General features: G+C 37.8%; 1 protein-coding gene across 5 annotated transcripts; it reads left to right on the forward strand.

Annotated features, from left to right (window-relative positions):
* The first annotated feature begins 723 nt into the window (after positions 1 to 723).
* CUL2 (cullin 2) lies at positions 724 to 43291 on the forward strand. Of its 5 annotated transcripts, none has more exons than XM_030445041.1 (22): positions 828 to 900; positions 4270 to 4408; positions 10278 to 10380; positions 12116 to 12210; positions 14864 to 14969; positions 18089 to 18171; positions 20918 to 21004; positions 24275 to 24371; positions 24463 to 24573; positions 25730 to 25892; positions 26966 to 27090; positions 28679 to 28786; positions 30941 to 31000; positions 31376 to 31504; positions 31608 to 31694; positions 32196 to 32348; positions 32744 to 32821; positions 35138 to 35204; positions 36358 to 36560; positions 38616 to 38717; positions 39432 to 39548; positions 42698 to 43171. In XM_030445041.1, exons 2-22 carry the CDS (start codon positions 4290 to 4292, stop codon positions 42827 to 42829), a joined length of 2325 nt encoding a protein of 774 aa, XP_030300901.1. In that variant the 5' UTR covers positions 828 to 900; positions 4270 to 4289; the 3' UTR covers positions 42830 to 43171. The 5 variants fall into 5 exon arrangements, with proteins under 5 accessions (XP_030300904.1, XP_030300901.1, XP_030300902.1 ...); XM_030445042.1 differs by lacking the exon at positions 828 to 900 and adding an exon at positions 930 to 1010; XM_030445040.1 differs by lacking the exon at positions 828 to 900 and adding an exon at positions 1010 to 1098 and having other exon boundaries at positions 42698 to 43291.
* Positions 43292 to 68663: the final 25372 nt, after the last annotated feature.

A 68663-nucleotide genomic window follows, 5' to 3' on the forward strand; every position in this document is an offset into this window, starting at 1 on the left:
TTACAAAGCTTTGGGACTTAAAAAATTTTTATTTCCTAAATACATTTAAATCCTGCAAAATGGAAGGAAGCAGACGTTGGTTACTGCAAGTGAGAAGTGAGGGAGCTGAGGGCCTTCTGAGCAGCAGACAACTCTTCAGTCCTAATTGAGGCCCAAGCCCCAGCGGTGGCTGCGCACTGGGCTGTGGGACATCGCTGTCACGGAGCACACCTGCGCTCAGCCCAAATACATTGTCTCCGCAGTGAGTTTTACAAAGTTACTGAGGGCACCAAATGACAGCAGCACCGCTACACGGAGCCCCTTCCGCTCGAGCACTCGCTGGAAGCGATTCCCTTGCGGTCGGAAGTCCCAACCGAGAGCCAGGGGCAAAAAGCCGCCTGCGCCCTCCACACCGGGACACCACCATCCTCTGGGGAAACCGAAATCTCCTCACACGAACCCCCGGGGACGGAGACACGAGAAGCCCGACGGAGGGACCCCGCACAAAGCGCGGCCTCCCCGGCGCCTGCAGAGCTGCACATGGAGGGGCCAGAAAGGCGGCCGACGCAAAACCTCTCCCGCCGCGACTCCATTTCGGGCCGTGCGGCGTCCCGGCCGGGCTGCCCCCAGACGGAGGGTGGCGGGAGGGCTGCGGGCGCATGCGGGGAACGGGAACCGCCAGCAATGGAGGAAAAACGCGTGCGCGGGGGCCCTACGGAACATGCGCCATGAGGCCCCGGGCTGACTCTCTGCGGAGAATTAAGGCCGCCCGTGCTTGCCGTAGAGTGGGCTGTACCAAGCCCCTCTCCTCAGACGGGGGAACGCGAGGTCAGAAAGTAACGGTGCTCTGGAACCCATCGGCTCCTGCCCATCTTGTCGCCGGCAGGGAGAGCCCGGCGGCGGGGGCGCGCTGTACGGCGGGTGAGGAAGCGGCGCGGCTGCAGCGCGAAGGATGCGAGGATGCGCCGCACCCCGTCCTCGGCAGTGGCAGCGCCGGCGGAGGGGCGGGGCGCGAGGGGCGAGCGGCTTGGGTAATGGCAGCGCTGTGAGGACGGAGCGGGGCAGGGAGCGAGGGAGGCCGGCGGGTGGGCGTCGCTGACTCGGGCCCCTCACCGCCAGGTAACTCTTCTCGCCCGGCCCGGCCAGGAGCGCCGCTGGGCCGAGGGGAAGGAGCTCCGCGCTCGATGGGGAAGCGGCGGTCCCTGTCCCCGCACGCACTGGGCGGCCGGGCCGGGTGCGTGCGGGGACGCGGAGGCCTGGCCCCCGCTTCTCCCGCCCAGGCGGGAGCGCCGCCCGGCCCCCTGCCCGCAGCCCCCGGGCTCTCCCCGCCAGGTTCTGCCCCTGCGCCGGGCCTCTCTGCACACCCGTTCTCCGGCGGTGTTTGTGTGGTCGCGGCCGCCGGCGGGGAGGTGCGGGCTGGGTCTTGCCCCGGGCCCTGCCCTTGGCTGGCGGGGCGGGTGTGGTGCGGCTGCATCGGCGGGGCTGCTCCGCTCTCCTCACTGCGTTCCCATCCAGTTTCGCTTTTGTTTTTGGGGAGGGAAAAGGTGGGGAGCGAGCGCACGTCCCCTGCCCGCGGCATGCCGGCGGGGCCGTGGGGAGAGGGGCGGCCCTCCCGCTGTCGGCGGGTGGGGCGGGATAATGGGGGGCTTGGAGGGCTGGGGACAGGCGGCGATGCGTGTCGACGGGTTTGACGCGGGTACTCCTGGCCTTGGCTGCTCACCTATCAATGGCTTGTAATATTATTTCTTGACATGGATAAATAGGTTGGAAATTTGGGGATTTTTTTGATGCTAATGAAACCCCTACATCTATTTGTGTGGACAACCCTGTTCATTATGACAGTGGTATGTTTTAAAGGATGAGGCGATGGAAGCAACATCTTTGCATTATTCTCATGTCTATGTTTTCACAGCAACTGCTTACATTAGGGCTTGTCAAACAGGTATGGTTTCCTGCCCCCCTGAATAGTATAAACCCTAGGGTAGGTATTCTGCTCTGCTGTAATTTTTACCATGGAGATTACTTGCATCAGTAGAAGACATTAGTACTCTAAGTTTGTGCACAGCAGATGCCGAAGGACAGCAAATCCCCCAAACCCATGTCTTCCAGAAAAGTCTTACAGCATTTGTTAACTTGTTTATAAAACAAGTTTAAATTTGTGTTGGTGTGAGAGTTCTAAGAGAATGACAAATAACAGTCACATCTGTCTTAAACTAATTAAGTCTAGAATACATTTAGGGGTATGTGGATGCTTCACTAGGTTGCTATGATGATGAACACGGTGTTACTGAATGATGTGTTGTGGGGAGGACTTTTCTTTCCCCTTCCTTTCCTTCTTCAGTTTTGCTTATCTGTGAAAGAATGGCTATTCTAGGTTGCTTTCTCTGAAACATACTTGGTACCTTCAAGGTAGAACTTGAAAAGCAACCTGTAACTTAGCTGTGACTTAACATTCAAGTAACTATAACCATAAGAGCTTCTTAGGATATTTAAAATTTTTGTGGACCATGATTCATTTTTCTTTGGGGTCATCTGGAAATACTCTTGTGCTTTCCAGAAGAATAATATTAGAGCTTTTGGAATACTACTCCCTTGGGGTTTTTTCCATTCCTGGAAGTGAACTCTACTATTATTTACTTCTACTGAGGTTCATGTTTCTTTGAAACACATCAATTTGTGGTTTTCAACTTAGATCCTTTGATGGATATCTCCGCTTTGTCAGTTTTCACTGATTTTTCTGTGTAGTAAGCTGGTATGAACATATGTGGATCAAAGATTTTTTTTTTTTTCGGCAGTAACCATGTTGCAAATATAACAAATTCAGTGTTTTTGCTGGACTGAAAATATGCAGCATTTACCAAGCTTTATTTCTTAAAAAGTTTACTGTTCATAAAACCAAGGATAACACCATTTTCTCAATATTACTTAGTTACTACTCAGTTTCTTTGTGAAATAAAAGTAAATTTGTATCGGGTAGTACATTGATTACATTTTTAGATGGCAGCTGCTGTATTACAGGTAGATGACAGCAACGCTCTGGGGTTCCTGAATTCAGAGCAGTTAGGAAGCTTTTTTTTTTAGGCAGGGTGGCACCTTCAGTGCATATAGTATAAAAGTTGCATCTGATTTTTTTTTTTTTCCCCTGAGAAGCTATATATCCTGCACTTTGAGAGAACTAGTGTGCCTGTGAAAAAATAAAAGCCAGTAGCAGTTAAGGTATTAAGCTGGTTGCTAAGTGTCTTTTTAGAATGATATTTAATTCTTTCCCCTAGAGAGTCTGTCACTAAATTTCTTTTTCCCCCTCTGACCTTGTCCATCAGTTTAAAATGGAAATAGAAGTATTCTTTCACTTTTTTTAGTCTTACAATGTCATGTTTCTGAGCAGGAACTAGACTTGCTTTGTGTATGGAATGTGACACATCAGGTCCTTTCTAGATTACATGCATAGGACAGACAAATAGAAACAAAGAGGGAGCCTTTACAGTTGTGTTTCTGGGGACCTCCTTTTTAAAATTACCTTGTTTCTAGTTTTATTTCAGTAATTTAATGTTTGTCTTTCAATAAATCTCTTGTGGTTTTGATATGAAATCTCTAACACAGTCTTTTTGTATTTTCAAGCCATGTCTTACTTGAAAAAATTTGCTACCTGTCCTGCTGTGCAGTGCAGTAAGCTGCAGAAGTTCTGCATAATGCTTTGTGTTTAGATGTGCTTTCTTTTATTCATCCTGATCAAAACTTTTCTGTTTTGTGGCTTTTAAAAATACAATAATATAAATGTCTCATGAAAGCTTGACATGAATGGGCAGTTTGGACTAGATGATGTCTAGAGGCCCCTTCTAACTCTGATTCTGTGAACACAGGCTGCAAACTGGCAGTAGCAATTCCAGATACTCTGGTAATACTTTCAGTCTGTTCCTGCCCAAAATTCTCTTGGATACAGCTGAAACAGTCTTTGCATAACAGTAAACAAACAAAAATTTACAGGAAAGTTCTTTTCTTCATATGGCACTATTAAATTGTCATCTTGGTAAGGTGCTGAACTTCATGAGGCATGATATTGTTATATTAATTGGTTACATGTTTTAGGCTGTTCATGTTTCATTCTATAATGTTAAAAATAAGGACTAGGGAGCTTGATTTTGGAGGGTTAGGTAGTGGGGGTGGGTGTTCTTCATGCTGCTGTATCACAGTGGTGCAACAGTGTACAAAGTTTAAACTGAAAAATTCAAAGGAAATGTATTTTTTCAAATTATTGTGCAATATTGTCTGACAGGTTTGATTCCTCTACAGATTAACACTAAAGCCCCACAATGTCCTTGAAACCACGAGTAGTTGACTTTGATGAAACATGGAACAAACTTCTAACAACGATTAAAGCTGTTGTTATGTTGGATTATGTTGAAAGAGCAACCTGGAATGATCGCTTCTCGTATCCTTTAAGTGAAACTCTGACTTAAGGTGTTTGTGTGATGTGTTTAGCCTGGGGTAGGCCTGCCTTATAGAACAGTTTCAGTGGTCTTGATCAGAAGCTTGTTGTAATATTATTATTAAGTCTAGGTCAGTGGATATGTTGATAGGAATGGGGAAATATTGGGGAAGTATTTAATGTGAAAATCTTCAGTAATAAAAAGTAAACTGGTCTGAGTTTTACTCGGTAGTGAATTTTCTTAGCTAGCTCTACTACTTAGCTTATGCTATAGCTTTTCATAAAAACAAAATTTGAATTACACCTGTTCTGATAATATGGTTTTTGTATGCCTAAGTGTCTGTGTAGCAGGGGAAACATGTAAAACAGAGAATGCACATTTTAAAATCAGGGGTTTTTGGGTGGGTGGTGAGGTTGTTCTCTTTAAAGATGTCTCTCCTTTCTACCTCTACGTATACTGGAAGCTACTATATTAGATGTTTCCATAGTAAGGGTTTATAAAACAGCCTTCTTCCTTTCCCTCCATTGTTACTGCCTCTCTATTCCAGACAGTTAAGCTATGGTTAAAAATGATGACTTTTTCTATCTGTGAACATTCAGTTTTGCTGTTCAAGCCACAGCTGTACATATTGTAGTGAAAGTTTTGTGTTACAACAGACTTGTAATTTTTTATATTATTTAAGTTTTAGTGATCTTCTTTTAAAAGAAGTGTAACTATTCTAACCAATTATACTGTGCCTTGTATTTGTGCATTCAGTAGCCATTACAGTGTGGTGAATAGTTTTAGTAGACTTTGCAGCGGTTCCACAGCAATTTGACCGAGTCTGGCTTAGTTATAGGGGAGAAGAATGTTTTGGACTTACTTATCGATTTATTAATACTTCTGAGTGAAAAAAAAAGCTCCTGAGAAGATTGTTATATAGAAGTTTTTACAACGTAAGTTTATTCTGTGTGCAGGAGCCAGGTTATAAAGTCTTTTCTCTTTCTGAACATCTTGCCATTTGTCAGAATTGCTTTCCCCCATGCCTGTGTTTTGAGCGTGTGCGTGCGTATCAATACATTAAAGACAGTTGTTGATAGTCCTTGTGGAGTCTTGTTTTATGGTGCAATAATTTTAAAGGAGCTGCTTCATTTTAAAACTTCATAATTTACTTCTAGGGGCATGACTCTTTACCTTAACTTGGAGTCAGAATTTTTTAATTCATTATTTGTTCACTTATGTGCTGATAAATTGTGCTATAGTAATCCTTTTTAAGCAGTGTTACAGTACTGGTTCTTTCAGTCTTTGGTGGCTTAAAACTCAAAACATTTAAAAAGGGCACGTAATATAGATTTAAATCAAAAATAAGAATTGAACTAGGTGTTGGATTGATTCTTCTTGTCACTGTTTCACTTAGAACTGCATATGCAGAAGCCTTGTACACAGGTCTCCTTGTCTTTTGGGATTTACTCCAGTGGATTAAGCAGCAGAAAGGGAATGCTTATGAATCTCGGACTGAGGAAGCAGTTTTGGAAGAATCATTTGGCCTGTAATTTTTAAGACCTTACTGATTATTATCTCTTACTTTCCTTGGAAAGTGGCACTATTAGTGCCTAATTTGGCACAGATAGGAGCCTTTTGTCTTATTCTCAATTTCTGAATGTCCTGAAGAGCTTGCATGACTTGTAACTTCCAGCTTGAATATTGATTGCTTAGTGCTTCTGATACCTTTACCCAAACCGTATGTTTTAACACAAACTGCTCACTGAGTGTTCAACTATTTGGTGAAACTCGGTTTTGTACAGGTGGTTTGGAGTCTTTTTCCAGGTTTTAACTATATAAAGAAAGCTAAAGTAGTAATGAAGATGTGGCATTTTAAAAATACATCGTCTTTTTCTTTGTTGGCTTTTTATTGTCTGTTAAATTTAAGTGGAGTAATGTTTTTCTAAACATCTACAGGGAATTGAAGGATATGCTATATCAACTTTTTTTTCTGCTTAATAAGCACAATAAGAAGGTGAGAAATTATTTGAACTACATATTAATGAAATTTAAACAGATTATTTCATAGATTATAGTACCACTTGATCTTTGTAGTGTCTCTATAGAAAATACAAATAATAACGTGGAAACAAAGGATTAGGTACAGGGAGGAATCATCTCATTTGGCAGCACTGTGTTCTAAGAAATATTTTCTTTCTCTTGTGCTGCTTGAGACAGCTGAGATCAAATGGTGTACAGAGACTAGAAGTATTTTAGGGCTGAGAGGCTTGTTACTGTGCATATTCCACTTCCAGAACTATTTTTTGCTGCACTACTTCCCCAGAACTTGTCTTGAATATAATCTTTCCTGTGCAACCCTGATGGTAATCTCATAGATAATCTTTAAATATAGTTATCTCAAACTTGAAATGATAGAATGGCAGCTGGGAACTCAAACTGTGTAAGAGTTAAAATCTTCTGGAAAAGATAGCTTGGAAGACCATGTGTCACTTTATTTAAACTGTGAGTCATCTTGAGCTACCTTTGACCTTCAGATTTCCTTTCAGGTTCTCTGCAGAAAGCAGTGTTTCTGGAGTAAACATTGTCTGCTAAATGAGTGACAGTTGTGTCTTTCTGTTTGAGGTATTTACAATAATTTGGTTATTATGAATGCTCTGTGAAACTTCTAAAACTTTGCTTCTAGTTGTTCAGTAGGGTAGGGTGTGGTCTTCAAGTTACAAGGCTGATCAAGGCTGATTAGAGAGTGGTGGTTTGTGTGTACTTTGATAACTACCTTGTATCAGTACAACTATTTTGCCCTGGTAAACCATCAGGGTTTTCCTGTTGTTGTCTTGGATTTTCCGCCAACCAAATCAGTAGGAGAAACAGTACCCAGGGAGAAAGGTAGATGTACTGTAAAGATAATTATTTTTGAACTGTGCAACATGATTTTTTCCCCAGTTTCCGGCATTTTAGTCCCCTGGATCTAACCAGAATCTTCTAAACATGTATGCTTAAGTTAAAAATTAACCCAAAAGCAGGAGAAGAAAATAAAGTTCCTAATATCGTGAGTCCTCAAGTGCTCTGTGAATTTTGATTGTTAGAGGAACACCTACATTCACTAATTTTTTCCAAAAGCTCTACTTTAATCTTCTAGAGATGATCTGTTCTTCTTCTGAGAATGGTATTTTTTTAGCTTTTATGGCTGTAGATACAGTTTTTTCTTGTTCGTGGTATTTTTTTTTTTTCTTTAGTTTGGAGCCACTTCAGCTTCCCATTGCTGGGTGATGGGCCTTGAATAGTACCTGTGGAGCACTTAAACTGCTCAAGGCATTTGATGTTCTCAGCACAGTGAAGGCCCCTAAGCACAGTTTCTCAGCTTATTTTGACCTTTCTCACCCTGCAAAGCTATGAACTGAACTGGAAGGACAGATGTCTCTCACCATTAAAGAGAAATTATTGAACAGTAAAGGCTTCTTCCTGATCTTCTGAAGGACTGCAGCAAAGAAAAAGTAAAATATCAGTGATGTTTAATGATTCATCACCCCTCAGATACTTTTGTTGTTTAAGAATTTCACTAAATTTTGAAACTGCAATTTGGATTCCAGATTGAAAGATGTAGTTAGATGAATAAACTAGTACAAATAGAGAGACAATGTGAACTTCTTGTAGTAAAGCTACTCTGTAAAGTGGTTCTGAGACTCATGGCAGTTTTTTTCTGTAAAAATCCAGAGAAACTTTGTATCCAACAAGTAGAGTTTGGTGTTGACTTTTTATCATTTGGTTGATACAGGAAAATGTGTGAGGTGCCCCTGGAGTAGTTTCTGTGATTAAACTGTTATTTTAATTTCATCAGGTATGCAAACTGAGTGTCATGTCAAGTTTTTTGCAGTTGCAAGAAAATATGATTATTCTCTAGAATAAGGAAAGCTGTGTTTGGAAGATCTGCATTTTCATGAAGAAGTACAGATATTTTTGCTCTTAGGTAGTTTTTTTACACTAAAACTTTTTTTAAACAGTAATGGTTATCTGAAGCCTGGAGAGCAGAGATAGTTTTGAAGATAATTGTTAGCTGCTTTTGTCAAATAAGCAGCCATTATTATTTTCTTGTGCTGTTGTGGTGAAGACTGCCTGTTTCCTGTAGATTCAAAGCAAGGCCTTCTTGTAGCAGGCCTTCTTGTATGCTTCTTGTAGCATAATAGTTTCTTGATTCAGATAGTGTAGTTGTGGATCTAAAGAGATAAAAAAAGTCATGTCCCCTTTGCTTGTAAGTAGTTTACAAAGATTTTTATTTCTGGAGGTTAGTTTCTCAGAAATACGTTATTTGCATAGTGAAGAGTCTTGTGAATTGGATAGAACTGAGGACACATCTGACTAGGGATAATCCATAGACTGACAAAATTTGTTTGTGGGGGAATGTGTAAGAAACAGCTGCGCTTTACAATCTGTTTAAGAAAACCTTTCATGCTTCACTACTAGTTTAGTAGTTTGTTTTGATACTTGGTTGGTCATAGATTTGTCAGTCTTTGTAATGTAATGCTAACTGTTACAAAACAGTGAATACTTCCTGGTAGTTTTGATTGCTGGCATTTCTGTTTAATGCTTCTTGCCATTCCAAGGAGAATTCTGGTAATAGTGGTCAGTATGAATGAAATAGCTGTATCTGGGATGAGATGCTGATTAGACTCTCTTGAGATTCCACTAGGCAAGGAAGGGTTTTTTCCATTTAGTTGTCCTACATTGGAATGTTCTGTTTTGCGCAGTACTTCTATATAAAAAATGGAACATGCTTTGGGGAAAAATTGTGTGATGATGCTGTTCTGTAGACTAAGCATGTGACTTGTCAACTGTCCTTATGTCTTCTACCTACTTTTACACGGCCATGTGCTTTTTTTAGGTACCAGAAAGCAGATCTCTCTTGTGTTCTCTTAATTAAAGAGCTTACCTTAAAAAGTAATCTATACTAAATTGTTATTTCTAACATGTCTGGTTTTATAAAAAGCCTGGATTTATCCACTAAGCATGTTTTAAAATAATTTTTTGCAGAGCTAGTGTATTTCCAATGGTTGCCCATCTGAAGCTTGATATAATCCCTGCTTGACTTTTCTGAAAACAAAGTTCTTAATCATAAGTTACTCCTGACAAAGTAATAAGTGACTTTTTTAAAGCTTGATATAAACCTTACAAACCAAAGGTATAGCTTTGCAAGACGCTTCCTGGACAAATCTGTCTTAAGGAGTTTAGCTGTTCCTGAGCGAGTACCACTTCTTTTTTTGTGGCTGTGATCTAAACAGGATTACTGAAATTATAATAATGAATAAAAACCCCCAAGTTTTTGGATCCACACCACCATTGTGGTAACTTAATTTCCAGTGCCCCATGAAGATTGTTATAACTGGGGAAGTAGGGGGCAATAAATTATTTTGGACTTTGGGGGAAAGAATTTGGCGTTACTTTGGCTCCATACTTTGCTAATCATGTTCTTAACCTAGTAAGTGTTTCTTTCTGTAATCCAGAAAGAATTTCAGCCATATTGGCTGCAAATACAGGGGAAGAATTTTGGACAGCTGATTTTTCACTTTGGGATAATCATATAATATTCATAGATGGCAAATAAGTGATAGAAACCACGTTGGTGTGGTGCTAGCAGGAGTTCCAGGATCTTAGCTCTTAATGTTTTCTTATCTTCTACTTTAAATATATTACTGATGCTGGAAAATTAGATTCTTCACAGATTGTGACTTAACATTGTTTGAAATTATGAAATTAGCTTAAAATTTATCTTCTGTGCTTGACTGTAAAAAAAAAAAAAAAAAGCCTGTGTGAGAGAAAAGTAGGTTCTCTAAATCTTAAGTTTTGTTGAAAAGCTTTCACACTTGAAGCAGATACAAACCTTGACTCTGAGTCCAGAGACATTTATGCTTTGTGTGTGGCCTATCCTGAACCTCTTGGAGAGAGACTTTATACTGAGACTAAAATTTTTTTGGAAAATCACGTACGTCATTTGCACAAGGTAATCTATGAAGTTAAATGTAGGTTGTGTTTGTTGGTGTTTTTTGGGGGTTGTTTTGTTTTGTTTTTTTACTATAAGGAGTAGTTTTCTTTGTGTTCTGCATATGAAGGTGTGCAGATTTTGTGAGCCTAAATCACATATGACAGAGTTGCAGAGACAGCATATATATCTATATAACTGATACATGCAACATATCACAACATGTGGATAGATATATAGGTATCTGCTTATATGCAACATAAAAAACCATTTTAAGCCAACAGTTATGGTTTCTATAAAATACTCATTGTTGGCTTGAAAAGTAAGCTTTTCTCTCTGTTGAATGCTTATAATTAAAAAGGTTACAGGATTTCTGCATTTGCCAAATGTGCTATAGTTTGTCATTAGCCTTCTTTTACAGTGTAAAAGTGTCTACTCTAGTGTCTTGGAAACTGATACACATTCTACTAGAGAAAATATGTAGGAAAGAAAATAACAAAAATGCGTGGGAGGGGAGGAAATAATGACATTATTATGACATAATACTTGTATACCTATATAGCTATGAATTAACTTCTGTCTCATTAGCTAAGACACCTAATTAAAACAGAGCCATGATTCAACATGTTGAATATATATGATGGATGAACAGTATCTCATTGTGTTTCAGTAAAAAGATAAGTAGATTTAAATAAGATGTGCACCTGTCTCTGGTGTCTGTAATGGCTGGGTATCTTAATGGGCAGCTTTACTGGATACCTCTGACACTTCAGTACACTAAATCACTGTCAGCTTGGCCAAAAAAGTTCTTCCTTGTTTACTTCCACAGTAGAAGCTGTGGGAAGCAGTGGAAAGCAAGTATCTGTGCTTTAACTTGGCTATCACCACTTGACTTAGAAATAATGTTGAAAAACCTTTGCAAAACTCATACTGCAGAGGAAGGCACTCCAAAGTCTCTTTTGTCTACTAGCTTTCCTCTTTTACATTATTTTTTCATAGGCTTCTTTGTTGCTTGAGCCAGAGTTGAAAATCACATATGATTAAATTCTTAGGACCTCATCCTCCTTCACAAATCATACTAACTTGTTTAAATTATCAAACTTACTCCTTTGAAGTATGAATGTATCTTAAGAAGTTCAGTACATCAGCAATTTCTTAGATGGTAATTTGCTTAAATTCAGAAAGATTTGGGCCTAGAATTACAGGATTTAAAACTTAATTTAAGTTTGTATGTGTCTATGCTTTGTTAAACTTGTTTTATTCCAGGATTCTTGGTAAGTATAAGGGACTGTCTAACCAATAAGGGATACTGATTTTAAGAAGCTACAGCAACTTCTCTAGCATGCATGTGGCTGTGTGAATTTAAAACTGACCTGTGTCAGTGAAGGAATAATTGTGTGAGTTAGCCCACCTGTGTGATGTGAGAATATGAACCATACTCTAAACAAATACTTCTGTAAAGATGAGTAGGAAGTAGTACATTATAGAGATTTTTTGTTTTAAATGCAAAACAAAACAACTTCAGGTATTGTAGCTGGCTTACAAAAAATCATAGTGTAAAAATGTAATTTTTCTAGTCATTGCTGCAATGTTATTTTTGGATCAGTTAAAGCTTAGATGTGGTAATTTTGAATCTATGGTTGTTATTCCAAAATGATAATACTATTATAACTTTGTATGTATGTATGTATGCTATGTTCATACTAAATTTAGCAGGGGTTGTGTGTGTGTGTGTTGTGTGTGTTGTCCTTCACAGAGAGTTCTGGAAGCTGAAGAACAAGTACTGATTATGTATCACAGATACTGGGAAGAGTACAGCAAAGGGGCAGACTATATGGACTGTTTATACAGGTAAGCTTTGCAAATGAGTTGCAAACTTCTGAAATTATTACAGTGAACTACAGCTCAAGAACATTGCTTAAAGAGAGCAATAGCTGAATATGCCCCAGGTCAGTTTTTGGACACAATGTAGTTATGTAAGCAAAACATGAGAAAAAAGGAATAATGTTCAACAGGTTTTTCTGTGACTTGCTCCTTGCCACTGTAATTATCTAAGAGGATTTGTACTGTTTCGTTACCAATATATTCTACCTCTGTTGTTTTTGATGTTGCTGTGCCAAGTATGTTGGTGCAAATCAGCCCTGCAGTGAAGTAGCTCTGATCCTAGGTGTTCTTCTACAAGAACAGCATTATACTGAAGTGTCCAGTTGAACCAGCATGGTTTGCTTCAAAGCTTAGCCATGTACCTTGGCATAAAACCAGTTGTTTTACAAGAACTTCTCAGACAAGACTATGTGCTTCTTGGTTCCTTTCTTTTCAGGTGAATGTTAGAACTGCAGGAATTGGAGAGAGAGTACAAACTTCTTGTTTCTTTTATGAGCACTTTAGAAACTAATAGACTGTATAAAGGCAACCAATTTTACAAGTTTTTTCTGTAGATTACAGCCAAGTGTACAAATAAAAATGAAATTAATCCGTGTTATTTTTGCACTTCCGCTGTTTCCTGAATTGTGGGTGTGTTTCATTGCTACTAGTGATAGCCTAAGCATATAAAACTCACCCATTTGTGAGGTGCTAGAATGAAAACTATATTGAGATGGTTTTGAATTTACTAAGATTTGGATTTGAATTCCACTCAGACTGTATATTCAACATTCTAGTGTCCATTATGCATGTGATATCCAGCACATAAGTATAACCTATGATGCACAGTTAATATTAACTCTTACTTGGTGGTATGATGTGAAGAATTGCAAAGCATTTCAGTACCTTTACTGCTATGTAAGGAGATATATGTGTGATGTTACAGAATCTATTAAATTACTGCTATGAGACTGCTGCTCTTAATCTTGCTTACTCATTTTGTAACTTCATAGATATGGGAAAGACTTAAACAAGGAAGAGTCTCATAATCATTTGAAGCCTATTTGAATACTAATGGTATTTTTGTATTGAAACTTCTTCCACTGAAGGAACTGCTTTTGTTTTGGGCTACAGCATTTGGTAGCCCTTGGAGGTTTACTTCCACATCAGATATTTATTATTGGTCATAATTTTGATCATTATTTTAATTGGGCTGTTGAATGATTAAAATTTGAATATTTGCAATGCTTTCTTATAATGGTTTTCAATTATTTGTAAATCCTCAAATTGTGTTCGGTGACTTTAAATTGCGGATCTACAAACCAGTAACTACTTCATCTGTGCTTAAGAGTGAATTAGAACAGGTACTGAATTATGGAATTTTCCTTTGAATACTTGTGTGTGAACACTACTGGACACATTAAAGCATTCTGCTTATATGTGCAGCAGTTCTGCCCCTTTTAGTATATCTCTTTTGAAGTTGACATTGCCACCCTTTTTTGCTTGGATCAAGTATGTCTTTCAAGAGATACCTGATCTAGGTTAAACCTTTTTGTTTACTTGTGACTACAACAGTTTTAAGATGGATCAGTTACTCAGTCCAGGTTTGTTGAAAAGGTGTGTACTGATGGAACAGAGGGTGTGAATGAGGAGAACTTAGGGCTTTCATTTTTAGTAAGCTTAACAGGAAAAAAGAGTATGGCAGCTGCAGGCTTTGCTCATGGCAGGAGGTGGGAAATGTCAAGGAGCATGCTTCCTTAAGCTTAAGCTTTCCAACTCTTCCGGATGTCCATGGAAGTTTCATATGAAATGATGGGCCTGTAGCCTTCTACACAGAGCTTGCATTTACAATTTACGATGTTTTTTGGTAGTAGCAGAGCAGAATATGGAGTCTGAAAATAAGCTAGGCCACTGCATTCCAGTGTGTCACCACTGTACTACCAAAAGTCTTCTGTCTTTGGACTGTGAGATGTCCTGAATTCTTTCCAGTTCGCAGGTTTCCATAGTGTGTTTCTCCTTTTCCTTACTTGTCATTTGCTTTTCTGCTCAGACACCACTAGTCTGGTTCAGCCTCTAAATCCTGAATCTCTTAAAGTGCTTCAGCAGTCTGGCTCTCTTCAGTGTCTGAAACTAGACATCTTAAAACAGTTACTTGGATTGGAATTTTAACTAAAATAAATCTTAGTTACCTCACTTAAGCACTAACATAGCATATTATAAGTGTAGTTATGAAAAATACTGCTTCCCCCCATACTTATCTGGGGAAGAGAAGTTGAACAGTTTAGTTTCAAAATGTTGTTATGTTTCTTTTAAGGGAATACTGAGAGGGATGTTTTATCAGGTCTTGCACAGAAACCATTTTCTGTTCTTTACAAACTATGCATGCAATAGATAATACTAGAATTTAAAAAAAATAGCTTTCACAACATTTCTTTTTTATTCCTGTTAATTCTGCAAAATTTTCTCTCACCTCTGAAGTTTGTAATGCAGCTGTTTGCCAGTTATGAGCTGAGTAAGGGATCATAACTGGTAAAAATTGACACTATTTTTGTATATTAGTTGGAGAAATGCAGAGTAATAGTGAATATATGTAGAATAAAATACTTGGCCAGTTTTGATTAGAATATCTTTATTTCTATAGGTACCTCAACACACAGTTTATTAAGAAGAACAAATTGACTGAAGCTGATCTTCAGTATGGTTATGGAGGAGTGGATATGAATGAACCATTGATGGAAATAGGAGAGGTAAGTATCTCTGAAAGTGGGAGCAGATATAAACTTTTTTTTAATTTATTTTTTAATGTCAGAACTTGGCCTGACGGTGTGATTACTGTTCCAGTTCTTTGATTTCATTGTTTAAAGTAGAAGATCTCTGCTTCTTTTAGTTAAGAGTAAGGATTAGATTATGATACATGAAGAAGCATCTTCTGTCCTTCTGACCCAGCTGCCTAGCTGATGAAGATGGCACTGACAGTTGAAATTGCTCAGGTTGTGCTAAAAAAGCACAAAGAAACATTATAAAGTTTAAGTCAAGGCAGTTCAGGAAAGGAAATTCTTTTCTTGTCTACCTGTGTCTCCAAGGCTTGCTAATCAGTGGTAAACCTGTAAAGGTTTATCAGATCTTGGAAGTACTTATTGCTGCACTGTTTGTGGTATCTTCAACATGGCATTAAGTGTTATTACTTATTTCCTCAGACTGAGATTTAGTTGAGTCTGTTCCCATACTTGTCAGAGGGAGTCATTAGCTCTGTGTGAATGACTGTTAGTTATCTGCTTTGGGGGATGGGAATAGGTCTTGGCTTGTTCTAAGGGCTGGGTGATACTCATACACTAATGACTTCTCCCCTTGTTTTAGCGTGCTACTCCATTCTGAGGTATCACCCAGAGGATGGTAGTGGCCATTTTTGTACACAGCTTTTTGCCTCAGCCTATGTTTACCAAAGAGAACAAACAGACCTGATAATTCAGCTTTTTTGAGTATTTGGTTTTCCTCATGTTCATGGAATCATAAGTGGAAGAACAAAGATGCATACTTTTCTTCAAGCTTCCCAGCAATTGTTTCTAGGATGGTACATCCCTAGCTCATCATTTGGGCAGGTTATGGGGAGTGTCAAGATTTTTCAGCTGTAGTCTTTTTCTTTTTTTGTTATGAAGATGCTCGGATGATGATGTTTTGAATGCTACTAATGAGTTTTTTATTATCTCACTTTTCCAAGACTCCTTTAATTTCTCTTTACCAAATACTGTCTTTGTAATTTGCAGTAGTGAAAGAATTTTGGATCTTGAGGCAGTAAAGTTAATCTCTGTTCATTAATGCTGCAGGATTAGATTTATAGCAGTTACTCCGTTGTCCTGAAAAGGAATGGAGACCTGAGTCATTCACTTAAGCAGTTTAATGCATTAAATGGCATCACTATTTTTGTTAATTTCATTGCCCCAGAAGTATAAGTAGTTCACATTTCCTGACCTGCAATGTACTCACTAAGTTTGTCAAGTTTTAGTTTTGAAAGCATTTTCCTTTTAATTGTGATTTCAGTTTAGGATTCTATCATTTATTCTTTGTATTGCACCAGGTACTTTGACAGAAGTCCTTATTTCAGTTGTTCATTACATTAGAATGGAAAGAATTATCACTTATCCCTTCTTAGATGATGGAGATGATCAGTCCTTTTGCTAAGAGCAAACATACTTATTTTATATATAGTTCCCTTCAGTCTTGGCATGAAGTTACAGGAGTAATGCCCAGTACTTGTAGAAGCAGAACTGTACGCTCTGTATACTGAAGTTTGTCTCAGCATCATTCGTGTGTGCTGATGAAACTTTGGGAGCTTTCCAGTAATCTTACATGAGTGCATCCTGCTTCTGGGGTGTGAGCAGTAGGTACATGCAAGAGACAAGAGGTTTGTATGCGATGTGTATGGGCATGGCTTCAAACAGGTTATCATCCCAATAAGTATTCCAGACATTCAGTAATGATTGAACTAGGAAAAATACAGGATGAGATCAGTTGAGAAAGTAAGCTGCCAGTGCTTGCAAGAAATATTAGGGTTTTTTCTGTCTGTGTTATGAATGCATGATGAAAAATACTGCTTCTTGCTTCTCCTATTACCAATTTCAGACTTTTGAGTTCTCAGTGACTCTCTGGGAGCCCTGAGCTAGAAGGTAGTTAGTGTGCTTTCTGGTTTTTTTTTCCCCATGTTGGAACAACAGATTCTGGAAAATGGAGGAAAGTTCCATGTTCTGCGTTGTCAGTCTAGGTAGAGAAGTAAGATCAGTCCCTCTCTTCAAAAAGAAGAATGTCTCTTGACCTAGTAGATCAAGTTGTGTCCTTGACTGTCTGTAGTTTATTTGAAATTCCAACAGGCAACTTGAAACTATTTCAGATTTGTAGATTATATGTCAGACCTACCATGCTAGAGACAACATTTCAGAGACCACGTTACAGGACAGAGTTACCTGAGGTAATCCACCTCACCTTCACATTATCCCCCTTTGGCCTTAGGTCTGGTTTTGCCTTCTGTGTAAAAAACTCCTACTTATGATTGTTGTTAGGGTTTTTAAGATGATATATTTTTGGAGCAATTGCTTCACCCACAAGAATTGGAGATACTTGAGTCTATCTGACTGACCCCTCTAATGATACGTTATGAATAGGGTGACCTATGCTTAATACAAATATAACAAATTCTTTTAGGCCCAATATTGGCTTGCCAGTGACTTTGCTTTATCTGTATGCATCTTATTTTGGAGATGTTCTTGGTATGTTGGATATAAGGGCTTTGTATCTTTGACCTCTGGCAAATTGGCCAAGAGATACTTTTTTTTGTCAGCTGAGGCTTATTTTGCTATCATTTTAAGAAATACTGGTGTCTGTACACATGCAAACTCTTCAGGTAAGAAGGTATGTTACTTAATTACTGTGCAGATGGTGTTTTTTATATTAAAAAATGCAGAAGACGTCCTTGTAACCAGTTTGTTTATGGTCCTTATAATCCTCAGTGGAGTGGAACAAAAGAAAAAAATCAGTCCTATTAGATGTGTAGGAAGCATGCAGGCTGGGAAGCATGCATTCAAACACTACCTGACTAGAAATAGTATGTCTGACACTTATGATGTCCAAATTTCTGTGATCTTCGTACAAATCCAGTCAGATGTTCTAGAAGAAAAAATAATTTAAAAATATATTAATATATTGGCAAGTAGGGGAGAGGAGGAGGGCAAACAAAAGAACTTAAAAGGGAGAAAGAAAAGTATATGCAACAATTTCAATTTTAAAAATCCTGAATGGGGAATTGTCATCTTTGGATTTGGTTTGGGCTTTTTTGTTATTTTTATTGATCTAAAGTTGTTTTGTGTCCTGACAGCTAGCTCTTGATATGTGGAGAAAATTAATGATTGAGCCACTACAGGCCATCCTTATTCGGATGCTCCTCCGAGAAATAAAAAAGTGAGTGCTTTGTTATTTTTTGCTTTTTGCACAGTGGGTGGGTGTTGCACTTTTTACTTTTAAAAGTCTAGGGACTTTGACGTAAGTCCTCTATGTTTTTTATGTGATGGTAGCTTCTTACTAATGATGATGTTCTATCAAACTTTCTCCTTTTAGCTACATACATTTGGTTTGCATGTGTATAAAAAATACTCTGAGAAGAAAATATTAATGAACTGTAACCCAAGGGTAGTGATCTTTTCTCTTTCAGGAACCCTTTTATCATTAGGATTTGGGAGTAGTTAGGATAATTCTCCTGGTCCCATAGGATGCCCTCCACCTGATGCTGACTCCTTATGGCTTCTGTGCTGTCAGTAAATATAAGGACCAGGACATTATGCAAGGATTTGTTGAAGCCAGAAAAGCTATATTGCTTTGCATGGGACCCAGTACAGTTCTTGCTAATCTGCCAGGAAGACTAAGCTTGTGGGTTTCTATTGTTTAGATGAGTGGCTTGACTTAAAGTTTTGGTTCCTTAGTTGAATTAAATGAAAATAATTAATTCGTATACTTTGAGGGAGTTTAATATTTTATTTCTGAATATCTTTGTTACTTTTAAACAATGACCATGGTAGTTACAGGACTTGGGGCACTTTCAGTTTAGATTTTAAAACTTTATACTATTTAACTCTCAAAAGATCTTTTTATTTATGAATAAAAAAAATATTGAAATGTGTATTGCAGGCTTCATGTGTGGTTGTAAGTTCAATCAGTTTATACACTTTTGCTACTGTTTGGAGTAGCTCTGGAATTGCCTCATGACTGGGTTTTTTAAAGTTATTGCATGCCTGACTCAGGTGACCACGCTAGTGTACATAAACTAAGAGTGAGGTAATGTGGCTGATTGAGGTGCCTTGGACATGCACTTAGTCAGACAAAAAGCTATATTTATTAAAAACCTGATTTTAATATTGTAATTTTATTTTTGCTTCCTGAATTAGATTTTTGACAACTAAGTAGCCGACATGATGTCCATCTCGGATGGCATTTCTGAAGCCAACAAGTATTTGTTTGTCAAACCTTATTTCTTTTGTAACCAGTGCTAATACTACTTTATCCAGACATTTACCGTAACAATTTATTTTCACTAAATGAAGATTCCCTAAAAAAAAATCTGCTTTCCTACAATAAGCATAGTGACACTGAAGACTTGTTCTAGTCAATCTGTGTATTCCGCTCATGGGTGCGTGGGAGTGGAAATCTATACAGACATCTGATGCCTCTTAAAAGTAAGAGTATTACCTTAAGGCTGACTGCAGACCTCTCAAGGGTACTCAGATCCATATTGCCACTGGCTTCCTGGGGCATTAGATCTTGCAACTGTAACAAGTTGACATTATATGTTGTTAAACCATTTGGAAAGTGTTAAATAAAACTCTAGTCATTGTTTCTAGTGATTGGGTCCATTTGTATATTTTTTTCCCCCCTTTTTAATGATTCTGTGCTGTGATTTCAAAGAAGTTAATTCAACTTCATGCTATAAAATATAAATCTAAACTCATTAAGTTTGTTCTTGTCACTTTGTAATCTAACTAATATGTAATGATCTATCTAAGAGAACTTACTTTAGCTCTTCTTTCTGGTATGGTGAAAGGTAGGTCTTGCTATGGGCATTCTGAGGATGGCCTTTGCATGTAACTACAGGCTTGTTGTTGTTCTTTGCTGTGATTTCAGTGGTCAATACAGTTTGTAAGAGGCAATTTAAAAGACTGCTGCAAACACCTGGGAAATGTCTTTTAGCATTGAGTTCTGCAATTCTGGGATTAAACAATGTCTTTGAAGAAATGTGTATCAGTAACTTATATCTATCAGAGGTGCGAGACCATGCATGGCAGGATTATTACCTAAAAATTGAATAAAATTACTACAACATGTATAGACTTAGAAACCTCTTTATTACACACATAGTACTTAAGTGTGTGCATGCTTCAACTTATTAACATTTTTTGCAAAAAAACCCAGAATTAAATAGATGGGACAGTTGCACTTCTTGCAACCAGAGGATTTTGCATAATATACAATGATACACAGAGTTGATAAATCTTGCATATAAAAGTGTGTTTATTATTGTATTGGAAAAGGGTAGGGGAAGCAGAGCCACAAATTTTGCTTTCAGGTTTCAGTTTATCGATGTATTTACATGGAATTTTAAAAGAGGTTTCTGACCAAAATCTTGAGCACATCTACTTTTTAGAAGCTATAAATTTGTGCAGTACAGTATACATTAAAATTAATAAACTTTTTGCACATGAAAAATAATAGTGGTAACTTGAATTAAAAAAAAAAAAAAATGGTAACTTGATTCAGCTGAGCAAGATGGCCAAACTGGTTGGCAGATTGGCCAAACATATAACAGTAGTTTTGATTGAATTTGCTGATACCAGAAAGGAGCAGGCTGAGCTCTGCTACCTTTCTTGTGCTGAATTTCATGCTCATCTAGCTCCTTAGTTAACCAAATCAAGCACTAATATGACAGAAAACCATCTTGACTAATACTTCTGACTGGAGTGATGAGTCAGTTCCACAGAGAATTAGATGAGTGCCAAAGCAATACAAGAGAGGTACAGAGGCCTGTAACTGAGCAAGAGATCAGGATTGCAGTCCTTGAACAGCAGAGAATTCTTAAATCACTTAAGCTTGTCTTGTCTGACTGCACTCCTTAATACAGAGTTCTGAATATAACACGCTTTCTTCCCCCTCCCTCTAGCCCAAGCACTCCTCCAACAAGGCAAGCTGAATATCAACTTAGGCATTTTTGTTTCAACACTACAGGAAGCCGTCAAGATCTCGAATTGTGAGAAAATTCATCTATGAAATTTTTAAACAGAAATAATTTGGAAATTATTCAGGTGCTATCTCAAATGACAGTGTGATTAGTACAGACTAACTGGGAGAGGCTGCTCTAGTAAAGATAACTAACATTTTCTAACTAACCAATTCTATTCCTGTCTCAACTGATACATTATTTATACCATTTGTTTTAAAGGAAAGTTATGAAAGTTAATAACTTCACAAGTGTTCAAAACAGGCTCTTACAGCTAGAAGAATGAATTCTGTAGTTATTTGGTCTCAGCATGGCCATTAGTCTAACACAGCAGAGGACTTCTATTGAATGATGGATTACTGTAATGAGTACAGTGTTTTATTATTGTAACTTTACATATATTCTATAGAGCTAGAGTAGCACACTGTATGATACGTGTTAAATTTTCACTGTTGCCTCTAGTCTTACAGGAAGAAGATGGAGTTAATACAAAAAGAACAAACAAACAAAAAAAATGAGCAGCAGAATTAGTGGAAGTTGTGTTTCTAGGGCTTTATCTTTTTGTTCAGATTCCCCACGAAATGTAATCATTCCCTTCTACCCTCCCAAGCTGTCCTGTGACATCCATACTTCAAACTGCAGCTACTGCTCTCTAGCTGCATGCCATATTGTTTGCTGACTACTGCCAAGAAGGAAAAAAAACGTATAACAGTAGTTTTGATTGGAAAGGACCTTAAAGATGAAATATACAATTAATAGACTTCTGCCTTGGTGCAGTCCCTGATATATGTTATTTTAGTTTGGCAGATCCTTTTTATTACAGTTTTCATTAAAATAATCCTTGAAACTTAAGTAACTTCTGATAAGTCTGTCAAATTTTGTTGAAACTAGCCATTTGTGTTGCAAATTCTTAGGAGGAAAATGCCAATTATGTGAATAAAAACCTCACATGCTGCCAAAGTGGTGAGAATGATTTTCTGACATATGCTTATTATCTTGGAAATACTTTTCAGATAGGTTTGTGGTGAAGTTTGTAACATACTTCTGTCAGTAAATTTCATGACAACTTTACTGTAAACTTATAAAACTCCTCCACTGAGGAAACCTCTGTTAAGCTACTAAAATTTCTTTGAGTATAGGGGAAAAAATGGGGATTGTGGGCCTCTGTTAATTAAAAAAAAGAAAGTTGACATAATCCTGGAAGTTGTTCCAATCTTATGATTTGATTGGCAACCAGATTCTCAATATCTCCATATTCAGAGGTGGATTCTTTCTCTCTTGCGTACTTGCAGCTGCCCAAAATACAGGCAAGGCCTGTTCCATGTTGTGTTCCTTTTTGTCTATCACTTTTATGCCATATGACCTCTGCTTCAACAGTCTGTCTCCTCCTTTCCAACTCTTACATGGAGCATCTGCCTCCTCTGGCCTTGGCTTCCCCTGGGCCTGACTTCCTGGTCCCTCCTGCGTCTGGGGGGGATAAGGTCTGTGAGGTGGCCTGTGACCCATCAGAGGGGAGCTGCAATTTATCTGTAATTACAGTAATGCTTATTGTGTTTGAGTCATCAGTATCTTTCGAAGTCCAGAAATCCACATGCTAGAGGTGGACTGGGCTGTCTCTTGATAGAACCCTTTTTTGTAATATGCTTGACTTTTAGTTATGTAGCTTCCTGCACTCCATGCCATGGTGCTGTGTTTATGGGCTGCATGCATCCATTACTGTGGTCCTGAGCCTGTGGTGGAGTTGGGTCCAGCCCTGGTCTGGTGTTACACTTCTGTGATGTGCTTCTGTCTCTGCCATCATATAACCAGACCCAGCAGAGGGATGCTGGCAGGAATGCAACACGTACCCAAACCCAGATTTATTCTATTGGTTCAGCTACCAGAAGAAACCTTCCTATCCCTAAGGATTAGAAAACTGTCCCTGCTGGAGCAGTTACCCATTAGGTCAGCTCAGTTGCACCAGGTGGCCATACTGTGTAACTCATACAGTGACTGCTCATTACCTGTTAGAGAGCTAGTTCTTTCCACCCATCATGAGCTTACATTTTTAGATATTAGAACAGTGGTATTTGACAGCCATACATATAATTGACAGTGTTGTGAATATGTGGATATGGTATGGTGTGTGTAATATGGTGACTGCTGGTGTGGCTGTCCTGACAAACTTCCCTCATCCATGTGCATCTTCTGGAGTTTTTTATCAATTCTAAACTAAAATGAATTAAATTATTTTTCCCCCATCCTATCCCAGCCCAGCTGAGTATACAAAAATGTCTGGATTTGAAGTCTATTTGCTATTTCCCCCCCCTTTATTTATTTATTTTTTTATCACAGATGTAGATCACTTTCCCATACCAATAAAGGTTTCTAACAGAGAACTCGTTTTGTCTTTTCAGTCCCATCTGAAAAGTCTTCATTTTCTGTATACATGGATATAGGTGTACATCTGTATTTAAAAAAGCAAAACCTTTGAAATTACAACTGTTGATGCTAAGTGTAAATACAACTGTACTTATTCCTATTTAACACTTTAGGAATTAAGAAATATTTTTTACTTCTTTGTAAAGTGTATGTCAAAGGTGGTCTTTTTTCATAACAGTTCATGTTTTAAGAAAGTTTTTGCTGCTCTGATTGTGGGTCTGATATTTCCAGTCTTTGCAAAGGAGCAGACACTAATGTTTTTAGCATGCAAAACACTTGTCAGAATTACTCTTGCTACTGCTGAATGGAAGTAAAGATAATATTTTCTCCACTTGAACTTGCTCAGTTGAAGCTAAGAACTTGATTGAAAAATACAGGGTTTTGTTTTTCCAACATATGATTACAAATTGTGATGATGTACCAGGTGTATTATTTGTTTCTGCATGTTGAGTAGCAGATACTCAGAAAACAAAACAGTGTTCCTTTTGGTGTGATGTTGGCAAAAAATTTTTTTTGTTAGGGGCAGGAGTTTGTAGGAAGTCTATTTGACGAAGGCTACAGAAACAAGATGGAATTTACTTCAACTTTTAAAGTTCTTGCTTAGAGTATGTAATTTGGAATACTTACATCTTTAGCAAATACTTGGAAATTTCATGACCTGCAAATGCTTTTGAATAGTTTGAGTTACTATCTCAACAATTTAAATGTATAGGTGTGAAAGAAGAGTGTATTTTTATTTTAAGATTAATCTTCAGTTTTGCCAATCTAAGCAGAAGAATCTGCTGGAAAATGTTTTCATCCAATCTTATTTTATTTGGTTAGCAGATGAGTTACACTAGATACCTACATTCTCATGAAAATTTGCTTTGCCTGTTTCAGTGATCGCTGTGGAGAAGACCCAAACCAGAAAGTAATCCATGGGGTTATTAACTCCTTTGTTCATGTTGAACAGTATAAGAAAAAGTTCCCCCTAAAGGTATATATAAATTTCTGATTGATGTTTTTAATTGTGAATGTGATTCTAGTTAATGTGTTATTTGTCCTTTTAAAAAAATTCTCCCTTTTAGTTTTATCAGGAAATTTTTGAGTGTCCTTTTCTGAATGAAACAGGGGAGTATTATAAACAAGAAGCATCAAATTTATTGCAAGAGTCAAATTGCTCACAGTACATGGAGAAGGTAAGAGATTCTTCTGTACTCACAAAATAACTGAAATCTAATACTGTCAATTTACTGATGGTGAATGTTTTTCTGTTCAGTTTCCATAGTTGTTCTTTTTTATGTGCCTATATACAGCTTAAATGATGTTTTTTGATTATATGGTTAATCTGAATATGAACTACACAACTTGCCTGTGGTTGGGCTGTCAGCTTCAAGATGTTTCATAATAAATGGCAAATCAAACACATTAAAAGTTAAAAAAGGCAATATAAGGATTAGAGAAGAGTGTATGTCAGAATTGTTACAAAGCATTATTAAAAATTTCGATTATGTACTCAGAGGTGTATTTTGTTTTGCTTTGTGGTGCATGAAGTCAGGTTGTGTTCAAATTACTGGTAATTCTTAAGCTTTGCTTGAGGAAACAAAGGTTAATACAAGATGAGGAGTCAGGCATCGGTGCCTTGCTGTCCACATGAAGACAGAAGAATCAAGAAGATTATGAGATTGCTTTTAACTTTAAGAAGCATAAGCTTATGGTTGCACACCTGAGGTTAAATTCAGGGACAGACTTCAGTTAAACCAAAACATGCAGATTAATTTTGTCTATTATTAGCAGTCTGGAGTTGCACTGCTTTTCCTAGACTCTCCTCATATTCAATGGATATAAGTAGTTTTATGCCATCATTCATATTACTTATTTTGTGGTGCCTATTCTCTTCACTGAAGTTACAAAGAGGTGTTTCATTAGCAAATCAGATGTATACCTATGCCTTTTGAGCAGGTGTTTACATACAAGCAGATGGATTTGCAACAGAAAAGTGATTTTTATATTATTATTAGGTTTTGTGATAAAACTTTCTCAGGAGAAATAACTGGTAGGAGAAATTGGGGAAGACTGGTCACAAAGGTGAGGGAAAAAAGAAATTTTGAGAACTGTTGAGTAATATTTGACATCTAGTAGTGACTGAGTCTAGTCAATACTCAGAAGATAATGTTCATTCAGTATTCAGCTGCTTCAAAAGAGCAAATTTAGTTTTTCATCATCTAAGACAAGTTCTTATTAAACTTTATCTATTCATGTTTCTCATTCAACATGCATGTTCTGTTGTACATTCATGGTTCTATATTGGTTGTTAGTATTTCACCAGTTCTCAGCTTAAAAACTTGTCTGTAGGTTTTAGGTAGATTAAAAGATGAAGAAATGCGGTGTCGGAAATACTTGCATCCCAGCTCATATGTCAAAGTGATTCATGAATGCCAACAGAGGATGGTGGCTGATCACTTGCAGTTTCTACATGCAGAATGTCACAATATTATCAGACAAGAGAAAAGAAGTGGTAAGTCTCAATGGTCACAAAAAGCATGTAGTAGTTTTTGCTCTACTCAGTTGCGTTGCAATTTCCTGTCTCTATTCAATAACCTTCTGTGTGCTTAAGTATTTTCAGCTAACATATCTAACATCTAGAAAGCCAGATTAAATCCTGAATGACATTTTTTCTTTTACCATGTAATTCCAAATATATATTCAAAGCCTTCTTTTTACTATTAACAACTCTTTTGGACAATATTCTCTCTTTCCTTGTCTTAAAAACATGCTGAAGTCCTGTAGAAATGATCATTTTTATGCTTGTGTTTTCATTTGTAAACCAACGGCTCTGTCTTTACAGATTTCTTCATCATCATTTGACAGGTCACGATTATAAAATATTTGGCTTCTTTTCATAGCCACTTACTGTTTTCCTGAACCTTTTGTGACCGCTCTTCCTGTAACCATTTTACAGAAGCAGATGCTCTTAAGAGTTATATTCCCTGTCTGACTGAAAAAATTATGCTTCCTGAAGACTACATGCCTCTTAGCCTTGAAAGAATGCTTATTCTTGCAGGAAAGGTGGTCACTATTATGTGAAACAAATTATTTTTCACAGTGAAACTCAAACTGTATCCAGCAGTAGGATTGAAAAAAAAAAGTCATAATAATACCAGTTGCCTATTTATGGCTTTTCTAACCTGAGAAAAACCTCAAGCCACTGCTGGAGGAAAACAAAGGATCAAGAAGATACCTAAATTGATTTTAGTCAGCTGCTGCTAAGGGAGATACAGGGAGGCCAAGAATTAAAAGAAACTAGCATATTACTTTTCCATAGTAGCCCACCTCTCTTCTTACAGTCTCTCCTAAGTAAGTTGTATTGGAATAGTGAGGTAGTCAGAAATACAGCACTCAGTGAAAAACAGTATTAGCCCTACTCTTGTTTTTTTTTTCTTTTGTCAGTGATCTGGTGTATGTTAATTTTTTTTTTTTTCAGAACATTTGGTCTTGTTTCAGTCTTTGAAAAGTTCTGTATGAAATTATGAAACTAAATTGTTTGGTTTTAGTGTTTCTAATCATATTCTATAAATATCTCTGTTACAGACATGGCAAATATGTATACTCTACTTCGTGCTGTGTCAAGTGGTTTACCTCATATGATTCAGGAACTACAAAACCATATCCATGATGAGGGCCTTAGAGCAACCAGCAATCTTTCTCAGGAAAATGTGAGTTACTTCAGGCAGCTGAAATTACCCATTTGATTAATATTCCTGATGAAATGTTCACCCTTTTCTTTTTAGTCATTCTGGTTTTTAAAATTTTGTCTAAATGAAATGGGTTTGGAGTATTTTGGATAAATTGTTATTTCTAATCTGCACACATATCTGTGCAGCACGTATCTATCCTGAGAGTTGATTGTTGTGATCTAACCAGAAACAGCTACAGCTAGATATTTCTCACTGTTGTTTGTTTAATGCTGTCATGGCAAGTTGGTCCTTTTGTTCCATGTATGCATTTTTATCCTGAATTTCAATGAATCCTGAAAGTCAGTGGCATTTGCTGTTCTGGTACATTAGGAATCAGTGATTACATTTTGTTTAATTATATGTTATTTGTAAAGACTTGACATCTTGTCCTGATTTCAGTATAGCATTTTATTCTAATAGCTTTGTAGTCTCCTATTTTAATGTAATGTCTGAAACTACTGTAGCTTAATTATTTTACTAAAGTGTGTCAGATTTTTTTCAGTTCATATGTATTTAAATTAATCATTTCCATTTTTGTTCCTCTTCCATGGCTCTTCAGACACAAACAAGCAAGTTTTAATTTGGCATTATATTTATACATGTATACATCCTGCTGTCTATATCTGTGCTCACTTTATGCTGGTGACTTTAGCCAACCACTGTTTTTGTCTCTCTATACATAGATATGACCTTTTGTAAATTCAACAAGAGTGACTTCACAGGAGTGCTTACTCTTCTGTAACTCCTGTGTACATAATGAGAATGGGCTGGAGTCTTTAGTAGTATAGTTTACTTTCAAATTATTTGTAAGTCTACTGAGGTTATTCTTTCAAACTAGCATTGTCTACACAGGGAAATGAATGCAGATCTAAGAGGGTGATGAAAATTCACAACTTTATGTAGATAAACTCAAAATTAGAAGTGCTTGTGCCACTGTGTGGATTAAGAATTTGTCATCAAAACACTTAATGTGTGACCTGAGGATGGACTAGGAGAGTCACGTAATGCAGCAAGTGTGTTGCACACTCTTGCATTGCTATCTGCCAGCCTGCCTGCACAGGGACTTCTCTCATGTCAGCCATATCTGTACAAAATGTTATGCTGAAATGCTGCACACTCAGTTGGATCAGTAACTTTCCTACTTAGGAAAATTCAGAGGGCTCATCTGGATTTTCTGCCTCTGAAACTAGTGTGATTTAGCGTCAATTAGTAAATTGTTTCAGTAGCTGTTTGGCTTGGTTGCTGTACTTGTTATCATTAATGATAAAAGGGCCAATAAAATGTTTTATAGAATGATGGAAAAGAGTAGGCAACATGAGAGCAGTATAGACTCAAATCTGTATTTGGTAGCAGAACTGTAAATGTAGTCACAGACTTTGTATTTCCAAAACATGCTTAAGCACAGTAAAATAAGTATACAATAATGCAGAATTAACCCTTTCAAATACTATGATTTTAACTTTTATAAAAAAGAATAATTAGGAGAAAAAGTACAAGTAATCTAGATGTGTTTATGAGTAGGTAATACTAATTTTATTAATAGCTTTCTTTCTGTCTACCTTTTTAGATGCCAACTCAGTTTGTGGAGTCAGTTTTGGAAGTACATAGTAAATTTGTTCAACTCATCAACACTGTTTTGAATGGTGATCAACACTTTATGAGTGCCCTTGACAAGGTAACTTTTACTTATGAAGTAAAATGTACAGGAAAACAGCATGTGAGACTGTTTCAGGCTCACCACATATTCAAAGGTAGAGTTTTTACCTACCAGTTTTTCTAAGCAGTTTTTCTAGTTTAGATATGCAGTGAAACAAATGACAATCCAGTGTTGGGGGAAACATATGTACAAAGTAAACTATATTAAATCTTTTTTTTTTTTTTTTTTTTTTAAACAGGGACCTTTTCATCATAAGTAAAAAGACAAAAATAGATCTGGCCTATTTAGTGGAAATTTATGTGCAGATAGTAAATAGAAAAATTGTGACTTTTTTGGTAGTTTGGTAACTCTGACATGCCTTTTAACCTGACTTTGCTTGCTGCTATAGTGTTTAAACTCTGAATGCTGATATCATTACTTAAAAGAAGCTTCGTTTAGATTTTTCAAGGTTATTACAAAGAATATTTGGAAATTTATGTTACTTTGATGGCAATCAAAACAGCTAAATTTTTCCAGGAGAGAACTACACTTGAAGTTAAATAATTATGTTTAGGTAAAGAGACTTGTTTCTCTTTGTTCTTTAATTGCATAGCCATGAAGATATTTAAGGTAACTACTTTGTTGTTATTATTATTGACAACAACAAAATCAGCACAGCCTTTATTGTTGTTGTTATTGTTATTACTAAAATCTACCAAACATGCCTGGGCTCTTGGGAGAGTCACACCTTCTGGAAAAAAAGTGCATTTTATCTAATCCATTTCTTAATTTCCCACTCTTTCCCTTATATCTTTGTATCTTTTCCCTAGAGAGTGCACTCACTACTTTCCTATCTATAATTTATTGTCATAAGATGTATGCATTTATTTCATTGCTCTTTTGTGGTGTTTGCAGTAATTGAAGTTTGTAGTTAGGGTCATAACTCTGATAATTTTCAGCCAAAGTTAATCTGCAAAGTTATAGTAATGAAAGTAAAAGTACTAATATCAATAGTAGTCACCTACCTGTATTTGTGGTACTGAGAAAATAATTTTGTATTTAAAAACAAATTCTAATTTCAGTACTCTTAATACATTAGTTTCTGTGTCAGTTGCATTTAATGTCATGTACCAGAACATGGAGTAAAATGAGATTGACATATACATTTGCTGGCACATAGGCAATGTGCTTTTTTTTAAACACATCAGTTTTTCACTTCAGTTATCTTTATAGCAATAAATATTAAAAAACTTAATCTGCTGTCAGTTTCTCATGGTGGATATCAAAACTGCTTTTGTTGCCTCCAGTATTACTGTAAAAGAGCTCTTTAAGCTTCAAAGAGTTTCATATTTCTTGTCAAGTCATGCATTCCTTTCTCACAGGGATTCCAGGGACCTATCATCAAATATTAAGAAGTCAAGGCATTGTACAAAAGCCTTGTCAGTTCTTATTTATAATAATAACAATAATAATAATAATGTTTTCCTTCCATAGGAGGAACTATAATTACTAGCAACTGCAGTCATATAATTCTTTTGTTCCATATTAATTTATAACATTAATATAAATATATGTCTAGTCTTGATGATTCTGATATATTTGTTTACAATATCCAGTTCTAAACTGCCATCATATCCTTCCTCTTCCTTTTTTCTCATGATGAGGTTTTCTCCCCACTACCATAGTTTTTGTGCTGTATTGCTTTGAATTTCCGCTTTGAACAATACTTCTTTTCCTCCTCTGTAGTCTGTCACAAAATCCACCAACCTAAAGGTCTTTCCTTTCTCATTACTGTGAGCACTCTGTGTGTGTTTTTCAGCTCAAGATATTGTTGCTGTAAGCTGTTGTTAGTGTGCTGCTGCTAGAATCTGCTTCCTTTCTTGCTCTGTACCAGAATCTACATATTTTACATTTAAGTTTCTAATCAGAACTTAACTTCGTTCTTCTGCTTTCTGCAATTAACCTGTCTTCCTCTACCCTTCCAGTCTTTTAAAAAATCTCTGCTTAAAAATGTTCAACTCACAAATTTCACAGAGCAGTAATTCAGAAATGTTATTGTTTCTTTTCTATTCTATCCAGTTTTATAGTGTCTCAGATGGTCTTTGCCCTGAACATTTTTTATTTCTCCAAATTTAAGGAAAGAAAAGTTTTATTAATTCATATTTTTTCTCTTTGCTCTATGTTCCTGTATAGGCATTGACATCAGTAGTTAACTATAGGGAGCCCAAGTCAATCTGCAAAGCACCTGAGTTGGTAAGTGATAAATGTTATTGTAAAAAGTAACAATACTTTTTTTATAACTATCACATTTATTGTCATAGGGTCCATCACATGAATATATCCATACACTAAGTTAGCCTCAGGTGTGTATTCAGTAGTAATAAATAATTTAACCTGCACACACATTTTGTGGGTGTGCAAAATTGGTGCAGTTGTAATTTTACTTACAGAATTGGTGGTTTCTTTGAATGTAGTATGTATTGTTTACCTATGAATATAACCCTGGTAATAGAACGTGTGACTTATTGCATGCTCTAACTTTTGTGTAGAAGTTTGGAATACCTTGGTGTACATTTGTTCTCCAGCTTGACAAGTAGGTTTGGGTTTGTTTTTTCTTTTTAACTTGAGCTGGCCAAGTACTGTGACAACTTGTTGAAGAAATCAGCAAAAGGAATGACTGAAAATGAAGTAGAAGACAAACTCACAAGTTTCATTACTGTTTTCAAATACATTGATGACAAAGATGTATTCCAAAAGGTAACTCTTAATATTAAATAAATGTTAAAATTTTGCATTTAAAGTATGCTTGGAGAATGTGTTTATGCATTTAAAAATCCTCGTATCTGATTTTTTTATGCAGTTCTATGCCAGAATGTTGGCAAAAAGATTAATTCATGGTTTGTCTATGTCTATGGATTCCGAAGAAGCCATGATTAATAAACTAAAGGTAATGTGATATTCTTCTAATGCTGAATAAACAAACATAGGAGTATGTAATGGTGAGAGGATGCAGCAGAGGGTGCCAGAGATAACTTAGCAATCAGTAGAACCCGTTTCCAGTAGCTGAAAGGAAGAACCAGTTTCTTGGTAGTCTTTGACAGATATATGGCTAAATGTTACTTAGTCATTTGAGATTTTAATAAGATTTTGTGTAGTTTTATCGTGTTCATAATTCATATTTACATTATAAAAGTATCAGAGACTTTCGTAAGCTAGCTCCATTTTTCAGTTTTATAAAACAGTATAACTCATATCAGTTTATAGAAAGCTAAAATAAATCTGATAATTTTATTTAATACTGTTTGCTTCCTGTTGTATCTAGTGTTCTGTGTAAATATTGTAACAACACTCCTGCTGACTAAATTTTCATATTTTAGTGGGGAATGTGCAGAATTTATTTAATAAGTACTGTTTTCACCTTGAAACCTGTTACAATATTTCTTCACAGCAAGCCTGTGGTTACGAATTTACCAGCAAGCTCCATCGAATGTATACGGACATGAGTGTTAGTGCTGATCTCAATAATAAATTCAACAACTTTATCAAAAACCAGGACACAATTATAGATTTGGGAATTAGTTTTCAGATATACGTTCTACAGGTACTAATGTATGTTTATTACTGTTGAACTGTTTGTACTTAATTTTTATGTTGTAGTAACAAATGAACAATTTTTCTAACTCTGAATACTTCTTATATGGAAACTGACACATTGTGATGATTATGGAACAGTTTATTTTCCTTGTTTTTCTCTTTAAAATTAACCCACTAGCATATTGAACAATAGTGATGTAAAATGTCTTGTGTTTATGTCTTGAAGTAACACTTCAGTGTGGCATGCATAAAGAGTAGTAAAAAAGGAGCAGTAAAAGTTCTAGTCCAAATTGAATCTCTTATGACATAATATACAATATAGATCTGTTTCATAGGGCGGGGGATGTTAATGTACGTATTGGATGAAAATGTTAATACTTTTCTTTTTCTTGATATTTTTAGGCTGGTGCATGGCCTCTAACTCAGGCTCCTTCCTCTACATTTGCAATTCCTCAGGAACTGGAAAAAAGTGTACAGATGGTAGGTTAGTAGGAGGCTTCTTGTAAAAATGTGGAAAATGTAAAATAACTCCACACAAAAGATGATCACTGTAACAGATAGACCTGAGCTGTTTATTTTGTTTGGAAATCATGGCTATAATTTTTCCATATAAAATTTGGAAAGGTCACCCAAATGGCATACTGAATTGATATATGTATTTGCATAACTTTTTCTTTTTCACATCTCTCCATGATTGATGAGGGAGATACTGATAAATGCAATCTGATTAACTGAGTTGACTGTTAGCTTTAAAACCAATTACTTGTATGTAGATAAAAGAAAACTTGCTTCTAGTGTTCAATCTTAACAGATTGTAGCTACCAGTAAGACAAGAGGGCATGGACTTAAGCTCTGCTAGGGGAGGTTTAGGTTAGATATTAGGAAAAACTTCTTTACAAAGAGGGTGATCAGACATTGGAATGGGCTGCCTAGGGAGATGGTGGATTTTCTGTCCCTGGAGGTTTTTAAAAAGAGACTGAATGTGGCACTCAGTGCCATGATCTGGTAGCCACAGTGGTAGTGGATTAAGGGTTGGACTTGATGATCTCAGATGGTCCTTTCCAGGTGATTCTGTGTTTCTGTAATTCTGTGTAATAGCAGATGAAAATGCAGACACAGATTTCTTGTCCCATATTTCTTAAGAGCCATTCAGAATCAAGCTTCAGGCAACCTTTAAAGCTCATTTTGCAAATTCTCAAAGCAGTAAAGGTCTTACTTAGGCCAAATATTCTCATTGCATGTGATTATTTCTGCTCTCTTTAGAGGTGGAATATTTTATTACTTTTGATTATATTATTGTGTTGTAAATGTTACCTGTACAAAATTTTTTGTTAAAATGCAGAATACATGTAGGTTTTTTAGTGAAGTACATTTTAGGCAATAAATATGCCTAAATACACTTTACTAATATCTATTTCACGGTGAAGTACATTTTAGACAATAAAAATGTCACAATATTGGACATACTAGATTTTTTTAGCAGTTTTTACACCCTAAATTGCTATCTGATCTAAATTATTATGGCAGATATCTGAGGTAAAGGAGCTTTTTCGTGAATTAAATAAAATCTGATTTTTACAAGCCTTGGTGTAAAAATTCCGCTTTAGTCTTTAGAGAAATTATGATTTTCCTTCCTGTCAGAGTAACTTTTCTTCATCATTTTAGCTGGAAGCCATGTCCTCTAAAGGTTTTTTAAAACAGTCTGGAATATCTTTAATTGATCTTCAAAATCTACTGCTTCTTTTGTTTCCTAAGACTCTTTCTTACTCTCTGGCTATTCTCTACAAGTTTCCAGGAGTGTACTTGGTAGTTTCCAGGAATGGAGGATCGGTGGATTATATATAATATGAGAATAAGATGATTTTGCTGGTCTCTGTTTTTTCTTATCACAGCCCCTCCCTCTCATCTTCACTGTTGGTGAAAATGTCATTTAAATGTACATAAATATAGCTTTGAAATAAGGACGGAATTAGCATTATTGCTATTGCTAGTTTTGCATACAAGATTTTTAAAAATTCTCATTTTGATAGGATGCTTCAAATTTTCATGTCAGCACATCTATGTTACTTCCTGAATCCATAAATATGTGGGGTTTTGTGAAAATGGGTCTTGGGCAGATTTCGAAAGAAATTCAGGGATTTGCAGTCACTTTTTATTCTGAGATGTTTGCAAGCTGCCTAGTTGTGTCTTGCCTGAAACCCAAATAGGAAAGTGGCAAAAACTGTGCCCTCTTTCAACCTGAACCTAAAAATATGTTCAGGAGTATAAGATGAGATTCATCATGAAATTCTGTGTGTAGCTGACTTTGGGAAATACCTGTTACCTAAAAGTTTGTTTTTTGAAGGATGTTAAAAAAATATTAGTAAAATGGATTTTATGAATTGATTTTTAATAGGATATCAAAGCAATGGAACATAGAATGCTTCAACCAAGATGAAAAAATGCAGATACACTTATGTGGAGTTTGAAGGAACAGAATAATAAAGCCTCTAAAGATTGAGAGCTAAAACCTCCTAGAAATTCTTTTAAATTCAATAGAGTTGATATTTTTGAACACTGTTTAAGTTTTGTATTTTATGCTTTGAGAGTATGAATGTTTCAAAAATCTGTTTTATTTAGTCATCAAGTGATATGTCCAAGTAGCTTAGTAAACGACTGATGCTCAGTCATCACACATCCTCTAAAGGAAAATCGTTCCATTAACTGATCTGCAATATTTGCATGAAATATGGTGAACATAAAACCAGTATTCACCAGTTACATGTGTGACTAATGGAATTTTATTTTGTTTTGCAGTTTGAATTATTTTACAGTCAGCATTTTAGTGGGAGGAAGCTAACGTGGTTACATTATCTTTGTACAGGTAAAAGTAAATGCTCTGCTAAACTTATCCTGTATATCACTGACAATGATTTGTTAAAAGTCCTTTTCAAATGGCAACAGACTTTGAAGTTGGAAAAGTATGTTCCATATAAAGTCAACTTATAAATTACTATTTGCTGCTTAGTGTTTCAGCAGTTTGTTTTGTAAACCTGCGTATGTTATATGTGATTTATTGAATCCAAGTAAAACTTGAGTTGTGTGTTCTTACCTAGAAAATGGCACTGTGGAACTACTGGCTAAAAACAATCACCCTGGAATTGTTTCTGTAGTATCATATGTCCCTTAGCTGAATAGTGAATAATTTTAAGACTGCATATTATAATTTTTTACTCAGATATGTAAGTATCTAAGTAAACACACATATATACACTTATGTTTATATTTACTATGTAGAATATATGTTAAAAATCATCTTAGAAGAGATAGATAAAATTATAGCTCAGTTCAGTAACTATCAGTCAATCGTATTTTATTTCTCATGCTTTCAGTATCAGGCTCTAATGACTGAGTACCACTGCATAGTACATGGAAGTGAAAGTCTAACAATATAATGTAGCAGAATTTAATTCTGATAATAGAAGGCTTCAGTTAACTCACACTCAACTTCTCACATAAAATCTAAATCTGATTTCAAGTAGATCTCTTCAGTGCTTGCTTTTTTAATTTTTTTTTTAAATTTTAGGAGTATTTAAAGAATATAAGAATACTGTGAAAAATGTAATGAGCAAGATTTTTATTTTGTTTGTAAATGTTGCTTTGGAATACCTTTCCTGTAATCACTGTTCTATGTAAGCTCCTGCTAATTGAAGTTCCTACATTGCAATGCATTAAGGCTACTTGGAATTTCCCTTTTTTATGATTATAAATTATATTGCATTATTGAAATTCAGCACCATAGGTTTCTCCTTTCTGGAAAACACTACTGTATTTCTAGTTAATCAGAGGGGGTTTTGTTGCAGACCACATTCTATATGTGTGAATTCACATCAGTTTTCACCTTCCCATTCTAAGTGTTAAACGTAACCTTAAGTGTGAACTGAATGTCTGGAAGTCTGAGAGCTCTCGTAGTTAGGCTTCAGATGACTTTTCAACACATTCCATCAGCTGATAAAATACTACTTGTATCATTACAGGTGAAGTTAAAATGAATTATTTGTGCAAACCTTATGTAGCCATGGTCACAACATACCAAATGGCAGTGTTGCTTGCCTTCAACAACAGTGAAACTGTCAGTTACAAGGAGCTTCAGGATAGTACACAAATGAATGACAAGGAACTGACAAAAACCATCAAATCCTTACTTGATGTCAAAATGATCAATCATGACTCAGATAAGGTAGGCAGTAATCATGTAAAAAAATTTCATGTTTTCTGTCTTGTGATTCTAATATTTGTTGAGGACTTTTTAATATAGGAGAATCTACTATTTGCTTTTTTATCCTAAACTGTAGTATGCAGTATTGACCCTTCTGGAAAATTATAAATCTGTATTTATAAGGAAAGAGGCAGGAGGAAGTAGACTGTCTCACACAGGCTCTCTATGCCTATAGCAGTATGGTATGCTGAAAAGGTAATAATGCTGGGACTCAGCTTTTTCTATTGCATTTTATCCATACAGTTTAAGACTCACTGCTGTTGAAGGGGAATACTCTCTAAATACACTACTTTCAAAGTTGTACTGGATCATGAGAAGGAACCCATCTAGAAAACCTGAGAAACCTGCAGAGATCTTAAAAAAAAAAAAAAAAAAGTATGGATTAAGAGACTGAAAGTAGCAGCAGCTGCAGAGAAGAGGCTTTTTTTTTTTCTTTTTTTAAACTAGGAGAATATTAGAAAATGGAAAGTGAGATCACAAGGATGATCTGTTGTGCTTGGCTGAAGCATAGGACATGATTCCAATAGCTAGAAATAAGCTCAAGTTTCAAAAAAAGCTGGGTATATGCCTATGAAACCCTGGGTGAAATAGGACACTGAGAGCTAATACAGAAAACAATGAGATTTTTCCTAATGATAGAAGATTACCCATTATTTAAAAGATTTACATTTATTTATGTCTGATGTATAAGGTTTGCCCAGTTCCTTTAAGCATAGGTTATGATGAGTGAATCATACAGCTTTCCAACCCTTCACCCTTTTAGTGTTTACTACTTCACTTTCTGGTTCTTTAACTTCTAGGCTGTTGTATTCATACATCTCTGCTAATTCTGTTTCCTTTGCATGCCATCCAGCAATGTCAAAGTTGATCTATAGACAGTCTATCAGCTTACTTACTGAATGAACCCAAGAATTTTAGTGGTTTAAGCTGTGAAGTTAAATACCCTAACTTCTCCTTACCTGATTCTCAGCCACACAGAAAAATACAGTGTATTAAATGTTGTAGTTTGTTTGTTCCTTTTGAATGAGGAAAAAAAGTAGAAAAAAACCCCAAGCTTTGGCAGTCTTTATTGGTTCCTTAGAATCACGTTTTTTGAGTTCATGCACAACACATTTTATTTTCATTTATACTCAACCATGTAAGCAGAATAATGCTAAAATTTATTATTAGCTTATGTTTTTAAAGCTGTTGGTCTTTACCCTTTCATGTTAAATTTTCTATACTGTGCTTGGATATTTGAAAATATTATAAGGAGTGTATATTGCACATAAAAATTAGAATTAATATTAGTTTTACTTCGTATTTAGATAAATATTGACTGTGTTTACTAAAGTATTTGCACTCGAGGCAACCATGGTTTGGCAAGATTCCAATGTCTAAGAAACCCAGTAATTTTATTCTTATGGAAATTGGTAATACTTGTACAGACCCTTGCCTGGAAACTGCAAAGATTAGCCAGGTCATCCTGTTAGTTGAATATGAAGGTGTTTGGACTGCAGGGAGTGGTTACCATTTATTGAAAGAATGTAAAAATGTACAGATAGATAAGGAACTTCATAAGTTGTAGTTTCTCAACTGTTTCTACTATAACACATAAAGGTGTTTAGATGTCTTCAGTTCTGGAAGGCAACAGTACCATAGCTGTGAAAGTAGCTGCTCTCAGTCTTGAGGCTCTGCCATAAGTAAGTGCAAATCCTACTTTCTTTGCAGAGAAAAAATGAGTTTAAGTGGAGAGTGTTTACAACTCAGCTGTTGAAGTATTAAAACAGAAATTACTTCAGTCTTGTTAAAATTAATGTATTTCAGAGTTCTTTATAGTGTTTCCTAAAACAGATTTGAATTCTAGGCTAGTTAAACTCTAGCTTTAAAGAAATCTACCTCGTTCAGGTGGCATTTTAGAACTTCCAACTAAAGGTCTGAGATTATTTGTATGCATACAAGCTATTGTGACTTTTCAAATTAAATTGGTATTATTTTGTGGTTCCATTTCTGATTTTTAAAGTTTCTATATTGCAGGAGGATATAGAGGCCGAGTCTACTTTTTCATTAAATATGAACTTCAGCAGTAAACGAACGAAATTTAAAATTACTACATCAATGCAGAAAGACACGCCACAGGCAAGTATTCTTCGGTGTTTGTAGTTTTAACAGCTTAGGAAGGTTATTTTTCTAAAATTGTATTTATTGTATTAGTTCGATATAAGCAGATGATAGAGTCCCTGTTTAAGAACTACGTTATCATAAAGAAATTTTCTAAGTTTAAAGCTTAATCACTGCAGAAGTTTTGTTCGTAAAATGAAGGCAGGAGAAGATGGAATAGGGAATAAGAAAGAGGAAAAAGGTAAACACAGGAGCTATTCTCTTGTACCAAATGGTACTAACGTTTAGCTTGAGTTATCTAATTAAACTTTTTGTTGGTAGTGTTTATAAAAGCAACTTATTCCAGGAACAGCAGAGCCAACCAACTCTCTTCCTATGGTTTTATGTCCTTTGGCAATTAAAATAAGGTCCAGTGTTCCCTCTATCTCCTAAGACATAGGATTTTCTGCAAGAGTTGTATGTGTTGCCAAACTGAATAAATTATAGTAAATTCTGCCTGCCTTTCTCCCAAGCAGAAACACTAGTTTGGATGTGTCTCTTGTACCTTCCTTGCTGGCTTTCATGAAACCTGGTATTCTTGATTTATGAAAGTACTTTGGAAGTGAACTTCACCTAGATTTTTTGTACTAATTAACTATTTTTAAGAAGTAAAAAGTATGGGTTAAAGATACCTTTATGAAGGGTTTATTGATCTTACTGTATTTTAAACATTGCTGTACTCCTGTGTCACAGGAGATGGAGCAGACCAGAAGTGCTGTAGATGAAGACAGAAAAATGTATCTTCAAGCTGCTATAGTCCGTATCATGAAAGCACGTAAAGTGTTGCGACATAATGCTCTTATTCAGGAGGTAAGATAAAGTCCTCTTCATGTGGATGATTTGTTGAAAATCTTCAGGATAGTTGAGTGAAATATCTGACCACAAAACTCTCACATGTCAAAGAGAATACCTCAATGAAACTAGTGAGAATTTTGTTGGAGTCTACTTTGAATTGCAGTACTGGAGCACTAGCCATGATCCTCCAATCTTCTGAATGTGTCTTAGGACTAAAGCATCATGTGCCTCTCTGCTTTCTCTTTCCTGTTGTTTGCTTCTATGCTGACAGATGTATTCTATAAGAATCATTGCCTATTGTGTCTATTCTATAAGAATCATAAGAACTGTAGGTTCAGTTGAAAACCTGACAATGAATATTCTAGGTGTAGAATTTCTAAAATGTTACTGGGACCTGAGCCAGTTTCTTTAACACTTTAAGTATCTTCTCTATAGTCTTTGATATAGGTATACACTTAGGGATTTAAGAAATTATTGCCCAGTTTTGGAACAACTTGTGGGGAGGCAGGTTGTTGTATACTTCATGCTTAAGCTCAAAGATGAAAATCTCATGCTAAGTAGAAATTTTATCTGGTTTTGTCTGCATTGAGCTCAGTAATTTGTTTTGCTTCATGTTGTATGAATAAGGCCAAAGTGCCAGGTGGTTCTGAGTTGAACATGCTTAACTTTCTCACTAGGTTGACCTTTATTAAAAACTAGATAACCATATAGTTAACTAGATCTAGATAATTTAAAATACGTAGTCTGACTTGAGGAGTGAGAAGGAATCTTTTGAAAGGAAATCTGTTTAGTGTGAATGGTTAATATTTTGCCATGTCCTCAATATTTTTTTCTGACATGTAAGAGCAGGATTATAGTGTTGCTAGAGTTATGATAGACTTAATGTAGTTAACTCTGATTCTGCCAGGTAAAAATACAGCACCATGCTGTATTCATTTCATTTAGAGTGATGTGTCCAGGAAAATACTGCAGGCCCTTGGTAGGCCTGTGTATGTCAGCATGTGGTCTTTGCTAAATTGTTAATTGTGTTAGATATGCCCTAATAGTTTTACTTTAGCTCTGTGCAGCAGTTGCTTGCAGGATGAGGTAGTTTTTCCCTTAAATGAGTAAGGTCAATGGGAGTAGTGGAGGGGAACAGTCAATGCAGGCATTCCCAGATTTTTTTTCTGACCATCAGGTATTTATGTCCATCCTTCTTACTTTTATTATCTTTGATAAAAGAAACCCTAAACAAATAAAACCCCAACCAACACGAAATTCTATCTTTTGTTCTCCCTGTCCTAAGTAAATACATGAAGTCTGATGGTGACAATCAGTTTGATTGTAAGACTGAATTTAGGTGAAATCTGAGCAGATCTATCTTGTTAACACCAAGGTTCTTCTCATTTGTACTGCTGTGGAACATTCCAGACCTTTAGCTGCTGGCCAAAAAAAACTTGCTCTTTTGAGCTTTTTGTTTGCTTTGCTGAGGGAGTTCTACCTGGTGAGTTCTGTTGGTTCACAGAGGGCTCCAGCAAGCTCTAGAGCATGGACAATGACAGCCATGAAAAGTTGCAAAGAAAACAGGAATTCCAGTTGAAATAAAAATCACTTTCTTTACAGAACAAGTACATTGTGACACTTCAATAGTAAGATCTTTTTATTATTCACCACTGCTAGGAAGTAGAAAGTGATACTAATTTTCATTGCTACAGGTTTTTCACGAGACTGAAATGTGAAAAATTTACCAAGTTGAAAGATATTTATATTCTGTTACCACACACCTTTTCCTCCTCTTCTCCACAAGAAAATGGGCAAAACTGACAACTGTTTAGAGACATCTTAAAGTTTTAACTGCAGCTGCACTTTCTTCCACAATGCATATATAGATTTGTTTTTACAATAAGTATTTTTTTTACTGTATGTATTACAAAGTTCCAGCATAGTCAGATGGAACTCACCAAATTGTAGGGCTACCTTTGGTGGCTGAAGGAGAAGAGGTTCTCCTTGATTGTCTCAACTTGTATAGGAAAGAAGGTGAGTGGTAGAGGGACTCCATTTACACCATCCAGACAGCTGAGCAGTTTGAACTCCTTTCAGGATCAGGTATCCAAGGGCTGAAACTTAGACAAAACACAACAAATTCAGCTTGCAACCCATATCCTGACAGCTACAACAGCAATAAAAGTATAACCTTTCAAAATTTTTACTACTTGGGATGTGTCTTTTGTGATGAAAAGTTTCACGTAGGACTTTTCAGCATATTTCCTGAAAGAGAATTGTTATTTTTTCCTGACAATTTTATTGTCTAGTGCAGTAGAATATCTGAGGTTAGGTTGTATTTTTAATATACTTAAATGTGCTGTCCAAGAATGAATACAGAACTATTACAACAATATAGTCAGAATTTTTTCTAAGTTGCTGTTTACCTGACTACGTGTCTTCTATACAGGTCTTTAATGCTATAGAGAAAGCACAGGTTTCATGAATCTTTATTAAATGAAAATGTCTTTTCCATCTTTTTGCGATAACAAAAGTGGTGATGGATGAGAAGATGATTTTTGTTCAGCTTTAGGGGTAGTCTTGAAAAACACATTCAAGTGAAATTTAAGCATTCAGAACTGTATAAAATATTATGAAAACTTAAGATTAAAACATTCTTCAGGCATTTAATTTGAATTAAAACTGACATAAATACAAGAAAATTTGGACTAAAATTAATTATTCCAGAAAATGAAAGTACATAAATGGAAGTTAAAAGGATATTGTCTAAAAAGAGAAGTCAGCAAAGCCAACATGGAATGGCAGATAAGCTTTTACAAATTTTTCACTTTGTCTAAACTGGGATAATAATGAAATGAAGAAAAGTGTTAATATTAGATTAATTTTTAACCTGAATATTTATCTTTGTACCATGACAAATCAATCAAGCAAGAAGGTTAAAAAGATCTGAATCACTTGCAGGCAAACTAACCAATGAGCTGTGCAGCCAGTTTAAGTATCCTCACACCAATGTATAGAGGTGATTTGTTATTAGTTATAAATGAACTATTCCAGGTTTATTTAATCCTCTCATTAAAAGAAAAAATATGCTGAATTTGCCTTGGAGCCCTAGTGAATATTTCTATATAATTTATATCTATTGTAAGTAAAAATAATGAAAAATTCTTGTCTTTCTTTTCTAGGTAATTAGCCAATCAAGAGCTAGGTTTAACCCAAGTATCAGCATGATTAAGAAGTGTATTGAAGTTCTGATTGACAAACAGTACATAGAGCGAAGCCAGGCCTCTGCAGATGAATACAGTTATGTAGCATGATGTTGCTATCCTGCAGGTATGATTGTAAGGAGATCATTGCTGTCACTGTTTGGTGTGTTCCTGTGGGAAGAGGCAGGCCTGTGCCTCCATAATTGGTCACTTGGCAGCCCCTGTTTTTCTGCTGTTTACAACATCACCAGTGCCATGTCATGAGCGTCAATGAAAATGCCTATAGATATTTCAAGCTCATGTCATTATGACATTTCTTAAAACTTTACTAAAAGAATGAGTGAAGTATTGCTGAAATGTGGAAAATTGGTTGGGTACCATGCTTTTATTTTCCCTTCCCTTTCACGTTTGCAGTTGATGTTTTTTAATGTATCTTAAGACAAGGTAAAAAAACAACAAAACCTAAATATTGTAATATGACAGATAACCTAATAATTGTATCTACATTAAAATGTAAAAAAAAAAAAATGATGAACATGATACTGCTGCTTGTCAAATAAAAAAATAAAGTTATATAATGTGTCTTGAATGATTGTAGAAATGGATATAGCATTAATGTCTGTAAATATTATTCAGACCTGGAAGAATAATAATAATGTTATGTGTTTGGGTTTTGGGTAACCTCTGAAGTAGATCTGACGTAAGAACTAATTTATATAAAACTGAACACCAGTTATGTTACGCTTGATGCAATCATAAAAATATTTATGGTTAAGGGCACATCTTCTTTTCTTGGGATTAGGCTAATTTACAGTCTTAGTGCCTGAAGGCCTACTCTGTGTCTGTTAATCTCACACTGTAGGAATATGTTACAAGAGAAAACAAACAGATATTTGAGGGGATTTAAGTAGTGTTGTTCACAAAGACTTAGGAATGGTTATCATGAACGTGAAAAGCTACAGTTCAGTGGCTTGTAAATACACTGTTAATGGGAAAGAATATAGCAGACTGGTAATTGATAAATGTTGCTTCATTCTTGCATTGGATTGAAGCACTACATGGATAGGTACCTATGTTTGTTTCCACATAAGCCCATACTGGTTTTTTTCCCTCGTGTTAACACATATAGTTGTCTTTCTCATATTTTGTTTTCCTCTGCCCCAGTTAGATTTGTAGCTGTTTGAATGGGACCAGAAATATATGGGCTACTTCATGTACTGTGTTGTTCATCAGGGATGGCAGGGTGATTGTTCACTCTCACATAAGCAAAGTATGATTTTTAAGGGTACTATCTCTACTACTGGAAGTAATTAGTTGAAGAGTATTAAATGTGTAAACTGCATGCCTCCTGTGGAAAAGCACTTTCTCATGGCTAGGCCTGCAATAACCATTTGCAGGATAAATATTAAGTTAACTGTAAATGTTCTATTTTTGCCAAATTTTATTTGTATGCATATAAAATTATATATATAGATATATATTATTTGGGATATTTTTTTAGATTGTGCGGTATTTCATCATCTACTGATAGTCCACAGATCAAGAATTTTAAAGGAAAAACCTTTAAGGGGGTAGCTTTTTCCTTCTTTTTTCTTTTTCTGGTTCTTCACTGTAGGAAGAATTTCCCTTCAACTCTCAGATTGTTGCTATCTCTTATTTCTTGAGTGGCATCACATTCGTATGTCATCAGGAGGGGACAGTAAACTTTCTATAGTAAACTAGAAAATGTATTAAGAAGTGGTAGTTTTCCTCCTGTAGATTTTGCTAAGGGTGAGTATAGGGCAATAAAAAACAAAGGGCACTGAAAACTTCTTCCATATTTATGGTATTTTATCCCACTGCACTGAGTTCTAGATTTTTTTTTAATGGATTTATGTCTTAAGAACTGTGTTTTTTTAACCAGTCATAATATGGTGCAATAGGTTGTTGTCTAAAGTTGTAGTTCAGACCATGTCCGCGTGTTGGGAGACAGGATGGCTGCTTGTAATGTCACTCAGTGAAGCAAACCAGAGACACGAGTATAGATTTTGACTGGAGTGACTTAATCTGTTGCAGTGTGAAACATTTCTGTGCTTTATGAAAAGTAATTAATTACTGCTTATGACAAAAAATATAAATAGGAGGAATTATAACATCTGTGACAGAACAGAGAAAATATTGCCTGATCGTTGAATCATCAGATGCTTACTCCAGAGAACAAACTAACAGTGACACCAAAGCTTCTGCAAACAAATGCGTTTTATCTTGTAACTTGTGTATGAGTCAACAGACTTCAAGCTTGTTTCTTCATAAAAGGGTTAATAAAAGCTTTATTTAAATAGAGACCGAAGTAGCAAAACTTTAAGACTGAGTTTGAAAAAGCCTTAACAAATTTATTTTCAGAATCACTTCGTAAACAAAAAGTACTGGTCTAGCCCAAACGTGTAAGGTGTTAGCATTACCTTATCACAGAATTTTTGCATACCTAAAACATCAAAAGTAATATTTTGGTTTTTAGATAAGCATGTTGCTGAGTTGAGACATGTTTAGTGAATTAAAAACATTCATATGTTTCAGTGCAGTTGGCATCCCCACACAATGTCTTTCATAATTGTACACAAACTCAGTCTTTTCAGTGCCTCTTGGGAAACATGGCTGTAGCTGGCAAACATTTAGAATTCTGATTTATAACTCACACCTTCCCCCTAAGGGAAAAGTAGTGCAAAGATTCAGCCCTCTGTAGCTGGGTTAGGTCACTGAAGTCACTGCTGGGGTAGAGTCATGCAGCTTATACTGCAGTGCTGCAACCTGGCAACCAGATACATCTGGCAAGTGTAATTCCAAAATACAACGTGCTAATGACTATTAACAGGGGAAGCAAATTATAAAAAGAGAATGCCATCCACTTTTAATCTTTTATTAGAAGAAACTGGTGTAATTGTACAGATTTTTTTTTTTTGTTATAAGCCTACCAACATGTGTGACCTGTTTATTGCAAGCCATACAGATGAGTCTGGAATTATGATTTCATACATGTCCTACATTTCTAGTATCAAAATGCATTTCACTGCTAATATTGAGTGTTATTGATGATTCTTATGCTAACTGAAAATGTATTTCTATGTTTTGTCTTCAAATTGATTATTTTATTTTAAGAAAGAAAAATATGTCTCTCTATTTCAGTGTGATTATACATTGCTGCTGGAGCTATGAAAGGTACTGAAATCACCATAATATGAGAAACAGTTTTCAAATCAAAGAGTATAGTTACTTTTTAAGAAATTTTTCAATAAGTGCATTACTTTTCTGAATAACAGAGTACAGAAATTATTAAAAGGAGAAATACATTTTATAAGCTGGTATCTTTCAACTATGCTTAGAAAGCTGTTTCTTATGCTAAAAAAATTAATTTTAAAAGCAAGTCCTACAGTATAGTATTAATTTTTGACCAGAATAAATTCTTTGTACCCTGAGGCAAATATTTTAGGGCTGTCCATGCTTTAGTAATATGGTAAGTACCTAGAGTTAATCTAAGGTATTACAATATATGAAAACATATTCTCCAGAAGCAATTGTTGTTGCACTGAATATTTTTCTTACTACAAAACTGCATTTATCTTTCCTTGCTTATGGTAAGTTGTGCTGCACTTCCTAGCTGATAACAGAACTGAGTTTTTGCAAGTTGTCAGGCTAAAGACAATGAAGGCTCAAACACTGTGTGTATAATAATTTTAAAACAATGCAAGACTTTGCTGAACATAAGTATGTGTGTGTATGTGTAGTTTTAAAAAGAGAAGTTGAATGAAAATGATAGTAAAAGTGAGGAGACATGTAGCTTGGATGTTAATTTCTTGCTGCCTCCATTCTGTGGAATTCACAGTGCAGTAGTTAGGGAAGAAACTAAGAGCCAGCAGAAGAAAAGCTGTAGATGAGGAGGCTGGCTTTCCTTTTATAATTCCTGTATTTTTGTGTTCCTTATCTTTGAATAGTTTAAACATGAATATATTAATTAACAGGATTACTATTTAGCTCAATATTGATGATTATTTGTCACTCATTTGAGGAAGAAATGTGCTAGAGTATTCAAAGAAGCTGTGCATTTGACATAGCCATGTATTGGTGTTGCTTCCATCAGCTCTCCCAGGACAACTCAGCACAAGACTTGAAAGCTCCCTGAGTCTCTCCCTGAGTCCAGTCTTGGATATGTATCTGAGAAGTATAAGACTCTTCTAATTCTGGGGCATAATACAAAGCAAATAAAGAGTTATTGTTAGTAACTTCTGAAACAGTTCTAGTCATTTAGGGAATTATTTTTACTGTTAATTTCTACACCCTATATGGTCCTTGTGATGGAAAGCTATTAGTGGTGATTTGGGAAAGTCAATGCTCACTTGTTTGGTTGTTGTGACTGGAGTACTGAACAGCTTGCATCAACACCATAATGAATTCCCTCATCTCACCTGGCGAAAGTAATGAGTGTGCACATTAGTAGTCTATTACAGTATCTACTGAAAACTTGACACTTCTAAATCTTCTGGACTAGCCAGAAATCTCTGGTATTTTATACTAAGAAGAGCTATTCTAACTTTTGAGTGTCCTTCCTTTCACTCTTCCACTGAGATAAATAAAACTATATGTTGATGTTTCTATAAATGCTGCTCTCCAAATCTTCTCACTTATACACCAGGAACAGAAAATGGTGCAATTTAGTATCTACAGTAATTTAAGTAGGATGGATGGGACACTTCCCAATGTCTATGTAGCACATACATCACTTCTTACAGTCTGACTCATATCCAACCAAACGTTTGATGTATTAGTGTTTAGGAGCAAGGGATACATGAAAAGATTGTTAGGCATGTTTTCATATGAAAGAGGCCTTGTTCTTAGCATAATCACTGAATGGTGAACACTAATTACCACCTTTTGGAGGAAGCTGTTGGTTCTAATGTGTGTCAGACTGTCTTTTTTCCAGCAGCTGTGAACAGTAGCAGTGTAGTTGCCAACAGTTTTTTAAGGAGGCATGGTTTGAGGGCAGTTTTGAAACGTAGCAGGTCATTTGTTGCCTGTCTTTTAGTGCTGGTTATATCATCTGTAACCTGCTCAGTATATATGATAAAAAGGGTAACACATCTCAGGTAGCTTTTCTGAACAGTTTCAGTTCGGTTTCATAAAACATGCTTGGGTGGTTTTCTGAAACACTCTCTGCATGGGTCCATTTTTCTCTCCATCTGCCAGCTTAGCAGAATTCATGGTCATCAAAATTCCAGTTTGAGAGAATTAAAAAAATAGATCTGAAAGTCATTATATTGTGTAGTCATCTGTATGTTCAAAGCCAGTTCAGAAATGTTTTATGGGATTTGTTTTAAGCAATGCCAAGCATTTGGTTTCTTCAGAGTGGTGAGATCCATGGAGTGAGGTGCTGCCTGGAACTAATCAAGCCAAAGCTGTCAGTGGAAGGATCTGAACAGTCCCCTGAGTGCCGAGCCTCGGAAGTGTATCCAGTGTGTCTGTGTGCACAGGAGCTAGTGCATCTCGTGTTCTCTTCATGGTTTTGTTCTGAGCTAAAGAGAGGGCATAAGCACTTGCTCACAGTGGGCATTCAAGAAACAGGAAGCCTGATGAGTCTTCATTGTTTCCTTTAACAGGAGTGTCCCAGTCTTCACCAGTAAGGCAAGCAAAGGTCTATTACCTCTCATGAGTGTGTACAAACTTTAGTTGGCTTCAAGGTAAATCAGTCAAAAGGGATGAACTCTTATCAGCTTCCCAAGGGTTTTTGTGTATTTTTCATTGCAATATTCAAGGGACTAAAAAACAGTAACTGGGACGAGGAATCTGTATCTGTCATGAAGAGATTCCTGTGTGGGAGCTGGGGCTGTGGGTATGGGTTCTAGTCAGCGTTGGTACACTGAAGATGAGGCACCTGCTGCTCAGTGCAGAAGGGAAGCAGCCATGGTCAGCATTCTCTGTGCAAACTTTATCCTCTGTGTTTGTTGATATCCATAATACACTTAAGTGCTAGCAAGTAATACAGGTACCGAATAAGTACTGAATATAGGTAACAAAATATAGGTAACGAATAAGTGAACATTTAAGTTTAGGGGCCATCTTACCATGTGGGGACTTGGAAATTAGGGTTTCAGAACTATCTTTTTGGATTTTCAATGTGTGTTCTGACTGACTGCAGAAGCCATAAAAATGAGTCATGTGAGTCTCACCTGAAGCCTCATCCCAGTGATTCTAGGTGAAATTCTCTCTTCTTCAAGTGGGTGTCTTCTGCCTCATGTTTTAGCATATTGGTAATGTATCTAAGCCTTACTATAGCCACAAATTGAAGGGAATAGATGTACACCCACAAAGCGTGTGCTGCTTAAAGCCTGAGTCATAGCTGTGAATCAGAGATGTGCCTGTTGCAGGTGGTGAAAGAGATTTGAGAAGATGTAATATACGTGTTGAGGACAGCAGCAGTCTCGTGTCGGGCTAAGGACACCTTCCATCTGTGCAAAAGTAGACTCTAACATTAAGAAGTCTCTGTTCCTTGAGAAGACCACAAATGTAATACCTGACATCTATTTTTGACTAAATTAGTTGAGAAACTACAAGCTGCTCCCCAGCTCTTTTCTCAAGGCAGCAGCCTTGCCTCTTTTGGGTGCTTTCCCTCTTTCAGACACTGCGCGTTTAATTTCTAAAAATGTGTATTTTAAAAGACATAGATATAGTTTGACAGATCAGATGGAAGAGAAATGGAGCATCTCTGAGTGACACTGGTGCTAAGTGGGAAGGGGCAAGCGGGGATGTGTTCAGGTCTTGAGCGACAGCCCGGCAGTCGGAGCAGAGGAGTGTGGGGTTTTGCATGTGGACTGACAGACCCTCTTTATTACTTCCCACACCCAAGCACAACCTTTGAAATGCAGACTTTACAGGCAGAGCTGGAATATCTGCTTCTTCCCTTCCTGGTACAGGTCCTGTGAGCATAAGGGCAGCGTGTCTGGACAAGCCTTGCTCTGCAGCGGTTGGAAGGGAAAGGCAGAGCTGTCACCCTGCTGGCAGGGGAGGAAGCCTTGGGAGCCAAGGGGTAGAGCGTGGGCTGCTGGAGGTGGTGGGCAGATTTGTGGGTGTCAAAGCAGGCTGTGATCTGATCTGTGTGGACCCAATTCTAATACAGGGACAAAGATCATAAACTTACGTATAAAAATACCAAGAAGCATGGGATAAAGTTCTTAGTCTATTATCTGAGGTCGATCAGGAAACTGTAGGCTGTATGGGTCATATGCAAGAACAAAGATGAAAATGTGGCAGGTAAAATTGGTGCTTTGCTTTTGGCATTCTTCATTGGTTTCTAAGTAATTTTGTAAAATAAAATACAGCCCTTGGGAAAATAGAGATTTGAGAAGTTTATTTTGGAGGGGGTTTTTGGTGATGCTTAATTCACACATCCTTGTGATACAGACTCTGAGCTTTGCATCTTCCAGCATTTCCTTCCCTGCTATCTAAAATGGCCATCAAGCTTTTCTGCATCTGTAGCAGTGTTTGGTTGGCTGAGCTCCAGATTCAGTGTTTGGCCGGGGCTGGTTTAGCCCTTTTTACAGCATGGGGCTCTTCGGTTTTGCCATGCCCTGTTAGGTTTAGCTGCCTCACTGTAGGTTTTGTATGTGGCAGTTACATAGAGTTTAATTTTATTTTCTTTAATCCCTGCTTGTGAAGGGATGTCACAAGTTTCTACTGCTATATCTGCTTCCATAGGAATTTGCCCTAGCCTTCCTTGATTGTCATATTCATGAGAGCTGTGGGATATGTAAATGAGGTTTTTCTTCAGGCATTTGCCACTGGTCATTTCTGATAGGTGGCTGTTTTGAACATCAGTGATAGAACCTAATCACATTAAATCCTGCCTGCGAATACTAGAGTTTTAGTACCACTTGCACACAGCAATGCAAATCATCAATTACTGCATCGCATGCTAGATAGTAATATTTTGAAAATTTTATTGCCCTTAGACATCTTTTGGGGGTTATTTTGTCCATTTTTGTGTCTAAAATGTGGTCCATCAAAAGGCTTGTGAAAACTGTCACTTAGCTACATGCTAGCTAGAGTATGGACAATATAAATGCAAACTTCTTTTGAAGCCATCATCTGAAGTGATGGAGGCAGCAGCAACTGTGACGGGACATTTTCATATATATCCTCTGCTGAATCTACAGAGAATTGCAGTATTTATGTTCAATAACAACTGCTCTTAAAACTTCTATTTGAGAAATTGCATCATGGAAGGGGCAGATCCTTCCTCTCTCTGGTTTCAAACAATGGGATTAATTTCTTAACAGAATCATAAGCTGATTGGGGAAATTTGGGAAAGGTGTCAGAAAGTTATCAAACCTGCTTGGGGCAGTTACCATCAGCATGCTGTTCTCATCTTTTCTGAGCCAGTAACACAATGTGTTTCCCCTGCTAGCTCAGCAGCAGGATTACTGTCTTGATTAATTACAGCTGAGTGGAAATGTGGGTGCTTTCCTGAAAAGGTGTTACTGCAGAATCTCTGCTGTTAGGAGAGACTTCCCAGCCCCAGGGACTGGATGGGGAAGAGTGTGACAATTCCTTCTGCTGAAATGGTCAAGTACTGAGAAAACATTTATGAAGAAATTAAAGTGCATGGCTTCTCCTTTGTTAATGTGAGGTATTTGGATGCATGAGCCTGTGATTCCAGCAGAGGCCCCGCTGCAGCCAGGCTGGGGGAAGACTTGCTCTGCCAGGACTTTCCTCCAGCCCTCGCTGGCGACCCTGCAGCTGGCTTCTAGGATTCACCTCGTCCCAAACCCAGCTTCCCACAGCAGCAGCAGCCATCTCTTCTTAACAAAAATATGATTTAGAAGAGGAAATACTCCCCTCTGTGAAGGGGGTATTTAGGAGATGCTTTAGCAAAGGAGCTAGATGGGGGGTTGGGCTGGAGGACAGAAGAGCTTAGAGGGCACAGGACATGAAAAACCAAAACAGAACTTTGTGCACAACCTTAGGGGCTGAGAAAAGAGGGGCCAGCTGGTGACATGCTCTTCAGATTTTGGAGGTGGGATTGAAAGTGAGAACCTTGCTGGGATGCTTTACTGTTGAGACAGCTGCAACCTTTTAGCAAAATTGGGTGGGATGGTAAGATGGGGAAGGTGCTTTGCATACCATTCAAATGCCCTCTGTGAGAAAGGGTGCCACAGGTTGGAGAAAATGTACCTCATTTTTCTACTGAGATTTTTCTGGGTGGAGGTGATCATTCTTTCAGGAACAGGAGGCATGGGGAACACTGCAGCTTTTGAAAGGTATTGATCATCCTCTTGCTAAGACAAGCAAGTAGAGAAAGGCTGGGAAACAAGATGATTGTGAATCTGTTCACAGCCAAATCACTATTAGAGTAGAAGGTCTCCAGAAAGGTGGGGAATGATAAGGCTTGGGAATATTGGGGTTTATGAAATAGAGAAATAGATGTAGGGCTGGAAGTACAGGAATTCTTGCTGCATGTTGATTTATAGTGCATAAGTTTTGCCTAGGGTGGGAGAAAACCCATTACAAAGGCTACAAATCTTTAGTTTGGCAGTTTGTAAATACAAGTACAGGTAACAAATCAGAAACTTTGTGTTTGGTTCCCCATAGCTTACCACTTTCCTAATATCCACTCTCCTTGAGTTTTTGTTCTGCTGCTTCCTCAACCCTAAGCTTCCTTTGGAGTACAGCATCTGGTAATGGGAGCTTTTAAAACCTTATTGCCCCCTCAGTTGAGGACAGTCGCTGCAAGTGAAATGTGGGCTCTAAACTTAATATGGGAATGAGGGTAAAAATTGTGAAAGCAGTAAGATTTCCAGGTGCAGATATCAAGCCTTTCCAAACTTCTTGAAATGGGTTCAGAGTGCTGTTTGTGAGTCCCGAGTGGGCAGGACAGAGTGAGAAAAGCCCTGAGGCGGAGGAAAAGACCGGGAATGGAGCCAGGGAATCTGTACCTGTCTTAGCATTTGAAACAGGCTCCAGTGAGTCATCCTGAGGGGAGGAAGATGTGACAATAGAAAGTTGTCAAATTTATGAATATCTCCATCAAATAGGCAATTTTGTATTTTGCAAACTGTTTTTCTTTTGCTCAGGAGAGAAATTATGACTTTAATGCTCCCTGCTAGCATCTGAGTTGTTAGAACAGTAATCCTGGAGATCTGAATTGGAAAATAAGAGTTAAAACATTTGATATTAATTAAATATGAAATCCATTTGGTTAAGATGTGTGTTTTTCAAACCTGATAAAAAAATAAAATCTCTGTTTCTTCAAATCATTAAAGAGCATAGTCCAACTAGAGGCAATAATTCAGGCATTGCTGAGGAGTTCTGGAGTTGCCTGTGGCCTGTTAATTACCCAGGATTTTTAGGTAACAATTATTATTGTGATAGAGTAATTATTAGTTACAGGTTTTTAGTGTGGATTGCTCTTTTCCTTAAGCTTTACTTATTTGTTCTTATATGTTGTACTTTATCACTTACTATGCAGGAATGGGATGCAAAATCTGTAATCTGTGTCCTGATGAAGGTCAAAACCACTTGTGTTCATTTGCTTTCACTGAAAAGTAGTTTTTAAAAGATACTTGTGTATGGATGTGAAGTAATTTCCAGTAAAATGCCCTTGGTATTATGCATTGAACTTAGTGTGAAGTACTTGATACCCATCCTATGGAAGGTAGTGTACTGTGCTGATGGGGGATTAAGATACTGAAGGAGAACCAAAAAGGGATCCTGGTTTCAGGGGCTGGACACGTGTAGATGCGCAGATGTCTGAATGCATCCTTTGCCTCCCAACTCACATCTTCTGCTTCACTTGAAACAATCCTTGAAGGAAGCCAGGAATGTGTTCTGGAACAAAGCAGTTCTGGGTATGCACTGTGGTGGGCAGTGCTGTGGATCTGGAGATGAATTTGAGAAGCCAAGACTTGCCCCAGGTAGCAAAGAAATGGGAGTGTGCTTTCTCTCTGTCTGGCCTAGTGGGGTCCTGAATTCCTCTGGGCTTGGTGGCATGGATTCAGTAAAAGGAGAAGAGCGGGATTACAGTCTAACCTTTACTGAGCTGCCCTGAAGATGCTGCTTTGAATTACCTTGGGCTCAGTTTAGAGAACATGGTCTTCTTCCTGGGTGTATATTCTAACCACCAGGCTATTAAATAAAAGGTGTAGGTGAGAAGATTTCTGGCTTCCTTTGGCTCTGCTGTGAAAGGAAGTATCTGCCATCAGTGCACTTTGCAGGGTTCCTAATCCTGTTGTGTGCTCTGAAACCACCTTTCAGAGTCAGCCCCCCAGGGGACTTGAGCAGCTCCTGGAGCCTGCTCCAGCTGCAGTGCTGAGACTGAGGCAGTTCTGGGCACGCACAGATGTGAGGCACCACCTATCCAAAATGTCTGAAAATAAATTAAAAGGTGATTCTGCAGTTGAAGTTTCAGGATCACATTTTTTGTCACTATTGGATTTAGCTTCATGATGTGGCACACTCTTAATTTGGAATAAACCTTGGCCTAATAAAGTAAATCTCCCTCTCTGTGGAAGCAGAGATGTATTTTTTTTCCCTTGATAACATGCAGCAAAGGTCCTGGGCAAATTTTCATGGGCAACCCCATGGTTGGATTAGTGCCCTCATTCAATCAGAATGTACAAAATACAAACCCTTGGCAGAGCTAAACTACAGAGTGGAGGAGATTTTGATGATGCTAAATAGCGTGAAAGCACCAGGGGAAAATGTCTGAAATCCTCTTATATGATTATTAAAACAAAAACACACACACACGAAAACAGCAAATTCTTTGAGTGGCACAGAGAACTGGCAAAGAACAGCCTGTTCTAGTTGGATGCTTTGTTTGGTAATAGTTGGATGCTGCAAGAAAGCAAATATTTTGGGACTCCTTGTTAGGTCTCCATGTGTGAACTGCCCAGGAGTTGCATTGGCTGATCCCAGCTGCCTGGCATCTCCTTGCATTAGTCACACGGTCTCTTTTTCCTCCCTTCAGATACTTAAGAAACCTTGAGCTTGTTTCTTCTTCCTAGCCTTCTTCCACTGCACTTCACAGCATTTCCACCCAAATCCATTTTTTTTTCATCTGCAATTGCCTCCATTTCTGAGCTATTGATTTCCCTGAATCAGCATATCCTCATGTGCATCTTGTTTGCTGCTACTGACCGTCTGTGCATACATGAATTTAGCACTGCTCAGGGGCAATGATACCTACGTCTTCACCAGAGTCCAGCCTGTGCTAACATTAGTGCAAACTTTTAGAAACAAATTTTTAAAAAAATCTTAAGGACTGCAGCCTCACCTTCTGGCTTCTTTCTGTAGTAGTTATTCAATAGTACCCGCATCCCTTTTCAGCAAAAACAATGATAGTAACAGATATTCCCCACTAAGAGCCTAGACACCGTCTTTGACACCATCTCCCACAGCATACTCCTGAAAAAGCTGTCAGCCCACAGCTTGGACAGGGGCACTCTGCGCTGGGTTAGGAACTGGTTGGAGGGCTGGGCCCAGAGAGTGGTGCTGAACGGGGCTGCATCCAGTTGGTGGCTGGTCACCAGTGGTGTCCCCCAGGGATCAGTGTTGGGCCCACTTCTGTTCCATATCTTTATTGATGATTTAGATGAGGGGATTGAGTCCATTATCAGCAAATTTGCAGATGACACTAAGCTGGGGAGGAGTGTGGATCAGCTGGAAGGCAGGAGGGCTCTGCAGAGGGACCTGGACAGACTGGAGAGTTGGGCTGATTCCAATGGGATGAGGTTCAACAAGGCCAAGTGCCGGGTTCTGCACTTTGGTCACAACAACCTCATGCAGCGCTACAGGCTGGGGACAGAGTGGCTGGAGAGCAGCCAGACAGAGAGGGACCTTGGAGTTTGGATTGACAGGAAGCAGAACATGAGCCAGCAGTGTGCCCAGGTAGCCAAGAAGGCCAATGGCATCCTGGCCTGTATCAGGAACAGTGTCATCAGCAGGTCCAGGGAAGTGATTTTGCCCCTGTACTCAGCCCTGGTGAGGCCACAGCTTGAGTACTGTGTCCAGTTCTGGGCCCCTCAGTTCAGGAAGGAGATTGAGGTCCTGGAGCGGGTCCAAAGGAGGGCAACCAGGTTGGTGAAGGGACTGCAGCACAAGTCCTATGAGGAGAGGCTGAGGGAACTGGGGCTGTTAAGCCTGAAGAAGAGGAGGCTCAGGGGAGACCTCATCGCTCTCTACAACTACCTGAAAGGAGGTTGTAGCCAGGAGGGGGTTGGTCTCTTTTCCCAGGCAACTCTCAGCAAGACAAGAGGGCACCGTCTCAAGTTGTGCCAGGGGAGGTTTAGGTTAGGTATTAGAAAGAATTTCTTTACGGAAAGAGTGATCAGACATTGGAATGGGCTGCCCAGGGAGGTAGTGGATTCTCCATCCCTGGAGATATTTAAAAAGAGACTGGATGTGGCACTCAGTGCAATGGTCTGGTAACCGCAGCGGTAGTGGATCAAGGATTGGACTTGATGATCTCAGAGGTCCCTTCCAACCCAGCCAATTCTATGATTCTATGATTGCTGGAGTTACATGAAGCTGTCTGAGCATTCCTGGTGGGACGGCACAGTTACCATGTCAGGCTGATCCAATTAATGTTAATCTCCTTTCCACTGCAATCTATGGAACATTACAGGTGAGGAATTACATTAAGTACGGGTAAATTGCACCTAATTCATGAGGCTGAGGACAGTGATTATGCTTGGAAGGCACAATGAAATAAACATGCATAAAATAGCATGAGACAATGAAAACCTTTGTGAGCAGAGCTAAAGGGAAAACAAAGAGAATAAAGCTCAGTGAGTACCATGAGATTTGCCAGGCCACGTTTATACACATTCCCTTGCACAAAAGGAAATGCATAGGTAAATATGAGATAATTTGGCCTACAGGCCAAAACTTAGTAGGGAAATCACAAAAATTCTTTATGGAGAGAAAATCTACCAGATATTGCAATATGAATGACCATGCTCTGCTACCTGTTGGTGGCTTGGAGCATGATGGCAGCTCCTGAATGTCCTGACACCTCATGACTTTTCCATTGCAAAAAGGCTGTGGTGGCTGCCCAGACAGCTGGAGAAGGTGACAAGTAGGTGGCCTCTACTATTGACTACCAACACGCAAAAAAAACCCCAGAAAACAAGAATGTTAGTTTTGCTGCAGCTGAAGGCTCCATGGTGGTACCTGAACCTTCCTATTCCTGGAATTACTGGTAATGTAACATTATTTGAAGCTGAAGCTGTCCCCCTGCCCTAGCTGTTGATAGGATACCCTCCCAGCAGTGCAGCCCTGCCTGGGAAAGGTCCCTCCTGGGTGCACCAGGGTGGTGGCTCTGTTGTCAGGGATGTCACCTGGAGCAACACAAGATGCTGGCACCTGTGCTCACAGCAGTTTGGCAGAAGAGCTGTAGGGCCGTAGGTGTTTGAGCGTGTGCTGGTTTCAAGGGATATGCTTTGATTTAAAAAGATTTGAAGGATTAATATGAGCAAGTGGGGGAACAACCTAAGGGCATAAAATGGCTACAGTAAGGGATGGCAGGGTGAACCTAGAGGAATTTCAAGCTCAGTATGAGGAAAACCTCCCTTGCCATTATTTCTAACAAACTATGCAACAATATCCCAACATTTTGGGATAATTAAAACTAGAATGTAATAAACAAGAAACAACTAGGAGAAGCATTTGGCAAGTGTAAAGTTTGGTGAACTAGAAGACCTCTACCATTTCTAATTTATTTGTATCCAGATGTTGGGGGTACACATCCACACAGCTCCCAGGAACTTTGTCCTCTACAGAAATTAAATGCCAGAGAAAAAAGAGGTTAGGTTATTTGCTTTAAATAAAATTATACTTGTTTGTGTCTGTCTAGATGAACTGCAGAACAGTTGCAGTTGTTTTATATCACTCAGTTCTTTTGTAAATCTCTACTGAAAGCAAAGATCTTCTGGTTTAATTCTTTGGGTTAAGTTTTACTGAGTAGGCAGTTCATAATCATAAGCAGTTTTTTGTTTTAATAACAAACTGAAACAATGTGTAGGGATTGTTAAAATTCATATTTCGTGAATTAGTTATGTCCTTCTAGCTGAATAAAATTTCCATTATTTTAATGTATTATATAATCTTTTTATTTGATGTTATGTGATGTCTAACTTTAGAAGTCTGTAGTGTAAATGTTTGCACCTAAGCTACTCATCTTCTGTTCTTACAAAGTCAATAGCAAAAAATAGGTGCTTTGTGGTTTCTGAGCTATTCTGGCTCCTTTCAGAAAAAAAATGCTCCAGAAATGCTATTGACTGTGCTGATTTGATCTATAATAACTGTGACAGGAATTTTGAGTTATTTCATTAGACACAGATACCTACATTTATGTAGATGAATCCTGTGGTAGGAGCTTGGCCAGGAGGAATGTTATGAGAGGGAACAAAAAAGCTGGGCCCAAAACATGTCAGGAAACAACCTTGCATTTTCTCTGTTCTGAATTCATAGAATTATAGAGTGGCTTTGGTTGGAAGGGACCTTAAAGACTGTCTAGCTTGAACCCCACTGCCATGTGCAGGGACACCTGCCACTAGACCAGGTTGTTCAAAGCCTCATCCAACCTGGCCTTGAACACTTCCAGAGACGGAGCATCCACATCTCCTCTGGGCAACCTGTCTCAGTGTCTCACCATCTTCACAGTGAAGAATTTCTGATATCTAACTTAAATCTACCCTCTTTCAGTTTAAAACTGTTACCTCTTGCCCTATCACTACACTACACAAATGAAGAGTTCCTCCACTCCTATCCTGTAGACCCTCATTAAGGCTGCTATAGGATGTCCTTAGAGCCTGCTCTTCTCTAAGCCAAGTAACACCAAATGCCACAGCCTATCCTCAGAGGGGAGGTGCTCCAGTCCCTGATCATCTTTGGGAATGCTTGAACAAGAACCAAGAGCAGCTGTGGGCATCAATTACTCAGAGTGCAGGAAGAAGAGGAAGCTTATTGTGATTGACATTGGTCATGGAGCTTGGGCATCTAGGAAAGGGATGGAGATTGACAGACAGAGCCTGTTCCTCATAGAGTTAAAGTCAGTAATCCTTCACAGGTCAGGCTGCTAGTGCTTCAATTACTGCAACATAAAGCTCTGTTCTTTGAGCTAATGGAATAATGCAATTAGGATGAAGCAGTACTGGTAAACTCTTATCTTTTAAAGGGCTGTTTTTTAAAGAACAAGTCACATGCACCATGCCAGCTGCAGAGTAGCCATGCTCCTACAGTCTGCCTGCCCAAGTCTTGCTGTGGTGTTGGCCCCCATATTGCACTTGCCTGCTGCTCAGGAGTTGGAAGGATTTTTGCAGACATATATTAGGGAAGAGGTGGGAGCAGAGGAGAACATGACGAAGGTCATAGATGTGCATGGTGTGAAAATTATGGGTGGGGATTATGTTCACTGACCCTTTTCATACAAAAACTATGGGACATCAAATGAAGCAAGCAGGAGCCTGGCTAAAAACAATAAATAATAAAATGAAGTGAATTTTCATATAATAGGTAATCAAGTGATTAGACTCCTTATCTAAAAGATGCTGTGACTGCTAAAAGTGTGTGGTTCAGGAGGAGACTGAACAAGTTCATGGAGGTCTGTCAAGGGCTACTAATACCAATGTCCACATCCAGCCCAAGAAGTCTCTGAAAATGGCTGGAGACAAGCAGAATATTGGCAGAAGTACATGTCTTGCATTGCCCTTGTACTCTGATCTGGGCTAATTCTTAAGGAAGACAAGATATTGGGTTAGATGCAAGTTAGTGCTGGGTTTTGCAACTATTTTAAAACATTCTTTCACTGCAGAAGGCTATTTAATCTTCCTCAAGTTGGTAGCTTTTTTCCAGCACAACCTTGTATGTTCATCATAGCAATAAACCATGTTTTATTTTTCTGTCTTGTTATAATAGTGTATTTATTTTGTTGGCTTTACTCATATTTATTTTTAAAATGAAATACTTATCTCAGAGGAACAAAACTCATTAAAAAAAACAAAACAAAACAAACCTTATTCATGCCAAAGCACTTCTGGGAGATCTGTTTTTGTACTTTAGAAGATGCAAAAGTAAATTTAACTTGCTGAGGTCAGACTTTCATCCTGCTTCCCAGAATAAGCTACAAAGAGATGTTTCTTTTTAAATTATTTAAAATTATCCCAGAAGACTTTTAGTATTCAACAATTATGAGTTTGTCCTAAAAAATGATCAGCAACTCCAAGAGTGCACTGGCTTTGCTTGCCATGCCTTAAATTAATGGCAAAAAAACATCCAAGACCTTAATTGTGGAAAGTGCAAAGAATAATAATGAGTATAATAAATTCAAGAAATTTTATTTTTGAATGTTCTTTTAAAGCAACAGAAAAATTCTTGGAAGTATACATTTAATATTCTTCAATTTTCCTGAGGGTATTTTTTTTAAGGGCTTGTGTGGTATGAGAGATGGCCATTAATAATGAAGAAGTGTAGATAGCTAAACAACCGAAGGTAAACGAGGGTTCTTTGCTTTAATGATCAGCAGCACTAGATACAGGAGCTGATGCAAATCTGCCATGGGTATAGGATCTAATTAGGAAAGTTTGTTACCTAGAGGCACTTCTTACATGTCTATTACCCTGTCCAAAGGGAAGTTCACTTGTATGGTGCCTTTTACTTTTATCTGCCTCTGACAAAAGGAACTGTTCTTCTCCTCTCCCTTTCATGTCAACTTGGATTAATGATCCTGAGGCAGGTGAGAGTGAACCTGGTGCCCAGCTGACCAGCTGTATATCTACTGAAAGCAACATGAGCATCGGTAGCCTTCAGCTCTCTGGCCTTCCTCTGGGACTCTTGCTGCTGTCTCCCATGAGGAAAACAGGGTGGTGGAGTACAGAGGGGGCTGAAGGAAAATGAGCTCTGATAGCCTGGCTAGAGCAGATGCTGAAGGAAGATTCTACTGTCAAATCAGTATTGTCAATCTGCTTTCACTACAGTAAGAGCTGAGTGAAAAATCTGGTTTTAATACTTCTGACTATGCTGTGTAACTGTTATTATACAACCACAATTGTATTATGCCTGCCTCAAACCCAAACTGTTTCTGAATGTCTAGATTTTAACCCATGCTAAAGAGACATTAGGTACTTGCAGAAAACACTGCAGACCATGAGATGTACATTTTTGGACATGCAAATGCTCTAAAAAGTACAAAATTTACAAGTGAGATGCTCAGAATCTCTGGTCAGAAATCTAAAAATTAATGAATTAATGTTCTCTCAGCAGTTTTGGTTTTTGCCTTCCTCTGCCTCACATACTGTCTATGAAATGGGTTAACGGTATCAGCTCAACTTAGGGTTATTAAGAAGAAAAGCACTCAGATGGTGTAGTAAAACTTTTAATAAAAAATAGATAATACTGTGCATGGTGCAGAGACTGGGTAGTGCACCATGAGGAAGGTTTGGGACTATGCAATTAAATTTTATTTAGTGAGTCAATGAGCATTAAATACAACAAGAACCCTGTGATAAAATCACTGTGTGGTTGTGCAATCTCAGTTCTGCTTGCATTTGTCATCTTTGTGTTAGAACAGCTCCATTTTCTTTACTCTGACACCTTTACAGAATGAATATTATATGGACATTTGAAAAAGGCATCATCTTTTCATGGGCAGGTATGCACCCAGGGCTCTGCTCAGCAAAGCCTTTAGGGATTTTAAATACCTCTTTAATGTGAATGATGGTGCTCATACTATTGCAATGGCAATCCATGCCTTTTAGCAGCAAGGGGGGGTTGTATAACTGCTTAGGCAGCATACTTACAATCTAAATCAGAAAGAAGTAAACCACAAGAAGCCAACCCAAACATATCCTCTTATGAGTAAAGTTATTCTTGAAGAGTGCAATGATCCTGTGTCCTTGGTGGCAACAGGTAATAACATGTCAGTGATAACTGATACCTTGAGAAACTACCCTGCGTAAGGAAGAGTTCGGAAGAGTGTGTGTGCTAAGCTGTAACATTATTACCTGCTAGAACTTCTTTATTCCCACAAGTAATGTTATATTACCAAGTTTGGAAGTCAGGGAAGAAGAAGCAAAAACACCTGCAAAACCAAACTGCTGCTCAGGAAGGCAAGTGTTGACTTCTGTCTTTCTGCCGGGTCAGATATAGGTTGTAAATTATGAATAAATCTGTAAGGTGAGATGATTAACTTTCAGAGTGAAAAGCCTCCAGTGTGACAGCAAAAATACAAAGTAAACATTGAGGCTAAGCCCCTGTGATGCTGCCCTGGCTTGTGCAGCAGGAATACCAACCTGTGCTGGCAGGACCCTGCTGCTGAGAACCAAGAGCTGCTTCCAGGACTGCTGCTTCTCCAGGGTCCTTCAAGCAGGAACACAAAACTCACATATGATGAAGGTTGAGAAATTTTTGCAGTTATCAATAATTTCCTGAAGTTAGCTATTGAGAAGAACTGACTTGTCTTTTTCTATTAAAAATAGACATGAGGTATACTTTCATTAAGTCAGCTGAGTATATTACTGCAAGGATTGTTTTTTAGTTGATCCAGATTTTTGAAGAAGGAAAAAAAAATGCCCTTTTTTCCAAACTGACAATCCAGCAAGAATAGTTTGAATCGATACACTAGCATGTTTCTGTTAATCTTCATAGATATTGGACTGCTACTTTTACTGATTTTGAAACAGCATTGAGTGCTGTTGTTGATGCCATGTTTACCACAGACCCCACTTCACACACCTGGCCCTCTTTGAGGTAGGTGGGGAGGAGCATAGATCTGTTACCCAGAGATTTAACAAATGCCATGATCACTTTGTGAGACGTGTGTCCTGCAGAGCTCATACTTTCTCACAGACTTTGTTTTCCTTCATACAATTATATCAGACAAGTTGACATAACAAAAAGGGGTTCAAGTCCAAGGAATGAGATTGCTCAGCCCACTGAACCCTTTAACTCCTCCTCACCACTCACCCACAACTTTTGTGCTTCATTTTCTCATTTTGCTACACAGCCCAACAGGCTCAAAGAAAAATGACTCAAAAATCTGCTCAACTGGCCCCCTAAAATCTCAACAGGATTATCACTGAGGCATCAGGTATTTCTTTAGGCTGAAGTGATGCAATCTGGTCTGGGGATGTTGCGTTTTTTCTGATCCATATCTTACAGTTGTTTGTGTTTGCAGTGCATCCTGCTCACTGACTGCTGCAGCACACTCCTCACCAACAAAGGTTTGGCACCAGGAAGCACCTGGGGCCAGCCCTTCAGAGCCAGTTCTGCTTAGCTGAGTCTGACATTTTATTCTTTGGGAAAGGTGGTGTTGACTTTGTACAAGGGAAAATGAGCTGAATTCAAAGGCAAACCAATATGTACTCCATGTTTGAAATAAAACAAAACAACACAAAACAACCCCTGAAAGTGCTACAGTAAACAAACTGGAAAAACGTACAGCAGATAAGGCAGCCCTCATGTGGGAGATCAGACCTCTTTGATATAGTCAGACAAGTAAACAAACAACAAGAGCTGCAGGTAGGGGGTATGGGTTCAGTGATTGCTTGAAAATATCCAGTATTTGAATTCTCTCTGCTATTGTCATTCTGCTTATGCATCACTCTGAGGCCTCAGAAGTCACAAAATGATCTTATATCAAGCAGAAGAGGAAAGCAGAGGGTGCCATAATTCATCCACTCCCACTGCAGCCATGCTGCCTGAGGTCATCTAGAATTCCTCAGCAGGGACCCCAAGGCAATTCAACTCATCTGATAATCTTGATACCCCGCAAAGGATTGTTAAAAATATCCAAATTTGAAGTTTTGGGATTAATTGGAAGGCAAGCAGAGTTTTTAGCTGGATCATTTATTTTCACATAATTAACATCACATTGTCTCTAGACTGTAATTTTTCCAACTCTGCTGCATTGCTGTGTATGAGTAACCAAAACCTGTAATGTACCGGTTGCTGTATGCAGGGTATTGCTCAAAAGAAACTGTTGATTTTGAAACCTGGACCACTGTGGGGGCAGCCTGCACCTTGGAGCTATGATTGGTAGCTGGTGGCTTCTGTTTAAATCCAAGGACCATGAAGCACTGCATGTTTAATTTTATCCAGCACTAACAGACAAAATGCCAGAGAGGTGATGTTACAGGCTACAGCTGGCTTGTGGGCTTCAGGATCTTCCCAGCCTGATCAGCTGTGAAATAGTTAATAATTTTGATATTCACTTTGTTTTTCAGTTTCAGGATAACAAGTAAATAAATCTGCAGGTACATTGTTCCTGTGCTGATACTCTTTTGTTCCAGATTATCTATGGCTATAGGAATATCTTCAATGGTTTTATAGATATAAGGTTCATATTTATATAAAAAAATAATACCGACAGCTATATGTTTATGCTGTGACCCCTGGGCATATTGTTGGAATCTTGTCTGTTGTGGTGGTTTCATGACCCAGTCCTCATGCTGAGGGGCTGAAGTCAGTGTAAAAGCAGTCAGAAGGAACAGTTTGTGACTGCTTTATCATAATGTTTTTTTTATCGATTGCCACAAGTTCTCACTCTGACTTCTCTTCTTAATGTCTTACCACTACTGAAATTTGAGAGTCAAAATGAAGCTGCTGCTGTTGGGATCGCTGCTCTCAACTTTGTCATGGGAGTCTCCAGCTAGGAGTGATCTTAAGTCTTCTGTCCTTCTAGAATGCATACAGCAATAATGAATTAATCATTTTTATGAATATTTACAAGTTTCTTCCTTTTCTTTGTGCCCAAACTACCAAAATCTTTATCTGAGCACCCTGTCTTAGTTCCTGTAACCTTTCTCCCCTCAAGATGGAGTTGCATATGACTGCTAAGTTAGTCAAATCTCTGTTCAAAGCCAAAATTGGAAATTTTTTCTCCTGCCTGCTCCCACCCTTTGTCTTCTCCCCTCTTGCCCTGTTCTGCAAGGTTCCTGGGTTCAGCCTGGCAGAAAGCTCTCCACTTCTTGTTGCTGAATTAGTTTCTGCTTTATAGTGAGTTGAGTATTCTGGTAGTAGCATCCAACAAGGGCCGGTGCAAAGCAAGAGGTGGCAGCAAGAAATAGAGATGTGGGAAACTGGATGAGCATTTCCAATACTGAGGGTTATGAAATGAGCTAGAGTTCTATCACCAAACTTTTCCTTCAAGCCTCCATCAGCTTAATGGAGCACTTTCACAGTCCCCATGGTACATAGTTTCTACATCATGTTTCCTTGCATGCTGCTGTTGGCATCTTCCTTCCTGATCTGTCTCATTGCAGCATCTGAATTTTAAGGTTCCTGTCTGTACCTTGAATGCCCTTTGGAGTTGTGGTCCTCTCTGTTATCTTCTGTCTTAATCCATAACCTTCACTTTACCAGTGATACTTTCATTTTCCACCCACATGTTTTTTTATTATTTTCAATATAGAGATGTGTGTATGTATATACATATCCATGATATCATGTCCTATTTACCTCTATAAGCAAAGATCCCCCTCACTGTTCAGCAGCAAGATGAGAACCCTCTCCCCAGAACATGCATTTTTGTATGGAAACAATGAGCAGCAACAATGTAGGGCAAATGAAAGAAGCTGCTATTAAAATTCTCTTTCCTCATATAAATTCTGTTTATTTGGTTTTCAATACTCAGTCACTCTCCTAAATCTCTTTTAACTTAGAGTCAGTTTTGCGCAACAGTGATGAAGCATTACATGTATCTGTAGAACCCGTTGTTTGTATGACCTAATTTTGATGATCATACCCTAACAGCAGTATTTAATAACAAATGTATGTGAATAAAGTAAAATAATATAACATCTGTCTTCAATGCTTGGAAGCCAAAAGTCATCCAAAGAAAGTGTATTTTGAGATTCTGCCTTTAGAAAATATTATTTTGCATTTTTCTTGGTTTTCATGTCTAATCCAGGCAGCAGCAGCCTGTGCTGGCAGCAGCAGAAACATTCTCATCAGACATGTTTTCAAAATAGAACAGCTACAAGAATTCCAGCTGTCACCCTACTCATGGTGTGGCCTTTTCTGGTGGTGCTCTGGGGAGTATCTTTAGCTTTCTGTTTCAAGAGAGGTGGTGGTTGTCAAAACTCATCGCTGTCTTTTTCCATTGCTTGTTATGTAATAAATTTTTTTAAGTGTGTCACAGGTTGAAGCCAGCTTAAACTTGGGAAACTTAAAATGACCACAAAGAGTTTGAAAAGGAGCACTGAAGGTACAGAAGGGAAGATGGGTAGCATTCAGATAAATTCAGAGTTGATCATGGCCATCATGACATGGCAACAGCAGCAGACAAATGGGGCAGAAGATAAGAATGAAATTTCCATTAGCAGAGCTCATCTCCAAGGCTGTCAGTACTTCTGGGAAGGACTGATGTCATCTTAATAGGCTGGCTAAGTTTCATGGCTATCTTTTGTGTATCTCCATGAAAGACAGCATACACTGTCTACCCATTGGGGTCTTTTGTATGACTTTCATCAGGTCAGGTGTGCCAGGAGACTGTGTGGGTTCAAGTACTTCAAAACATCAGCTTGTTTATCTGAACAAGGTAGGAGTAGTGTATCAGTAGGCAGCTGCTCAGCTCAAAGTCCTGTCCCCTTCTGCCTACCACCATCCCCTGATAGAGCCCACTATTTATTTTTCTGTGCAAAGTATTTCTTTACTCTCTCATGTTTGATAGCAATTGTGTGGTAGCTCTAATAGTTAAACCTATAGAAGAAGGAAGGATTGTACGGGCCTGTAATAGGTGTTATTAGATCAGCTGATGTACAGTGTGGTCAGGTGTTCCAGTATGCAAGCATTTCAGCATGTCTGATGCAGATACCAGTGGAAACCATTATTCCCAGGTTGCTGATAGATTTTTCTCAGCAGCAAAACAGTCCTAGAACTGTTTCTTCCTTCCAGAGCTACTGATTCCTCACACCATCCTTGAATTCACTGTTACCTCAGAGTGGAACTGTACTGTAAAACAAGTGAAGTTGTGCAGGTCATTTCGAAGTACCCAAACAAGAGGAAAAGCAAGTTGTTATTATGTTAATTACTTAGCCCATCTTTTGGAGATGTGATGTTATCAGAGAGAATTCAGTAGGAGCAGAGGGGGCTGATTGATATAGAGAATAAAATGATTGCAAAACAGGGGTCAAGTCAGCAGGAGATAAGATGTTGAGAGAATTGTAATGAGCATAAAACCAATGTCTCTGTTTATTTTGTACTATTTAATACGAAACAGTATAATAATAATCCTAAATATTTTGTAAATCTTTCTTGAGGATTGGGATTGAGATGTGAGAGGGAATTACTGTTTTATAATGTTAAATGATATATGTGCTCCCTTATTTATGATTCTTGAGTTCATTCTAGTATGTAGCGAGTGGCAGGTTTCACCTATACATACTCTGTAAGGATCTCTGTGTGCAGGATGAGGTGCATCACATGCTGAATGTCTAGGTCTAAATTTTGATGGTTGAAGAATTAAGAACATTTCTTGTAGTCCTCCTGGCAAGATCTGGTTGTATTCAGTGCTATTTTCTGTTTATTTGTTTTCCTGTGTAATGTGCTCTAGGTGATCCTGCTTTAGTGGGAGACCTGGACTAGATGATCTCTAGAGGTCACATCCAATCTGTTAATTCTGTGATCCTGTGTTTTGTTGTGTCTTGGCAAATTTGAACGACTGAGAAGTTGCTTGAAAGCTGTGATACTGAGTTCTGGAGTAAGATTTTTCAAAGATTACTTTATTCTCTAACAGACTGTAATTCTTTCCCTTGCAGATGCCAGTTAGAGGCAATGTGTGACAAACAGAAGTGTCTTGTTAATGGGAGTCTTCTCACTGTATGTGATGTTTGCTAGACAATAAGCCTAAATATTTCTTACATTTCTCATGCACTGACATGAAAGAAGCATTTATGATTATCACCTTTAGTGATGTTTAAGCCAAACTGCCATTGTAAGAATACATTAAGAATAGAAAGTCTATCATAATTTGCTTTTATTAAAAAATCATTGCTTTCTCCATTTCTACTCACTTGGAGTCAGTAGCTACCTCAAATGGGTTTAAAATTGAGACTTTCACAGCTGTGCAAACTTTGCAGCAACCAGACATGTAAGGTGGCTCAAAAGGAAAGCTACTTCAAAAATGGAGGCTTCTTTCAGATTTTAAAAAAAGTAATATTTAAAATTCTTTTGACTCTGCATCATAGCATGAGCAGCTGTCACCACATCTGAGTAGGAGCCTGAAGGATTAGAAGGAAAAAACTTTGTTCTCTGCAGAAAAGAAAGTTGTAGTGGTTTTAAGCCATTGTATCTAGTGGTGTGAGCTGCCTAGTTCCTCCTTACTCCCTGCTGAGCGTTATGTCACCCCCGGCTCTCACCCTTATCTACAAAATTTTCTGTCTTTGTGATTTTTTTCACTTTTATGAAGACGCTTTTGCTTTTCTGCAACACTCCCAGTACTTATTCACAAAGCTCAAACCCTCTCTGCAACAAGAGCTCTGTTGAAAATTCCAGCCCATCCCTGGCTGCCCTTCCCTGGGCTGCCACCTCTGCTCTGTGATTGCCTCAGGGTCCCTTCCCCACTGCAGGACCCACTCACCTCAAGCTTAGTGAGACCAGGACAAAGAGGAACCCTTTGCAAAAATAATCATAGTGACTAGAAAGTCACTGTATTAAACATGTGTCATGTGGATCATTTCAGAGGACTTGTAAAATGGCCCTTAATAAAGTGTATTGATGCAAGATGCATATTGCCAGTAGAAGTTGCATATTATGGCACCAAAGTAAAAGCCATTGCAACTCCAGTAAATGGTTAAGCCATTGTATAGCAGTAAGAGATATGTAATGGAAAACATATTAAAGAAAACTACTTACCTGGATTCAATCTTTAGGCCCTTTTAAAGCATGTGGCAAGAGTAGCAATGAAATATTAGTTGTCAACTTA

This window comes from Calypte anna, chromosome 2 (assembly GCF_003957555.1).
Source record: "Calypte anna isolate BGI_N300 chromosome 2, bCalAnn1_v1.p, whole genome shotgun sequence".
Classification (NCBI taxonomy): domain Eukaryota; kingdom Metazoa; phylum Chordata; class Aves; order Apodiformes; family Trochilidae; genus Calypte; species Calypte anna.

Bases quoted from the DNA above. Each gene is read 5' to 3' on its own strand.
- CUL2 (XM_030445041.1), top strand. From the start codon at position 4,290: ATGTCCTTGAAACCACGAGTAGTTGACTTTGATGAAACATGGAACAAA. The intron at 35,205-36,357 runs GTAAAAGTAAAT...GTATCATTACAG, and splicing joins GTTACATTATCTTTGTACAG to GTGAAGTTAAAATGAATTAT. The intron at 36,561-38,615 runs GTAGGCAGTAAT...TCTATATTGCAG, and splicing joins TCAATCATGACTCAGATAAG to GAGGATATAGAGGCCGAGTC.